Source organism: Lolium perenne, chromosome 4, assembly GCF_019359855.2.
Source record: "Lolium perenne isolate Kyuss_39 chromosome 4, Kyuss_2.0, whole genome shotgun sequence".
Taxonomy (NCBI): Eukaryota; Viridiplantae; Streptophyta; class Magnoliopsida; order Poales; family Poaceae; genus Lolium; species Lolium perenne.
The window spans coordinates 300,823,229-300,895,317 of NC_067247.2; the positions used below are offsets into that span (position 1 = coordinate 300,823,229).

General features: G+C 45.9%; 2 protein-coding genes and 1 pseudogene across 2 annotated transcripts; all 3 read right to left on the reverse strand.

Annotated features, from left to right (window-relative positions):
• Positions 1-4,466: 4,466 nt before the first annotated feature.
• Positions 4,467-9,723, reverse strand: LOC127347761 (dirigent protein 9-like; annotated as a pseudogene).
• A 3,537-nt stretch (positions 9,724-13,260) lies between these two features.
• Positions 13,261-14,445, reverse strand: LOC127295927 (dirigent protein 9-like). Its single transcript, XM_051325962.1, has one exon. The coding sequence runs from the start codon at positions 14,343-14,345 to the stop codon at positions 13,491-13,493; it is 855 nt and encodes a 284-aa protein (XP_051181922.1). The 5' UTR covers positions 14,346-14,445; the 3' UTR covers positions 13,261-13,490.
• A 6,725-nt stretch (positions 14,446-21,170) lies between these two features.
• Positions 21,171-27,418, reverse strand: LOC127295929 (uncharacterized). Its single transcript, XM_051325963.2, has 5 exons — positions 27,218-27,418; positions 25,318-25,373; positions 22,674-24,599; positions 22,177-22,435; positions 21,171-22,095 (listed from the first exon to the last, which is right to left on the reverse strand). Exons 1-5 carry the CDS (start codon positions 27,318-27,320, stop codon positions 21,443-21,445), a joined length of 2,997 nt encoding a protein of 998 aa, XP_051181923.1. The 5' UTR covers positions 27,321-27,418; the 3' UTR covers positions 21,171-21,442.
• Between the last annotated feature and the right edge of the window lie 44,671 nt (positions 27,419-72,089).

Genomic DNA, 72,089 nt, shown 5'->3' on the forward strand with positions numbered 1-72,089 from the left:
TACTCCCTCTTGGAGTTACAAGTATCAACTTGGCCAAAGCCTCTACTAGTAACGGAGAGCATGCAAGATCATAAACAACACATAGATAATAGATTGATAATCAACATAACATAGTATTCTCTATCCATCGGATCCCAACAAACACAACATATAGCATTACAGATAGATGATCTTGATCATGTTAGGCAGCTCACAAGACCCGACAATGAAGCATAATGAGGAGAAGACAACCATCTAGCTACTGCTCTGGACCCATAGTCCAGGGGTGAACTACTCACTCATCACTCCGGAGGCGACCATGGCGGTGTAGAGTCCTCCGGGAGATGATTCCCCTCTCCGGCAGGGTGCCGAAGGCGATCTCCTGAATCCCCCGAGATGGGATTGGCGGCGGCGGTGTCTCTGGAAGGTTTTCCGTATCGTGGCTCTCGGTACTGGGGGTTTCGCGACGAAGACTATATGTAGGCGGAAGGGCAGGTCAGGGGGCCACACGAGGGCCCCACACAACAGGCCGGCGCGGCCAAGGGCCAGGCCGCGCCGCCCTAGTGTTTGGCCACCTCGTGGCCCCACTTCGTGACTCCTTCGGTCTTCTAGAAGCTTCGTGTGAAAATAGGCCCCTGGGCGTTGATTTCGTCCAATTCCGAGAATATTTCCTTACTAGGATTTCTGAAACCAAAAACAGCAGAAAACAACAACTGGCTCTTCGGCATCTCGTTAATAGGTTAGTGCCGGAAAATGCATAAATATGACATAAAGTATGCATAAAACATGTAGATATCATCAATAATGTGGCATGGAACATAAGAAATTATCGATACGTCGGAGACGTATCACGGGGTAGTTCTTGAAAGGCGGCAGCCTCCTTTCGCCCGCCGGGTCGGAGACGTCCTTCAAGTAGAAGAAGCCCCCTGACCAATACCGCGCGGATTTGTGGCGGTCGGTATGGGGGTAGACGCGGCCAGGGCGGAGCATGAAGGTGATGGACCCGCATGTCGCCAACTCGGAGGTCTGGCGGATCTTCTCCTTCTTGACGGAGAAATAGTATTGGAAAAGAGAGAGTTCGGGAGGTACCCGGAGATGGCCCTCGCAGAGGGTGACGTGGTTGCTGATCGCTAACACGCTGTTCGGAGATATGTTGTGGGGCTGGAGCCCACATACCTTCAGGATTTCCGAGAAGAAATCCGAAGGCGGAAACGAGAAGCCTCGCTCCACCAGCGCTTTAGTCAGCAGCATCTCGTTATCTTGGGGGGCTGGAGCCAAGGAGTTCGGAACTGTCCGCCAGCTTCCGGGTTGCAGGAAACCTTCCGCCTCCAAGTTTTTCAGTTCCATCTCCATGGTGGTGCAGGGCCACCATTTCCCTTTGGCCTCTGAGTCTCGCTGACGAGCTTTGGATTTCTTGGCGGCATTTTCTTCCGCCTTCTGCTCTGCCTGCTCCGCCCCGGAGGTTTTCTCCGGGTTAGCTGAAGTGCCCTCGGCGTCCTTACCGGAATCCTTAGTGGGATCTAGTTGGACTGGGAGAAGGGAGGAGGGGCGGAGGAGAGGGGCATTGCCATGATTGGATCGGAGCTCGGAGGCGGAGTCGCAGAAGACATCTGAAGACAGAGTAGTGGCGGAGAACATGACTTAGTCGGATCCACATCGTCATCCTAAGGATCGTCCCTACCAGCTACGGCGAAAAGTTGAAGCTCGAAGAACTCACCGTGATGGATTCCGCGGTGGTCGGAGTCGCCGGCGACGAGGATTTCGCACGGTGGTTCGGCGGGGTTAAGAACTTGATGAACTGCGCGGTGGTGAAATCGCTCCGGCGAAACTCCGGCGAGTTTTCCGGCAGACTCCGGCACGGCGGAGGAGGAGCTCGTGGGCGGCGCTTCGCAGAGAGGTGAAAGAGGGGGTGAATGGGAGGATTAGGGTTGACGGTGGATATTTATAGGCCGCATGGGAGGAGATTCGTGCTCCGCATCCTGTGGTCGGAACGCAAGCGTCGCGCCGTTGGATGCGTGACACCTGTCCAAACCCTAAACGGTAAAAATGGCTAAGGATAAGTTACCGCTCAAATCGCGCGAAAATGGCGCCAGAATTGGCGGAACCGTTTGAGTCTTTTAAGATTCCGGGTAATCACGCGAAGATAAGCAGTTCTCGCTCGCAAGCAGGGGAGTAACCCGGAGACATGTCTTGAATTGTCGATGGATGAAGTCCCGCAGAGTGAGAATATTTTCCGACTAAGGGTTGGGAAAGAAGAAAGCATGAAGTTGGAGTTCTTCAAGTTTCTCCGCGTTACCAACATTGCCGGAGATCATGAGGAGCTAGCAAGGCGGAAACAGGAGGAGAAACTCGGAGAACTCTGGGGGCTACTGTTGTGGGTATACTTCATGGGTGTACCATCGACAGTGCCTAGATCCGGCAAGCCCGGGTGGCCCACAGATGGTGATGTGGCATGTGGCCCATCGGGCGGCCCAGTTGCTGTTGATTCTAACGGATGAAGTCCGGCCCAGGAGAAGGGAGCCGGATCCGACCGACCTCAGGAGGAACCCGGATCCATGAAGGCCCATGAGGAACCTGGATCCGGTACGACGTACAGAGGAAGACGGATCCTTGACGTGCACGGCAAGACATTGTACCATAGTTAGGCAACCTGTATCCGGCTAGGACTCTCCATGTAAACCCTAGGTCCGTGCGCCTTTATAAGCCGGATCCCGGGAGCCCTAGAGGCACAACCACAACTCATTGTAACATCGCGAAAGCGCCCAGATAATTCCAGACAAGCAGCAGTAGGCTCTGTCATCGTGCAGGTGTTCCGAACCTAGGTAAATCGCGTACCACCGTCCCGTGTGCACTCCGCCCTATGGCCCCTACTTCTTCTCCCCCTCGTGAGGATCCCTCCTCCGAGGTACCGTCAATTAGGCAACGACAACCCTTGCTCAGTTGATCAAGTAAACCAGGAGGCTGCAGCTGTTGGTATCTCCGTGATGGAGCCAACAACGAAGGCCACAACTCAGATTCCTACTGAGCCACGTTCCTTCCCGGCCGTGCGAAAGCACAATGTACATGAACAAACTTTTCGACGGGTTGAATCGGCTGAATTCCTGATGCATCTCAAGCCTATACATTCCAGTCATATAGATGCATTTCTAGTGGCTAAATTTCCTTGCTATCACTGATCTCTCCAAGTTTCTGTTACTATTAGAAAGACTTGCAACTAGAATGTATGATCTTGGCGGTGCAAGTATCCACAATGCTCATCACATACAAGAGTACATCTCTCACTCGATACTATATATATACAACTTCCTCAAAAGTATGGATGTCGTATCAATTGGACATCATAGCTATATTTACTCAGGTCACATGGATCATGTCATCTAGCTAGTAATAGTAGTAATATAGTGGGGACCGGAGGAAGTATGTCCTAGAGCAACTCTAGCACATACGCTAAAACGGGTCGAAACTGTAAGAGTCTGGCGGGTTTACAATTTTGGCTCGGTCTCGTCCTCATATCATATCCAGTATATACGGCCCGGCTCGAAAAGAACTCACACTCGTAGACGCTACAAGTAGGGGTCAATGCGACGGAAACGGGCTCAAAGACTATTTCCGCACCTCCGTATCCACTACTCCGCCGCCCTAGGGTTACTTCTGGCGAGCAATTCCCCTACCTACACTGCATCCACTGCTCAGCGATGTTTCGCCGTGGCGGTTTGGGACAGAGGGGTGGCCAGATTGCAGCCGTCAATGCCTCGCCGCGAGGCGACAGAAGCTCCGTGGCACCAACGCCGAGGAGCACACGAAATGGGTCTGGCCATAGGGCACGAAGAAGTGCACGGTGAAGAGGTGGACCAATCGCGGCCTAACTCCACCGCTATCGATCCGCACGTACATGTACGCTGGAGAGGTGGGGTCATCTTCTTGCACCTTCGTCGTTGCTCCCACACCCCCTCCGATGACGATTGTGGCACAGCGGCCAAAGAGGAGCCAGCACCCCCAATGGTCAAGATCTTTGAGGACACGGACTTCGTCGACAACAACAAAGCGGAGGCGACAACCGTCGAGAAGCTCCACTGCGTCTAGGAGCAGGAGACCGCTGAGGCGCGGCCAGCGCGAGGAGGAGGACGCGCGCTGGGCCATCCATCAGGTGCATGTGCGCCTACGAGGAGTTCCAGCGGAAGGACGCCGTTCGCGCGTGAAGATGGAGCTCGTTGAGCTCGAGTGGGAGGAGCTCGCCATCGGTCGTCATTCGCCGCCTGCTCACAAGCCCCGGTGAGGTATCTCGGGGCCAAATTTTGGTAAATGTAGGGTTGCGGTAGGCTAGATTAGGTTTTTTTATTCTACGTTTCTGGTGATTTTGCATCTGTATGATGTATTCATGATCTCAATCGCGATCAATGTTTTGATGAACTGCTTGATCACTTTAAAGTTCTCCCACGAGCATAGTTGCAGTACTGAACTTTACTTGGATTTGGAGATACGATCAAACGGTCTATGTTACATTACACATATGGCATTCCGGATAAATACTTCAAATTACAAACGTTGAACGCGACAGCAAAGCATCATATAACCTGGAATAGTACATTAGTTAAGAAGCAGCCAGCTCTGCTCAGGAGAGGTGAACGTTGAACTGGAGCATGTTTTTTCCACCGTCGGTGGTGTGCTGATCGTGGGTTTGCAGCGTCTGAATGGCGGCGAAGCCCTTGGCGTTCTGGTACTTCCTGGTGCCGCCGATGATGGTGACGTGGGACGCCGCCGACGCCACCATCCGGTGCACCCCGACGAAGCTGAGCGTGTCGCCATGCACCTCGCCGCCGCCGATCACATGGCCGTCAGGACGACCGTCTTGCTGGTGCCGTCCTTCGAGGTCGTGACGTGGAACCCCTGCGGGCTGCCAACGACCGCGGCGCCGAGCTGGTGGCACTAGTAGGAAAACCCTTATAGGCGGAGCTTAGTTCTGTGGCGCACCACTAAAAATGCGCCACAGAATATTATTTTGTGGCGCACCACAGAAATAGCTTAATTTTGTGGCGCACTATGAAACGCTGCGCCACAAAAACTTGGTGGGGCCCACACCCTGTCACGCCCAACCATTGGTTTTACTTTTTCTACGGCGCACTGCACTTGGTGCGCCACAGAAATAACGTATTCTGTGGTGCACTGTCCTCGGTGCGCCACAGAAATAACGTATTCTGTGGTGCACTGTCCTCGGTGCGCCACAGAAATAATGTTTTCTGTGGCGCACTGGCCTCGGTGCGCCACAGAAATAGCGTGTCCTATATCATGGCCGTACCCCTCCCTCGCCACAGAAGTTCCTCTCTCCCCTCTCCCCTCTCCCCGCGCCGCCGCCTTCCATGGCGACCGCTGCCGTCGCCGCCGCCGCCGCCTTCCTCCGCGAGGGCCGGATGCCGCCACGCTCCACCCATCCCCGCCACCAGCAGCACAAGCCGCTGCGGCGTGGAGGAGGAGGGGCCGGCGCGGCGTCAAGGTGGAGGAGCCGCCGACGCGTCAAGGTGGAGGAGCTGCCGCGACCTCCACCGCTGCCGTCGTCGTCGGTGAGCTCCTCCACAACTCTCCAAATCGTCGGTGAGCTCCCTCCCCTCCCTCTTCCTCCCCCGCGCGAGCACAACGTGCTCGACGAAATGCTCGCTCGGTTGGCTCTGGATGCATTGCTGCTAGGTTTATTCCTGTTGTTGCTCTGGATGCATTGCTGCTGTTGCTCTGGATGCATTGCCCCTAATCGTTGTTGTTGCTTGTTTACCATTAACTGGTGAACCATGCTACTGGTGAACCATGCATTGCCCCTAATCCTTGCATTGACTATGCCTCTCTGTACACCAGCTACTAGCAGTGACTATGCCTCTCTGTACTTGCTTACCATTAACTGGTGAACCATGCTACTGGTGAACCATGCATTGCCCCTAATCCTTGTTGTTGCTTGTCTTAAGCAATAGGAATTGTCTATGTCTCTCTGTATTTGCTTACCATTAACTGGTGAGCTAGTGATGCTTATTGGAGTGTTCTATATCAGTGACACTTCTATGCTGCTACTACATATTGGTGTTGGTTATTGTCAACTTATATCACTTGCTATGCCTGTGTGGCTTACTGGATCATATGTACCTGTTGTTTGTGGAGGTTTATTGCCACTTGTTATTGATGAACCATGTGATGGTAATGATTCAATTTAATTCAATTATGTTAATTTGATTTTCATCCTTTGTTGGAAATAAATCCATGTCTGAACCTGTACAAGGTAATGAAGACTTGCTCACTTGGTATGCTACTATGCTACTGTGGTATCCTTGTGAAGATTTACTTGATGGATTCTTGTGAGCTTATGGTATGCTACTATGCTTATAATGCTCTGATTAGTGGGGATGCTTACTGGATCATGTGCATATAGTTCATATAGTTCCCTTAAAAAAAAGAATGCTCCCTGGCCAGATGCTTGATGTCTTGGCTCAGCCAATGATGCAAAGGCTGAGGCAAAAACTTGGATAAGAACAGATACTAAAATGTGTGATTTAAATGGAATGCTTATGATGGTATACTAAAATAGAGATATCCACAGTAGGGGATCATGTAAATGAATGCCACTGTGGTATCCTTTGAAGAAAATGGGAAGTTTCTGATGGTTTAAAAGACTAGGTGATGCTAGGTTATTAAGTTGGCTGTCAAGGTTGGTTTTATCTGGTTAACTTGGATAGGCTATGTGTTCTTGCTTACTTATGCATATCCATCTCTACTGGATTGACTAGCTCAGGCTTGGCCTCTCTCTTGCCAAAGATCACTTGGTTACTACCAAGTGATGAATAATCCCTTATGGTACCCCAGCTTTGTTTTGAACTCAACTGAGTAATGATAAATTTCTATTTCTTGTTGGCTTTGATGAAAATAGAGATATCCACAGTAGGGGATCATGTAAATGAATGCCACTGTGGTATCCTTTGAAGAAAAAGGACTGTTTCTGATGGTTTTAAAAGGCTAGGTGGTGCTAGGTGATTCAGTTGGCTACCAAGACTTGTCTCATCTGGTTAGCTGGGATATGCTATGTGTTGTTGCTTGTTTAGGCATATCTATCACTTACTGGATTTACTGGTTCTTGATTGGCCTCTCTTTTGCCAGCATCACTTGGTCTATATACCAAGTGATGAATAATCCATTTGGAGCATCTGCTCCATGCATGCTATGTGTGTTTGAGCATCTTGACTTATGTCACCATGGTTGTTGGTTTGTTGGTGTTTTTGTACTTGCCGATGATTAGATGGTTGGTCGATCACTCGTACACTCGGGGGTGGAGCAAGTGAGGCTTGGTGTGATGGCACAAATATCAACTTGTGCATCCTACCTGGCCTCACTTACTCCATCCCTGGATGTTAATATTTGTTTCGACCAACAAAGTATGAGGCATATGATATCTAGTTGAGATACCACTTGGCTCTTTCTTCCATTTTAGTGCCGATGATTAGAATGTTTGGTCACCTATACGCCGCAATATACTTTGTAGACGAGCCCCCTTTCTCGGCCGCCGTTCCGTGAACGAGTCCTTGACGAGACAACAACGCCGACCTGCCTCTCCGGCGCAGCACCACTTTTCTTCTCTCGCCGTCCAGTACGTGAACGAGTCCTTAATGCCAAGACGGTGCCAGCCTCCCTAGCATCATGCCGACCCCTGTTGCCGCGCTTCAGCCCGTGTCTCACGCGCCCTGCACTCTTCGCCTTTTTTCCCGGTGAACGAATAGACTAATCGTTGGAATAAGGAAGCCGATGACGGCCGATCGCAATTTCGGTTTCCTTATTCCAACGATCAGCCTATTGGTTCACCGGGCAAGAAGGCGAACAGTGCAGGGCGCGGGACACACGGCTTGAAGCGCGGCAACACGGCCCGGCATAATGCTGGGCAGGCCGGCACGGTCTTTGCATCAAGGACTCGTTCACTGGACAGCGAGGGACTGCCGTGGTTCTGCGCCGGAGATGCAGATCGGCGTTGTTGTGTCGTCAAGCACCCGTTGACGGAACGCCGACCGGGGAAAGAGGGCCCTTCTGCAAAGTATACGGCGGTGTATACTGCAACTATGGTTTCTGACCATAGTATTTGTGTTGACCAACAATGTATGAGGCACTTATTCCATTTTGTTATTCCATTTGCTTTGAGATTTTCAAAATGCCGATGATTAAAATGTTTGGTCACCGTACACTCGGGGGTGGCGTAAGTGAGCCTGGTAAGATAGCACAAATATCAATCTCTTGTGCATCCTACCTGGCCTCACTTACACCATCCCTGAATGTTAATATTTGTGTTGACCAACAATGTATGAGGCACTTATTCCATTTTGTCATTCCATTTGCTTTGAGATTTTCAAAATGCCGATGATTAAAATGTTTGGCCACCGTACACTTGGGGGTGGCGTAAGTGAGCCTGGTAAGATAGCATAAATATCAATCTCTTGTGCATCGGACTTGGTCTCACTTACGCCATCCCTGAATGTTAATATTTGTGTTGACCAACAATGTATGAGGCACTTATTCCATTTTGTCATTCCATTTGCTTTGAGATTTTCAAAATGCCGATGATTAAAATGTTTGGCCACCGTACACTTGGGGGTGGCGTAAGTGAGCCTGGTAAGATAGCACAAATATCAATCTCTTGTGCATCGGACTTGGTCTCACTTACGCCATCCCTGAATGTTAATATTTGTGTTGACCAACAATGTATGAGGCACTTATTCCATTTTGTCATTCCATTTGCTTTGAGATTTTCAAAATGCCGATGATTAAAATGTTTGGTCACCGTACACTCGGGGGCGGCGTAAGTGAGCCTGGTAAGATAGCACAAATATCAATCTCTTGTGCATCGGACTTAGTCTCACTTACACCGTCCCTGAATGTTAATATTTGTGTTGACCAACAATGTATGAGGCATTTATTCCATTTCTCTTGTGCATCGGACTTGTTGGTCTCACTTTCTTCCATTTTCATCAAAGTAGGAACTGGATGAAGGACCCCGATGCAAGCGAGCCTGGTGGGTAGAGATGAGGGAGCAAAGGAGGAACCGGATGAAGACTACTTTGTAGGATGAAGACTACTTTGTATCTCGAAATTGTGAATTTTGTATGAATTAAGAGTTGTATGCAAAACATTTGACACTTGGTACTATATATGTATCTCGATCGGGATCTAAGTAATGTGATGATGATGTCTATGTTATATCTGTGCAATGTACATGATATTTATATTATATCTGAATGTTGCTGTATATAACCTGTATATCTGTATATTGCTGTCTATAAATTGCATGTGTACAGCAGGTAGCACAAAATCGTGTATAATACAAGCAAATTCTGTGGCGCACTGCAAACCAATTCTGTGGCGCACTCTTTTCTGTGGCGCACCTAAGAGCACGTGCGCTACAGATATGTTAATTCTGTGGCGCATGGGCCGGTGCGCCACAGAAAGATTATTTTTGTGGCGAAATTTCTGCGGCGCACCTCCCATGCGCCATAGAATCCATTTTGGTGCGCCACTGATGAGGCTTTTCCTACTAGTGTGGCTCTCGGTGAGATCTTCGTCGATGATGGTGGTCGTGCCGAAGAGGGCGTTTTGGGGCGCGGCACCGCCCGCGTTGACGGAGGGGATGTTATTGTTGCTGTTGTCTGCGACGAGGTTGACGGATGTACTTCCGAGGACGCTGTTGCCGTTGGTCAGGTCGGCGGCGCTTGCCACCACCCCAGTCACCATGAGCGCGACGTCCCATCGACCAAATTTAGTACCCGGATGGGTCGAGCCGGATACACGCGGACGTCTGGCCGCCTGTCCTCCCTCCCAACTGTCTGGCCCAGTTGTCAGTCAAACCAGGTGATGCCGGCGCGGCCAAGACGGAGGCGTGTACGCGTGCGTCGGTCGGCGCGGGACGAGCTGGGCGCATGGCGAGCGCAGCTGGGCAGCGCGCAGGATTACCTGGCTGCTGTTGATGCTTGCTTCGTGAGGTGCTGCTAGCCGCTGTTCGCATGTGCGTTGCTAGCCAGAGCGACGAGGGATGTTGGAGCCCGGAAGCGGCCTCTTGGGAGGAGCAACTCGGGACTGCGCGTGGACGAGGTGTTGGGCGCGGAACGAGGCCGGGCGGTTTGCTGATGAAGGGAGGGGGCCGCGCGGAGCAGCTCGGTGATGGTGTTGGCTTTGGGGAGCAGCGCGGAGCCACTGGCACTGGGTGCAGATGGCGATGCGCGGATGGACGTCGAGGCGCGCATGGAAGCCGCTCTCCTTTCTCACCGGTCGTCGCTGACCTTGCCCTTCCGCCCTCCTCCTCGCCGGTCATGCCCCACGGCCCTCCTTCCCGCCGCACTTTTCCTCGACGGCCGTACCCAGGTCGCCAAACTCGCGCGTGTTGGCGGCGGAGCATGGAGGCCGAGAGCTCCTCCGCGGGTCTTCCTTGGACCGGCATGTCGTTTGGCAGAGAGGCAGGGCAGAGGGCAAGGAGGCTTTCCGCAGTTGGAGGGTAGCGTCGCATCCATGGCGGTGGGCGAGGTGAGCTCCTCAAGCTTTGCCGCTCCGTCAGGAAAAAAAAAATTAAGTAGGACAAATTAGAGTCGCCCTGCTGCGGCATCCGTTGGAACAGACCGGGCATGACCCAAACGAACAAAATGGGACAGTTTAGATGGCCGGTTTGAATCGTGCTGTTGGACATGCCCTAAAGATATTTATTTAGGTGATTACTACTGGATTAGCGATGATATTTGAATATCAAGTATGTGCACTACAATCCTCTATTAAGATACAGTATTCGTTACACAATAGGAATAATATATTTCTGCAATAAATATATATATGTATATATAATGTATTATATTGTCTATGCATTTATTGGAAATTAGTTAATGAAAAAAAGTATGCTACTCCCTCCGTCTCAGTTTACTAGTCTTCCCCGTATCCTCAGGTCGCGAATTTGACTAGAAAATAGAACATCTAAACTTTCGAATGATATAATTTTTATTACATATAAATAATATTAACTTGATCAAATTTAAGATCTAGGGGTACGCGCGCGTCTAATAAACTGTGAGAGAAAGTAAAAAATACAATTTAAATCTTAAATAATGCAGATGTATTTTTTCAAATATATGCGTTACGACTTTATTAAATATATTAACCTAAAGAATGCTACAACTAACATATAACGATTTTTTGTGTGGTTAACTATGCTGAATAAAAATAAAAAAATGTTCCAATAAATATAAAAGTTTAATACAAATTATATTAAAATCAATATTTAGCCACAGGGTATGATACCAATCTACTTATGATGGCATGCTACTTGGTCGAGTTAAGAGGCGAGATGTTAATGGTGACCAAATAAATGTGTCTTTTTATGTGAATTTAGTGTGAATCAACAGATAGAACACGACCATGAAATCTGTCAACATTAGCAAGCGGTGCGGGGATTTCAGAGCCATATTCTGTTATGGCACGGAGATCGAGCGAGTTCTACAGTTCAGCAGACAACATTGTCCTGCGTTATGAGATCTATTGGCTCGGCTACCGTTACTCAACAAATGCATTGTGAGCACACATTCATAATCGATGGTTGCAGGAGCTATTAACAACCAGGGTGGTTGACGATGTACTAGAAATTACTAGAAATTACGGGATACATGGACTACTTGTCCTTTAACATTTTCGTTGGCCAAACTTCATGTACTCCATTTGTAAGCTATGAATCATAGTCTCTTTTTTAAAAAAATAAAGGCAGAAGCTTTGTCTATTTCCATTGATTAAGGAGTTTGTTCTTAAGATTACAAATTAGCCAAGAAGGCTAGGATACATAAGCCTACTCTCGCGACATAATAGCACTCAAGCGCTTGATGGCCGCAAGGACGATGGTGGGCATCGAACGAAGTTGTTGAAGACCCGGACATTCCGCTCATTCCAAATCTCCAAGCCACGAGCAAAAGCAAAGTGGAAAGACCCTTCCGCCTTAGCCCCCACCCCGCCATGCGAGCACCACCACTCCTTGAGCGAAGCAAAAAAAAAACTCCAATGAGAGATGTCCATATAAAGTAGGTTGAGCCATTCCTTGATGCCCTCCCAAACTCGGATAGAATACCGACATTTGAACATGATGTGTGTTGCGGTCTCTGGCTCACACTTGCAAAGTTGCTACAATTTGGCTAACCTCGGCGTGTAAGCCTATCCACCGTCCATACATGATCTTGTAGGATCAACCAAGCGAAGAACTTGCACTTTAGAGGTTCCCAACTATCCCAAACCACCAGCTTCATGAAGGAGGTGGTAGAAGCCTCAAATTGTATCAAATAGGCCGATGTTGCGGAGTATCTTCCATCACTTGTATGCTTCCAAATAATTGTGTCTCCTGGGTGTTCGGAGAGATGGGTGGTTTGAATCTTGTTCCATAGGGCTAAGAACTCGGATATATGGGTAACCGAAATGCCTCCTCCCAAAGCAAGGTTCTTTATCCAAAATTCATCATTTACAGCCTTATGCACCGAGAAGTTCTTTAGCTTAGAAATGGCAAGAAGAGAAGGCGCTATGTCTCTTGGTTTCATCCCATCAAGCCAAGGGCATGCCAAAATTTTACGGTCTTCTCATCCCCAATGGTATTGTTGATGGAAGCATAGAACAACTACATGTCCTTGTGGTCGCATGGATGTCCCGAGCCCACCCAAGCACGCTACGGTTTTGTCCATTCATACCAAGGCCATAGTAGCCTCAAGGCCCTTGCAATTTTCTCAAGGTCTAACACTCCAAAGCCCACCCATATTTTTTGGGGCACATACGAGATCCCACTTATGAACTATATTCTATAACTCTGAAACTACGCAATAAAAGGTTATCTGGCATATGAAATGTTCCCCTTTTGAGAAACAGGTATAGTGAGCACATATGACGAGTTCATTAATTAGGATGAACTACAAGGCTATCAGGTCCGGGCTCCGGAGTGACAAAGAAGAGATGTGCAACATAACTACTCCTTCCATGCAGAAATGTAAGACGTTTTAACAATTTTATAGATTCAGTCACTTTTGTTTGTATCTAGCTTACTTTTCGTGTGTAAGTTCACTTTCTTTAGTTTGTATCTAATTTATTTTAAAAATATCTAAAACATTTTATATTAGTACACAGAGGGAGAGTATATACTATTAATCCCGGTCATGAATATAAAACTACAAGTGCATTGTTTTACACTGCTCTTTCGATAGCATACACACATATATTTTTTACCCGGAATTTGCATCTTACGTACTGTACATCATAGGAATCTGTAAGTTTACTTTATTCCTACTTGAAAGTGTGTTGTTCGTTATCATCGCCGCTGCAATTCATACTTGTCTGAGTACTGAACTTTACTTGAATACGCAGATATGATCAAACGGACTACATTACATTACACATATGGTATTCCGGATAAATACTTCAAATTACAAATGCTAAACGCGACAGCAAAACATCATATAACCTGGAGTAGTAGTTAGGGAAGCAGCCGGCTTTGTTCAGGAGAGGTGAACATAAAACTGCAGGAGGCTCTTTGCGCCGTCGGCAGTAGGCTGGTCGTCGGTTTGCATCGTCTGGATGGCGGCGAAACCCTTTGCATTCTGGTACTTCCCGGTGCCACCGATGATGGTGACGTGGGACGCCGGTGCCGCCATCCGGTGCACCCCGACGAAGCTTAGCGTGTCGCCGTGCACTTCGCCGCCGCCGAACATGGCCGTCAGGACGACCGTCTTGCTGGTGCCGTCCTTCGAGGTCGCGACGTGGAACCCCTGCGCGCTGCCAACGACCGCGGCGCCGAGCTCGTGGCTCTCGGTGAGATCTTCGTCGATGATGGTGGTCGTGCCGAAGAGGGCGTTTTGGGGCGCGGCAGTGGCCGGCATGCCGCCCGCGTTGACGGAGGGGCTGTTATTGTTGCTGTTGTCCGCGACGAGGTTGGCGGATGTACTTCCGAAGACGCCGTTGTCGTTGGCCAGGTCGGCGGCGCTCGCCACCACCCCAGTCACCATGAGCGCCGACGGCCGCGAGCCGCCGCCGAGGATGTCGTGCATGAAGAACGTCAGCGGCGGATGGTCACCCTCAGCCACACCACCGTTTGGCGTTACACCTTCGGCCATAGTAGGAGCTACTCCTGCAGCGCCAGCGGCATTGGATGGCAAAGGTAATGCCGCCGCGGGCCCGGGCACCGGCACTACCACTGGGTCAGCAGACGGCTCGGTCGGCACCTGCAATGGATCGACCGGAAGAGGGGCCTGTACCGGAGGCTTCACCGCGGGATGCTCGTCGAGGACGCGGCCGGCGAATGCGCAGCTCGCGACAGCGAGCGCGACCATCAAACAGAGCACCACCTTGACCATCTTCAAACGTATGTGTTTGGACTTCGGAGGACACGGGAGAAGAGCAGGAGCTCTGTGTTCAGAGGCTACGTGCTCCAAAGTAAATTCTTCTAGTGGCGACTGCCGCTGGTGGTGTGCATCAGTTAGTGCGTGTTCGCTGGATTTATATGGGGTTTCCGGTGTGCAAATCAAATGGAGTGGTGTATGTGTATGTGGCAGGTGCAGACCGGGAAACGGGTGGAGTTGCTCTGGTGTAACGGGGTTGTTGCACAAGATACTCTCGGAATCTATCCTTCCGGCGAAACGAGGAATTGTTGGGATGAGTCAGATGACATAGGGGAACCGATGCATCATTCCGAGGAGTTGGCGATGGAAGTGACGAGTTTTGTTCAACCAAATCAGCATGTGTTCGCGTAGGTTCATACGCACAACAATGCAACGGAGTTTAGTGTGTACCAGTAACCACCATATATTGTTATTATCTACTATATCCACCATATATTGTTATGACAAATTAATACTTGTAAAAAAACTAAATTTATTTTAGCAAGCCCATGCAACAGACCAGTAGTGTGTACCACATAGCGTAGTAGCAAACCAATCTAATCAACGACAACGAGCTTAGTTAGGTTGATAGTCAAGCTCTGATGGAGGTCCTATGAAATATATGTCAACTGGACTTCCATGCTTCATTTTGTGCATGAATCTTTTTTTCGGAAACCGGCACAAGAGCTTGTATAGAGAAGATCATATCGAGGGGATTGCACGCGACTATCTCAAACAGTCGAACCGTATTTAGGCGAAAGCAGAATCTATTTAAGACATTTATTTGTCGATGATTACTATTAGTGATGCTATTTTGAACATCAACTGCACCACATATATACGTTGTCATCTGATGTGACTTGCAAGACATTTAACCTCAAAAACAGGGTAAATAATCATGCCAACGTACAATTTATAGTCTAGTTTCTAACAAATATGATTACCTAATCCTACACTACAACCCTCTATTAGGATATATGTTAGACAACATGAAAAATATATCTCTATGATAAATACGTATATACTTCATCTGTTACATATTAGTTGTTGCTGATTTAGTACTATGCATTTATAAAAAATTAGTTGATGAAGAGAACTATGCTACAAGACATAATTTAAATCTTGAATAATGCAGTATTTTTTTAAAATTATGCATTATGAATATATTAAATATATTAACTCTGAATGCTACAACTAACATTTGACAACTTTTTATGTGGTTAACGATGCCAAATAAAAACTATAAATTTATTCCTATTAAAACTATATTATGCTAAAAATAAGTATACAAGTTTGATACAAATTATTAAGATCAATTTAGACACGGATCAAAATGTTCCATTAGGCCGGTTCTAGAGCGACTCTTCGAGCCAAATCTATTTGTGAAGCCACGCTAGTTGGTTGAGGCAAGGGGCAAGATGCTAATGGTGGCCAAATACATGCATCGTTAGGGTGTTCGCCTGTGAGTTCGGTGCACATAGACAGATAGAGCACAACCATGAAATCGAACGACATCGGGAAGAGCTTCATGGACTGGAGGACATATTATGGTCATGGAACATGTTTGTTGAAAGCGGATGAATTAGCGACTAGAACGGCGGGTTGAATAGGAGCTACAATTTTTTTTAGCCTTTTCAAGTTTTATGTTGGTTGCGGAAACTTAAAGGTGATTGCACAAAGTAAACGTGATCCTTATGCGATGCAAACAAGAACAAAGGAAACACAAAATGCAAAACGAGTGTAAGGGAAGTGGTACGATCGGGGAAAAGTGCGGAGACGAGGAGACACGATATTTTTCCCATAGTTTCCTCCACAAAAGGAGGTACGTCTATGTTGAGGAGGTGTGGCACCACAAATGTTCTAACCGAGACAAAGGCATCACCTTATTCCTCGTAGGAACACCACAAAGTTTTGGGGGATTTGGTTGGCTAGGGAGGGAGATCCACGTGATTGAAACTCAAGATCTATGGAGGAGAGTGAGTGTTCTTCGTGCTGGAAAATTTGATCTTAGGAGGAAGAAGGATCCCCTTTTTATAGCTCGTTGATGGTGGTTGACGGGCTTGATGGAGTGTCTTGATTACTCCCCAGCAACAGCACCAGAAAAAGTCTTGCTGGCGTGCACTCGTAGTACGCAGACACGCTGTTGGGGAACCCCAAGAGGAAGGTGTGAAGAGCACAGCAGCAAGTTTTCCCTTAGTATGAAACCAATGTTTAATCGCCCAATAGGAGAAAGACGTGACTTCTGAAGGTGTTGCTAGCTGATTAGTGGCAGGGCGCACTACCGGCGTCAGCAACAGCGTGGAACCTGCACGAAACACAACCCAAATACTTTGCCCCAACTTACAGAGAGGTTATCAATCTCACTGGTTTGTTGAACACAAAGGATTAGACGTATCGAATGTAAGGAGCTATTTTCATAAAGTAAACAAAACAGGATTGCAGTTAAATTTATCAGTGAAGGAAATAGGACCGAGATCCACAGTTCACTAGAGGTGTCTCTCCATAAAGATATAGCATGTTGGGTAAACAAATTACAACTGGGCAATTGACAGAATATCGATCAATACATGACAAGATGATTACTATGATAATTTGGTATTGGGCATTGCAACATAATACATAGACCGCAATTCAACTGCGTCTATGACTAATAATCCACCTTCAGGTTAATGTCCGCACCCCTTCGAGTATAAAGTTGCAAGCAACAGACTATCGCATTAAGCAATGTGTGTAAAGTAAACAATAGAGTTACCCTCGGATAAAACATTGTTGGGTTATCCCTAGTAGCAACAACACATCTACAACCTTAGAAGTTATAAAGTCACTCTCCCAGGAAACTAGATGCATGAACCTACTATCGTGCATAAATACCCCCTCTTGGGGTCACAAGTATCCACTTGGCCAGAGTTTCTACTAGCAACGGAGAGCATGCAAGATCACAAATAAAATATGACATGAATATATAATCAATCTCAACATAGTATTCAACATTCATCGGATCCCATCAAACCAAACATATAGGATTACATAAAGATAATCTTGATCATGTAGGGCAGCTCATAAGATCGATACATGAAGCACAAAGTGGAGAAGACAACCATCTAGCTACTGCTATGGACCTATAGTCCAGGGATGAACTACTCACGCATCACTTCGGAGGCGGGCATCGCGATGTAGATGTCTCCGGCGATGATTTCTCCCTCCGGGAGGGTGCCGGGAAGAGCTTCAGAACCGCCCGAGATGGGTTCGGCGATGGCGGCCGCGACAAAACTTTTTGTGGATAGAGGCTCGGGTATCTAGGGTTTTCCCGAGAAGATGTATAAATAGGCGGAGTATTCTGGTCGGTAGGGTGCCTGTGGGCCCCACACCTGCCCTAGGTGCGGGCCATCCCTAGGCTGCGCTTAGGGGTGGGGTGGGTGCCCTGGTGCGCCTCTTCGTCCCCCTCCGGACTTCGTCTTCGTTTCGATAAAATATTGACTTCAGCTTTTCTTTCGTCCAATTCCGAGAATATTTTCTATACAACTTTTCTGAAATACAAAAACAGGGACTGGCACTGTGGCATCTTGTTAATAGAATAGGTCAGTGCCGTAAATCATGTAAAAGTGCAACGAAGTGTAAATAAAACACATATGAATTGGTGTAAAACAAGCATGGAGCATCAAAAATTATAGATACATTTGAGACATATCACTCGTACGGGGCCTTGGAGCCATTGAAACGTTGGGGGCGGGGGTGATCCGGGTTTATTTAAGGGTTGGGGGCGGATCTTCCGGCCGGCCCCAGATATTGGGGAATTTCCGGGGGCCGGATGTGATTTCCTTCCGCCCCACCATCCGAGGGTGGGCATTCCTTTGCCCGAGGCTTGAAAACCCCCGGCATAGGGTTGGGTGTATTTTATGTTCGGGGGGGAGAAAAGCACTTCCGGGGGCGGATGGTCTGGTCGCTCAGGGGATCCGGCCTGCGAAACTTTGAGGCCTTCTCTTCACTTCCTCTTCTCACATACACATTTCCTCAACAAGATCTCTTCCACCAATATCAAAGATCAAACATCCAATTCAGAGGAACCAGACATTGAACCAATAACAAAAGGTGGGTCATCATTTGTAGTGCTAAAATTGATTCCTACACACTTGAGCACATAAGGTAAAATTCTTATTCAAATGTTGTTATCAAACACACAAAACCGTAGAGATAGAGCTTGATCTTTCAGTTGTCCAGGTGTTATAGTGCAGAATACTTCCATTCCTAATGTGAATGAATCTATTACTTAGAAAATTTCTACTCAAAGAATCAATTACTCATACTGGACGAAACTAAAAGATTCCGATGTAGCGAAATGGTTGCTACCAATGGACTAAGTACTCATCATGATGTGGAGACATGGTTTTCGGGAGAGAGGTCTCGGGCTGCTCGTTGCCAATCTGGATTCTCCCATAGCCCAAGTTGTGGTCTTTTTGTACTTTTTTCCATTGCACTAGTTGAAAATAGCTCCTTGTTTGGTAACAAACTATTGAGTATATTCCCTAGAGGCAATCATGGATGATATGTTTTAGGATGTAATCATAAAGTTAGGTTTTCATTGTATGAACATTTATATGTACCATCGAATACATGATTAGGTTGTGAAACTATGCATTCATATTTTTCATACTAGATTTCCCTTAGTCATCAAGGTTGTGATGAGCAGATAACCAAGACTAATGTGCAAGTCGGCTCATGGCCCGGTTCCACTGACCATGGGCATGGTGATGTTAATCCGACTTGCACTAACTCAGCTAACGTATTAAGTGAGTCGGACTTGTCCATATTGAAACGCAACGGAGAAAGTTCTTATTTTTCTATCACAATCAGTGAAATCCTTATACATGAGGTTATAGCACGGTCCGAGTTGTGGATCGGTCAACTTAGATTCCACAATTGTTGTTCCGTAACAGTGCGGTTATAAGGTTAGAGTTCGGGCCGGCTAAGAATCAAGTTGTGTGACGTCGATAACCAAAACGAGAAGTTTCCCCTCCGTGAGAAGTATGGTCATATGTAAGGTTAAGTGTTAACCAAGGCGGACGACTATGAGTTAGTTATATGGAATCACATATCATAGACAGGGGTGGACCCATAAAGATTTACAATTGTGGTCTAAACAACTGACTAGGAGCATTCTTTGTAAAAACTGCAGAGTTTGCAAGTTTTATTTCAAATATGAGAAAATAATACCTAAGGGATTTGAAATTTTCAGTTGGGGGATAGGCCCCCACTCAGTTGTGGTTGGTTCCACCCCTAATCGAGGATCGGGAGGAAACTTGATCTATTCAAGGGATGATAATAACTCACTTATATGTTAACAAGGTATATCATGAAGCAAAGGACTTGAACGAAAGTCACATTGGAAAAAGGTTTGTCTGATGACTTTACCATACTTGGGAACTAGCATGTTTCGCTTGGATCCGCTATTCAGTTATCGACTTGAGGCTAAGTGTTCATGGAAGTGACCTGGACTCGGAGCAGCGACGAGGGAGGAGTAACTCTAGTTATGTCCAAGTAGTCGTGACTCGTGAACCTATAGGCATACACACTTGGAAAAGGATCCCGCCTAAATTAGATCGGTGTGGACATTCCGAGTATGGTTCTAATTGGTCTCAAGAGTTGAGCCCGTTTTAAAACACTATATGAGTGAGATGGATGAGAAAGATTCCCTACCCTAGCTGCCATTTTGATCTCACTTCAAATTCAGTAATATTGCATATTTGCATGGACGGTCAAGTCCAAGGAGTTTGTGGGATCCACGGGAGCTATTCGTGGGATCGGATTACACAGCCCTCAGACGCTGCATCAAGTTCCTACATGCACATCTAGCAGTAATCATCGTGGCATAAGTGCCCAAGTGTTGCATCTCTACGTGGCCCAACATAATCGTTAGTTGTTGTTTGATCCGTTCTCGATTGCTTGTCTTGGTAACTGCTGCTGCCGGTGTGAATGTTTGATGATTTTATTCAAGGTTTTTTGGGTGTGCAAATCAAATTAACCAATGTTGCAGGTGCAGACTGGACACAAGGGTGGAGTTGTTGCTCGATCCGAACCTGAACACGCGGGTGGACTTGTTGCCTGGACATCTTCTGTGATGTTGCAATAGATATATACATATACATACTCCAGGCAATTTAGGCTGGTCATAGTGCTAGTATCATAGCTAGTATCATGCATCCTAGCCCCACCAAAAATACTGATGTGGCAGGTAGTTATGGATGAGAGAGAAGATTAGAGTATCATAGGTAGATACTGTATCATATCGCACATCACGAGAAAAGTTAGTATCAAATAAATCTTGTACACAAATTTGTATTGGGATTCTACAAATCAATTAATATAGCAAAACTATGATACTAGTCTATGATACTATGCATTATGGATCTAGTATCATACAAAAGTATCATATGCATGATACTACTATATGATACTACCCACTATGACCAGCCTTAGGAGAAACTAGCAATAGTTGGGTGTCAGAGGACACATGTCCCCGAGGCATCGATCCGACGAGATGTGTTCAACCAAATCAGCAGTGTGTTTACAGGTTCAGGCAAATGCCTGAAATGCGCCCAAAAAAATGACGACCAGTCGCAAGTTTTGCACACGAGAAGATGGAAGCTCCTTTTGCTCTGCAAGATTCTGCACTATTTCATGACTAGTGTGCATATTTCACATGCGGACCGCTAAAACCCCGCTGGCACTGTGTCACAGGTAACAAAAGCATACTGATATTTGCATGTAACACTGAGGCAAAACCTACCAAACAAGGCTATGATATACCAAAAATTCACATCTATACTCCATTACTCCGGCATCAAAGAGCCACTGGTTCTCTCCAGTTGGGAGGGACAAACACTAGGTCACAGTTATTAAAGCTAATAGTTACAATAAGATCCCACCGAAAATTCACTTGTAATGATGATTCATTACAAACCTGCATGTTGCTGTTTTTCACTAGGCATGGAGAATTCCCGGGCGCTTGGCACCTTTCAGGAACCACCGACCCATCGATACGCTAGAAGGCAATTGGTACAATTTCTTGTTACATTCTAGCCACAAAACCTACCAGATCGTCTCATCCCCAGAAACTCTGCTATGGTTTCCTCCAGCAGACCCTCGAGTACCATTGTCCCTATCTCCCTCCCGACAAGATCGACACCATCTTCAGAACCATGCCGCTCCAAGTCCATCATCAGCGGGTCGACCTGATTACAGTCCATTTCTTGCCGTAACTGGAACACCCCCTGCCACACATACTCAACAAATCCCTCCTGATCCCATCTGGACGAGAACCTTCGGAACAATCCCTTCGACCCATGATGAACCAGAGAGGTCATTACTTCTGCAATGACGGCATTCGTGAGATCAAACAGGAGCATCCTCTCAGACCGTTGCCATAGAATGAGGCCACTGTACTTGTTTTCAAGTATCTCGAATAAATCAGGGCCAGCAGGTTGTTCCGAAAAGCAGTACATGTCAAGCTGCCCATCCTGGTAAGCTGCATCAATGCCCAATAAGGTGAGCATATCAAGCACATAAGAGAAATCCCTCTCTTCTTCATCCATAAAAGCATGGGATATCTCCATTTCAGGAAGTGGCTGATTTGTTGAGGCATCCTCGTCGTCACTTGCTATAAGATGATCGGTGGCGTCTGCATCCTCGGTAGTCTCCGTTTTGAGAAGCTGAAGTTGCATGCGTAGTCCTGTGATATTACAGAAAGTCAAACTTAGGAGCCAAGAATTAAAATGGAGATGAGTAGGCAAAGAAAAAGTAAACAACTTGCCTTGAATATCTGCACTAATTTTCTCGAAATCTCCAGAGTAAACTTCATCAGTATCCAAGGAAGATTCAAGAACAGACACTGGACTTGGCTGTTCATCATTGTTGGAGCCCGTCGGAGAGTCTGATCCTGTCGGGTGAATCCACAAGGATTGATTGTCAGAATCATGATGGTGCTCAATCCCCACAGGAGATTCTGTTCCTGTTGGCGGACTAAAGAGAGCTGAGTAATCATCATCAAGATGGTTTTCAATCCCCTCAGCCTGAAATACAATACAACCAGAAGTAGGTAAACATGTCAATTGGTAATCAAGTGAGCTTTTAAAATTACCAAAGAGCTTAAGACTTTCTTGAGGGGGAGAAGAGGGGAGAAAAAATAAATGGGATGAACATATGTATTTAACTATCGTACAAACTGATACATCTCCAGAGAAATTTATTAAGTATCCAAGCGAAGAAATGCATAATAAGCTAAAATTAGGCAGTATACATGTAATATACCTGAGTCTGTAGATTGTCAACATCAGGGACACGAATGAGCAAATCTAATGCTGTTGGTGGCTGCCGGTGCATTTGCTGATTCAGTTTAGCAGGAGAAAGTGGTTCTTTGTTCTGTTCAAAAACTGCAGAATCGGTATCCAAATGGCACACTACATCCAACTCATGGCCAGGATCCACGGTATGAGCAAGTGTTTGTTCAGATGAATCTGGCATGTCAACAACATCTGTTGGTTTCTGAGAACTTACATGAACTTCATGGTCAATCATCATTCTTTCCTCGTCATCTGGGGACACTTGTTCAGCTACATCACCGCGAAAAGCTGAACCTCTAACCGGTGATTTTCTTTGTCTGCTATGGCATGCATTCTCGGAATCATGGGGTCCTATTTTGAGAACATCCTTAAGCATGGAAAACTCATTTTTCCTACTGCTTTTTTTTCGGTTGCTCGACTTTTGAACACTCTGGTGTGAAGATGACAGAATAGATTTGGACCTTGCTGTACTTGGAGCTACACCTCTCCAACCATCCTTGCTGCTGATCCCGAGGGGATTGCTACACGAGCCTGGCATTCCATTTCTCTGCAATTCTCCCTTTGGACTTTCCTGGTCGGACAGAGCAAACATGTCTCCAAGCACGCTGAAGCCATTGTTCTCAGGTTCTTGATCCTGAAATTGATGGGCTATTTTCCATCTGCTAGAGAGATGTTTCTTTGCTTCCTTGATGACTGACGATTCATTTGAATGTGCTGGTGAAGAGTTGAAGCTGGAAGAATCCCAACTATCACATAGTTCAGAAGACCTATGGACTGTCTCAGAAGTCTTAAGCTTAGTACGAGATGACACAAAATACGAGCTTTCATCTGACAAAACTGTGCTGGTATCTGGTTGGAGAATCTGTTTCCTATTACTACCACCCCTAGCAGCTCTCATTTGTTTTGTAATCTCTCTAGCAATTTCTCTAGATCCCTTTTTTATATGACCTAATGTTTCAGGATTGCCAAGGGACACTTGACACATGGAATCTTCAGTGTATGGACTCCACATGCCATCATCCTGACATGATGTGTGCCTTCTGTAATCAGAATGAGGGATTTCATGTGAAAGGGCAAAGGATCCTTCAATGTCCCGAGCTTTATCAAGGCTTGGCTTCAAGACAACAATCCGTGTGGGACAAGCTCTTTTATCACTTATTTCCTGATGACTTGACCTTGATAATTTCTGCCTCAGTGAACCTGAGTCATCTTTGGGGGATTGACTGGATAACTTAGCAGACGGTTTCCTTGTAGAGTGTTTGTGGTAAAAGCTTTCAATGCCATTATCTTGTGAATAGATATTGTCTGTATCCACAAATAGATTTCTTTTAGATGGCTTCAATATTGTAATGCAGTTTGCATTAGAGGAGGGAGTACGCTGATCTTGTTTTTCAAGAAATTCCAAAAGAAGATCCTTGTTAGATACCAATGCATCAAGTGTCTCATTCAACTCTTCTGACATCTGAAGGGATTCATCTGTAGAAAGACGTTTTGCATCCATAAATTTTTGTCTTATGAAATCTAGGTTAGCCTTCTCAGTTGCATCAAATCTGGAAGTTGCATTTCCATTTTTAGCTCGGTATGCCGCCCTTACTCTCATCGCATCCATGACCTCAAAAACATCTTTGACCTCTGGCATCTCATCAGTCCTCCTCTGTGGGAGATATCTATCATGAGAAATACAAGCTGAAGTGTTGTGTGCACGACTTTTGCTATGTCTGTGATGGCTACGGGTCCCAACCGAAGGGAGTGAATCAAGACCCATTAGTCTTCCTACAGCGCCTGGTGACGTATGCCTAGCATTGGCATCTTTTGAGAACTCTTCGTCTATTAGCTTTTTCATAGGTACACAGCTGGTCTGTCTTGGTTTACTTTTCCTGATTTCCTCATCAATCTGGAAAAAAAAAGACATACCAATATATTAGTTAAGCAATCAAATGACTAGGGCAAAATGAATTGACAGCAGAAGATAACTACTGAAGTATAGTCTTTCCAAAGATGTTAAACCGCATTTTCCCAGTGATATGCCAGAAGGAACTATAGAAAACTATGGTTCTACCTCAAGTTATTCCATATCACGTTTTTATATCAAAATAGAAAAGGTGTGAAATATGCAAACAAGATAAGTAATATAGGCAAGTATAGAATAACAGAAGTTGAAATGATCATAAAATGATAAGTATAACTCCACGAGAAAGATAAAGTTTCTCATATATAGATGTTATAAATGGTGTATTTTGGTCTTCTAGTACAATTGGATTTCAAAGTTCATACTATTTTGTCACGTGTGAACATACATGGAATAGCGGAGGTATCGCTATCCATAAGTTAAGCCAAATGGCTTTGGAGCTTTAGCACCCGTCAGCAGAATGGTGTAGCTAGCTATTTTCAATAATTGTATATTCGTGAAGCAAACTTGATACTGCAAAACACGTATCAAATGTTTATATTAGAACAACATGTGCTGACCCATTTTAAGCTCCCTAGTTTCATATCAGAGGGTTATAGTTAGTATTTGGAAAGAGGAATATGCACAATATTTAAGCTTAAATTACAACTACAAACATATGTAGCATGTGATATAGTTCTTTAGCTAAAATCAGATCACTCACCAGAGTATGAGAGAGTATCCTTGAGTTACTTGCTTGTTTCCTCAATGACCCAGCCACTGTTTTAAAGAGAAAAGGGACAGTAAATATTTTGCATAGTTATACACGACATGAAATTGACAGAAGAAGCAATATGACAGCATGGTAAGAAGGAACTTCATGTCGAACTATTTTTTCTGTGAGGAAAAGGAGAAAAAAAAGGCAGGCCATATAGAGAGCAGTCTTCAGCTCCAGTTCACTGTTATGCTAGATCCTGTTAAACAGACATAGTAGAAAGGAAATATACCTAGCACAATAATTACATGCAAATATCAAGTAGAACAACAGTCTTAAGAGCAGACCAGAAAGAGCTGATACAACGTGTGTTATCTTCGCCATGGTGCCATTTCTTTGAATAAATTCATGCAATTTAATTTAAAAAAAATTGAAGAAAATGCATAATCACAACAACTACCTGGTGTAGAACACCATCATGGGAAGCGCTGAACCCTGAGTAAAAATGTCTATATGTGTGATGAACTGATGATTCGCGAACCGCACTCGGTGTAGAAATATAGCATGGAATATTTTACGTATGTGCTTATTAAACAAAAGATTGTGCATGGTTTATGTAGGATTCAGTGTTTGGTGGTGAAACTCGGGGGGTTTCAAACCGTGCAACTGTTCCCTCAAAAAAAAGGAGCAAACCTGTTTGAAATATAGCTAGTACGAAGTAACCAATTAGTGTTTCTATCTCATGGATCAAACAATATTTACTTCGATACCCGAATGGCAGGCTGAATTTTTACCAACCTTTGCAATTTGTTTATAACCAACGGTCAATTCACTGAGGATGGGGAAACTGATACAGAATAAGTTACGGCTCTTCTACAGACACGGACAAATTCAAACAAAGATTCTCCTGGTGATTAGAATAAGAAGCCCCACTTGGCCATGAACCTTCACGGCACCCAACTGACATGGGGACACAAGAGGAGGCCATAATTTAATGCTTCTAGTTACATCTCCAGCAAAATTACGGGCAAATGAGGTTTCTTTGCGTGATCTGGTGGGAAGTGTCAAGTTGACAACATCACACATTTCCTCTACATGCCTCTAGAGTCTAGAGTGTACAGTCCCTGTCTGCTCCCCGCGACCCACCTAATAATCTAGAGTTCATCCAAAGACTGCAAAACTGGATGCATTTCTTCCACGTCTGGTTTAGGTAGGGGTTGGCTTTTGTCCTAGAACTTGCACGGCAACCTTAATGTAACTTCAAATTAAAGAACCAGAGGGAAAAAGACATGTCCGCTATAATCGTTTGAAATTCAAAACAAGAATCTTCTCTCTCCAATAAAGGCTTTGATGAAACCTAAAGTACATGGGAAAGTTATGCCCCCGTCCCTCCGTTTGCTTAAAACAACAGGGATGGATGGATAAAATAAGTACACACTGGTGTTAATATATCTATCTATGAACACAGAAAATCAATGTGAATCTACTCTAATTATAAATTCCGACAATTAGCACAGCCAAAAAGGCGTCATTTTCAGTATGATTAATCACTGAAATCCCGGTAACATTAAAAAAAGTGGTGGTAGAATAGGAAATTTAATTCAGATATATTAGCAAAACCCTTAAAAAAATCTGAGAATGGTAAATGTGCAAGCAATCCCAAAGCGTCCGATGGAAGCACGAAGGAAATAAAGCAATCCCCCATCTCCCAACGCGACAACAACAGAACAAAGAAAAAACCCCAAAACCTTCACTATCAAGTACTAGCAAATAAGGGATTTCTAAAAAAAAATCAAGTAAGGGATCTCTATCACATGGTCTCTAAAAAAAATCCAAAATTTACGCCACCCAAAAGAAAACAAAAACCGGGATGATTAATCGAAAGGGACTAGAGCAGGCGAGCACGGACCATGGTGATCGACGGCGGGCTCCGCAGGCCGAGCACCGTTCCGGTCGAACGAGTCGCCGCCCTCTCCCCTGCGCCTCGATCTGCTGCGCCCGACGCTGGCCATGCCCGTCGGCGGCCCTCCTAGAGCCTGACGGGCCCAGCAGAAGCGGCGAGGCAGCCGCTCATCCACTCCACGGACGCGAGGGGCGGCGGAGGAAGACGAGCGGAGGAAGACGAGCGGAATCGATCTGCGCAGCTGTGCTGTGCGCGTGAGGAGTGGTGGCGTGCGAGGGGGAGGGAGGGGGGGAACGCAACGGGCTTCCCTGTTTTTGTTTTCGCGTCGCCGTTGCTGGCTAGCTGGAGTGTCTGCCCACGACCTGTTCTGGGGCAGTGGTTTTTGTTTGTATCTTGCGGTTTCCGCTCTACTAGCTCACACTTTTCACTTTCCCTCTCTCTCTCTCTCTCATCAGGTCCCCATCTTTATCTATCACTATCTCCGAAAAGAAATTTCTTTATCTCTAAAATTAAATTTTGTATTTCTTCTCATTTTGCTATATATATATATATATATACATGCCCTGGATTAATTATTCTATATCTTCTTTTTTGAGATATATATTTGCATACAAGTTTAGTTCTATTGGGTGAACCCCTTTTTTTTCTTCTTTTTCACGTGTAGACCCAAGTGAGTTGGTAAATTACAGTTTAATATCTTCTTGATATAAGTTTGGAGGTGATGAACTTCATGTCGAAGTGAAATTGGGAGAATTTATTTGTAGTCGTCGGCAGCCCACTAAATGCATTTCTGGATATTCTTAGATGTTTTTCACTTGTGTTACCAAGGATAACGGTAATTCTAGAGTGTGTTATATTACACCTCTTCTGCTTGCCGCCAAATACCTCTATTGATCAGAAAACGACATGATTCGAAGTTGCTTCAGTTGACTAGATATTTAATAACAAGCCCTAGGGTTTGCCGCTACTTTATACTTTGCTCGAGTTTTGTCCTAGGTTTTCTACGATGGCGACAAAGTGATTTAATGTGCGACATGGCGACGTTGCCCTAACCTAAATTGTTCTCAAAGAGTTATGATTCGAATCATTCCTTTTTACGGAAGATGGTTAAAATGACATAACAAGAAGTTTGCTCGCTAGCTGGAGTCCGGCCACGACCTTGTCTACTGGTTTTGTTCGTATCTATGTGTTTTCGCTATAGCTCACGCTTTATCTCTCTCATCATGTTGGTCTATCTCTATCTCAAAACTGAATTTTGCACATATATTTTATTTTTGTGGTATTTTCTTCATATTAATTGGTGTATACCTTCTCTCTCCTGTGATAGTTTCATGTATCCAGATTTATCGATGGAACCTTATTCGCATGTAGGCCTCTATAAATTCATAAGAGTTAATTTACTATTTTCATATAGAAGTTTAGTGAGGGTGAAGTTCATGTTCAAGTGAAATTGGGAGACCTTATTTACTATTGTTGTTGACACACAATAAATGATTTGTTATGATTAGTAAATGTTTCCAGTATGGTTATCATGGTAACAATAGTTTTGGAGTGTGTTTCTCTCGCTCGGTGTCAAATGCGAATCGTGCTAAGAAAACAACGATATATGAAAGTTATATTAATTGACTATATATTTAATTCCAATGCTTGGTTACTACTCGGTACATTATCATTCGCTTGATGGTAGTCAATAAGAAGCAACCAAACAAATTTTTGGGGGTGATAAAGTCTATGTTCGAATGAAGTTGGGGCACTTTATTTAAGAATGCCATTGTTGAACAATACATATATTTGTTAAGATTCTTAGAGGTTGCCCGTGATGTTGTTATGGCCAATGATGTCTCTAGCGTGTTATGCAGAGTTACACATCTTCAGCTTGCTCAAGGAGCCAAATGATGTGCGTGCTCGATAAGCAACATGATATGAAGTTGCATTAATCGATTGAGCATATAATATCGCTCCTAGGGTTCCACCTTCCACAGACTGTTACTACGTCATGCTTCGCTCGAGTTTCTTCCTAGGTTTTCTGAACGCCGGGAAAATACTTTAATTTGTCAAAAGGCGGTGGTTACGAACATAGCGGTATTTTTTTGCGGGTAAAATAGGAACTTTATTAAGCAGGAGGGATTACAAGTCGATCAAGGTCAAGAGCCTGAAAGATAGCTTCAGGTCCCGTACCTAACCAAGTAGCATTGAGGTTCTCTAGTCTTGCTAGATTTGCAAGATCATGGCTAACCCTCACCTGCGAACGTTCCACTTTTACAAAACTACACTCACTCCTTTGACTAGCTAGAAATTTAATTTGGGACACAAAATGTAAGAGGGGCGATCTGTTCTGTCCTGATGAAGATACAGCTGCAACCAACTGGGAGCAGTCAGTTTCGATGATAACCGGCAGTTCGCTTTGTTGTAGAGCTAGCTCCAATCCTTCCGCACATGCCCGAAGTTCAGCTTCAAGTGGAGAATTACAGTCCCTCAGAAAACGCGGTATTGTTATGCTGAATTTATTATATATGAGAAAAGAAATACAAAGGTCGAATGGGGCAAGCCGGGTACACACACAAGTGTAACAATATCTCCTCAAAATAGTAGAGTAGTATACCTTGACGAGTCGGGGTTAAGTTGACCATTGAACAGGTGAAAAGAAAAACACAACAAGAAATTAATACAGTACAGTAATAAAATGCGACGCAGCGCTCTCGAGCTGGGACAGTTGGACGAAACAGAAGCATGCGACACCACGATTCCCAGAGAAAAAGGCCCTCGCAAAACCACACTGAAATTTTAAAATAAAAGAGCCTATTTGCAAAAGCAGCCTACAACAGCTACTACTAAGAAAAAAAAAATCATGGAAAATGTTGTGCTCAAAGAACGGCACTACCGGCGAGTGGCCCCAGATTTTGGCGTGGTCTCAGTCCACAGTGGACCAAGCTGACACCAGCGTCGCGCCGAGGTGGTCCCGGGGCGCGCACGTGTACCACAAGCGGGTAGGAATCACGGGGATTCAGTGACTGGCTGTAGGCCGGTCACGCCGTGACTGGACTCACATCCGCCGGACATTCTCCATCCAACGGCTCCAATCAAGTGATTCGAAAATTTTGTCAAATTTGTCTTTTTCGCTGCGTCCAAAATACAAAGTATTTTTGATTGAAATTTTTTCAATCGTCAAAAAATTTAAAATAAAAAATATACATGTTGCCAACGAATCATGTTGTAAGTTCGAAAAAATTTCAATCAAAAATACTTTGTATTTTGGACGCAGCGAAAAAGACAAATTTGACAAAATTTTCGAATCACTTGATTGGAGCCGTTGGATGGAGAATGTCCGGCGGATGTGATAGCCAGTTACGGCGTGACCGGCCTACAGCCAGTCGGACGGGGATTCCCTGTAAGGTGGCCCCACCTGCCGGTGGGAGAAAACGGCCCGCGCGATACGGGATCCGGCCGAGCCGGACGTGGAAAAAATAAGGGACGGGCGTGGGCCTGGCTCGATCCGGTCCTTCCGGCCGGCGGGGCCACGAGGAGAGGTATCCGACGTGCGCGGTCAGCGATGGTCAGTGCAAAACGGTCCGGATGTTTCGTGCATCGTAGCTGATTATCTGATATGCGTACAACTCATGTACTAGGTCGCGCAAAAAAAAAACTCATGTAGTTGCAGTATTTATTTAACTCTTTATTCAATTTTCAATCGATCTTGCTAAATTTACTCTTCTGATGATAGGGTCTTGCTAAATCTAATTAGTTGATATGCAATTTTTTTTTATAATGAAACTGACATCTTGAGTTCGCTATGCACTTTATAAAAATATGGTACGTCGCTAGCATATTCTTCAAAAGACATCTTGAGTTGGATTATGGATCATGTATGTGTAACGGTACACAAGATTTATAGAAAAACCCTTCCCCACTCTTGGGACCGCCGATGACCTTCGTGAGTATAGATGCAAGTTCCTGAAGATTAGGGTACACTTTACCTTTTTTTAGTGCAAAAAATGAACTAAAATGATGATGTCATCTAAAAACGTTAGTTTATTTTTTAAACTAAATATAGGGTAGAGGGTGAATCTTGGTCCACTTACATCTCTACTGGTGAGACTGTGGGGCCACATTCCCCTTCAGTTGCCGCTTCTATGACGGGAGGGGACGGGGACACCGACATTTCAGTTTGGTGGTAGGGTTAGCATTCAGTTTAGGTTTTGCTCTTCGATAGTTGGTCGTGAGACAATAGCATCCCTGTTAGCGTGAAATAAGTCCTCTTCATCTCGCCCTCATTTTGGTGGTTTATATTGGCATCTTTATGAGGGGTGTGGAGGTTGGTGAGTTTCTAGATCTAGTTTTTTTCAGTGTGCATGTTTCTCTCGTTGGCGATTGTTATCACCAGATTTTGGCCAAATCAGAAGATGGACCGTGATTGAGATGAGCTTAGAGGATGTGCACGTAAAATATTTCTAAATCGGCCTTGTACGAGAGTTTGGGCTAGATTGCCCGTGTATCTGTATATTATGGTAGATTTCGTTAGAATTAAGAGATAGAGTTTAGCTCGTACACGGTTAGGTTTATTTCCGAATTAGAAAGTCCACGGACTATAAATATGTACCTAGGGTTATTGAGAAAGGAGGACGACCACGTTCACAACAAACACAATCTAGGCGCATCGCCACCCCTTGTTCCGAGGGTTTCTTCTGGGTAAGCATCATGCTGCCATCTTCCGATCAAGGCAGTATTGGTTTATTCGTTATCTGGTGTTGCTCGTACTGAAGCCTTGTTGATGGCGAGTAACACCCTTATCGTAGATGTTTTGGGGCTTGCATCGATGCTTTTCTGAATATGCTTGCTTAGTTATGCTGCCCCTCGATATCTAGCTGCCTTTACATCTATCTTAGGTGTAAGGGCAGCACCTTGCTTCATCTTTATTTAGTAGATCTGATCTGTTATAGCTGTTCCTTGTTCTTCAAGGATTAGTTTGATATCCGCATGGTTAGGCCTTGCAAACGGGTTGAATGATCCAGTAGTGCGTAAGGTATGGTTTGCCGATCCTAGAAGGGATGTTCCGGGAATTGACTCCACGTTGGTTTTTAGGCCTCCTCTAGGACTAGTTTTCCGTTATCTTTCGTATCTGCCAGGCTCAATTACGTGTAGGACGTTCCGGTTATGCGGTGAAAACCCTAAACTGTCGTAGATTGATTTAACTTGGTATTGATGAAGCAGGATCCCCATGTTGTCGTAGATCCAATATGAACCATGGGGCAATCGGCTCTTTGGGCCGATTCACAGGGTAACCTGAGAGCCGATCGAGGCTCATTTAATGTTTACGTGTCTGCCATGCAGGAAGCTAATCGAAGCAATCCAACACCTTCCTGACCAGGTATAGGTCAGGTGGCACGCCCTTGCGACCGTCAGGACGTGTGCCGGAGCATTGCGGGTCGTTGCCCGAGGGACCAGGGCCCACCAGCAGTCCTGGGAGCCTCCCGGCTCTCCGTGTTGCTCGTCGCTGCTCGCCGGTGGGTTTTGGCAGGCAACAGCGATGCCATCCATAAAATGCGGATTGGATATGCGTTTTGGTCCTCCGACTCTAGTTTCAACTAATGATTGTTGGCCAACCGGAGTATTGTCAAAGAGCGTGTGAGGTTTGTGTTCCCTGGTTCCATCTGGCAAGACTTGGGGCTTTGTCTAGGCCCTTTCTAGTGTTTTTTTCACTCCGTGGAAGGCGATCTGTAAGGCCATCGGGGTATTCTTTTTCATCAAGGACTTCCTAGCCGCTACAACAACATCATCCTGGCTCTGGTGGTCATCCGGAGTTCCAAAGGCAACCCCGAGCTTGGCTTGTGGCACGCCGCCGATGGATCCAGGAAGAAGTAGGCGTGCATATAGAAACAAGAATTAGGATGGTTCTCTATTTTTTGGAAGGGTGTTTTTGCAAGAGCTTGTTCAACTTACTAATATATATATAGCCCGTGACATTTTCACAAAAAGAATAAATAAGATAATACCCCTACTACATACTTCCTCCGTCCTTAAATAAGTGGACATCTAGCTCTTAACTTTGTCCACAAAAGAGTGTACTCCTATTTTCCCAATACACTTTAATTGATTCTCTCTCATCGCACGGAAATCAAACCCAATAATATTAAACACATGTTCTTCTTGTTTTCTACATGCACATAGCTCATTGGAGGTAAAATAAATAAAGAGGGTAGGTGCATATTCCAAATGCATTTTTTACTCTACTTGATAATTTATCTTGCCACATAGTATACACTTATTTATGGATGGAGGGAGTAATTGCTTTTCCAACCAAGTGAATCATGTTTGGCAAAGAAAACATACCATTAACCGCATGTGCACCGCTGGTTGAGAAGGATTAAACAAAGTTGCATTCTGGATGTACGGGCTTACATGTTTCTATGCTGGTGTTGTCATAGCATACGTGGGTGAAATATTTTCCTTGTGCTAGCTGCTGATGCACATTTGCATGAGACAAGGAAACAGGAGAGGTTCTGAAACACATTGCTTCTATCAAAACCGGCAGTACTTGTGGCGAGCGGAACTAGTAGTTCTGCGTCTTTTGAGGTACGCTACACTGTGTGCCGTACCATAAAATTACAGTAGAGGCCGTAACGCAGCGTATGCTTTCTCTGATACGAATAGTAAGCACTAGACTAGACAAGGCAGGATGGCCGTCGTTAAACAAGATGAGGCAGCCGGCCAGGGCGAGATCGAACCAAAGTTTTAATTAGCAGTGCCCATTGGCGCTTGCTGGCCGCGCGGCACGGGGATCGGGGAAGGGAACATGCGCCTACAGGGCAGGCAAGCTATAGAGTCAACGAGATTCTCCTCGACCAGACATTGCTTGCGGCGCTCGTGTTCCGGGTCGCCTGTCGTGCTGCCTCCAAGCAGAGCAGAGCAGCGCAGCACGTACAGGTACAGTAGAGGGCATCTGCCGCGTGCTCGGTCACCGCCCGCTCGCCGGCAGCTGCAACTCGCTCCGGTCAGTTTTAATCGCCGCGCGGATCATTCGTTGCGTCGTCAACGTTGTGGGTCGCGGCGTAAGGAAGAAGAAGAAGGCTCGTGTGCGGGCGTTGCGTTCGTGGCCATCGTGTGTGTATGTCAATACTGCAACACATCGACACGTCCCGTAAGACGACGGGAGCGCCATTCAGAAAAAAAACAAAGATGTGGTAGGTGAACCAGTGTACTCTTGTGTCAGTAATCAAGGGCCAAAGTCGGAGGGGAGGATGGATGGTTTTGGCCGCATCTTCACTCGCGCACGTGATGGGACGGGAGCCGCGTGCTCTTGGCTACGACCGCCATCTCGGGCGCAGGGCAGGTGGTGGATGGAATACTATATTCAGTTTGGCGATTTTCTCTAGCAAAACTGTTTTCTTTTTGCCACGTGTTACGTGTGGTTATATTTTGGAACCAAATTTCGTATACATGCATGCACAAGGTACAGCATAACTCATGTCAATCGTTTATTTCATAATATTCGCATTCAACACATTGCGACACACGGCTCACGCAAATGGTTTAATGAAACAGTTTGTATATGTACGGAGGAATGATGAAACCGTGAGTGACGGGCTGGGGAAGGACAAAGAGCGGGTCTCGTTTTTACCCGAAGAAGAAAGCAATTACTAGCCGCGTAGGGCCACATCCAGTGTCCGACGTACATACTCTACGTGCAGCGGAGGTGACGAATCCAAAGTCAGATCGCCCATTCATCTCACCTCACTCACGGCAAGCTGCTGCAGTCCGCAGGCAGCAGCAATAAATTCGGAGCGGAGCAGGTGACGGCACGGGCGCTACGTTTTTTTTTTTTTTTTTTTTTTTTTTTTGCACATAAATGGGGTCAGAAGACCCCGGTGGAGCTTTTATAGCAAACAACGTGGCAGGTACATTTTACAGGAGAACCCCTTGACATCTCTTGCCCTATAAAACCTATAATTTGAAGAAGGGGCCTTCCAACTTACAAAAAACACCCTGGCTAAAAGATAGAAAAAGCAATCAAGCCCAAGGGCATCTCTGCCACCCACCGCCGGTGAACTCAAGGCGTCGCCGCCGAGTCCAGAGCGCAGAGAGCTCGAACACTCATGTCCGGCGTCCAGATCAGGCCCCTGGCTACCACTAGAGGGTCGGGGACGAACCACTTGACTCTTCAGTGGCGTCGAGCTCCAGCAGCCGATCAGCAGGGCCTCCGCAGAGGAGGTTGAGGAAGATTGGCCACCATCTTGGCCGAAGAACACGGTGACAACTTTGGTCACCGTGTGATGCGCTGCACGAACGAAACGACTCAGGAACTTCTTCAGCAGATCCAACAACAACGGTTTCGCCAAGGATCCCCCCCCAATCTCCATCTCCGTGATGACCAGAGAGAGGGGAAAGCAGGGCGAAAACGCCCAGATCTGGTGAAGAGACGGCGAGCTTTATTGAAGAGGTTGTGGCCGCGCCGCCGCCGTTCGCCTTCGGCTCCTTCCACAGGAGCGCCGCAGCCAGCAGGCACGCCACCACAGACCACCGGGAGCCGCTCCAGCTCCGCCGTGGTCGAGCCTCTAATGGCATAACGCCAGTCTCCACATGGGTAAAGGCAGCTAAAAAACTAATCCTACACCTAGATCTAAACCTAGCTACTCCGGCGCCTCTCCGAGACCCACTCCGGCCGGCTATTCCGGCGAAGTTGGCCCTGGATCGGCCCGGCCGCTCACGGGCGACTCTCAAGTTACTGTGGCGGACAGAGAGAGGGGAGGGGGGGAAATCCCACGATAGTTCGGGCGCTACGTATAGTAGTACACGCATGCGGTTCCAGAACCGCGCGGAGAGCGAGGCGGCGCGTGACGATGCGGAGTGGGGAGAACAGCGCGAGAGGACAAGCAGTTTGACACAGAGTTGGGCAGGTACTAGCCGGAGTCAAATCTCGGCGTGAGATCACCGTCAAATAATGACATACCAGTTTCCTGCATCAGAGCATCTCCACTAGGGCGATTTTTTTTTTCCAAACGATCCATGTAGGGTCGGATTTTATTACCCAGAGATAACGAAACAACCGAGTATCAAGCCAGACGATGGTCAGTTTGAAAGCAAAACAACAGGAAAGGAAAGAACTAGACTATTACATCGCCGCCTAATGCTAACGATCAAACCACCATAGAAGTTTTATAAGGATGAAACAGCACAGCAAAAGCACATCTTTTTGGCAAGAACTACCCCAGCAAACACTAGACTCAGGCATTGGCGTCTTGCTATTCCACCTCCATGTCATCTCCATCAGCAATAGAATCACTTGCATCTCTGATCTGCAGAGGCCTTTGCTGTTGCCCAGGTCCATCTCGAGTATTCCCATCAACATTTGACGCAGTGGCTAGCCTCATCAAGCCATCAGCGCCCGCCCGCAAGTCGTCAGCATCTTCTTCACTATGCAATCTTGCTCAATATGTCATAAAGACAGTAGAGTAACTTATTAGTTCCACTGGATTTTTGATCAACTTATGCTCAAAGCAAGATCGATTTCCGAGTTTTCAAATCACCCAACAAATAGCAGCTAACCCCGCAATTTACATGTTTCTGCTGGCAGGAACAAACTGAGGGAACCACTAGAAGAATTGTGTGAAGGAACCTAGCCTCGAGTGTGCCCCAATCATTTTACCCACAGCACTCCATACATATTTTGCAGCCGCACAGGAAAAGAAAAGATGTGAAATTGATTCTGGACTCTCACAAAACTGACAAGTGGCAATCCCCTGCCAATTTTTTCTCAACAGATTGTCTTTTGTAGCAATAGTATTGTGCCAAATCATCCACAGCCAGATCTTTATTTTCAGTGGAATTTTGCTCTTCCAGAGATGTTTGAAGGATCTACCTATGCCATTGCCACATAAATGGTTGTACACTGATTTAACAGAAAATTTATCCCCTTTTGTCCATTTCCAGTAGGGTTTGTCCTCCACTAGGGCGATTAGCGTCCCGTCGAGGTCTCTCACCGGCAAACACCGATTACCGGGTGCGGCCGATCATTTTCCACGCGCGGGAGCGCCCTTTCCTACCCTCGTCGCAATTATAAGTAGACGGCGCTGCCATAGCCGTGAGGGCAAAACCCTACCTAGCATCCATGGCCGAGCACGACCGCACCTAGAGCCGCTTGGCCAACATGATGCGCACCTGCTACCAGGGCGGTCAGGACGCGGAGGAGCTCGCGGTGAGGGTGGCATTCGGGGCGGAGAAGACCGACGCCTACGCCCACCAGGACGAGGTGCATGAGGCGGAAGAGGCAGCGCGAGAGGCCGTCGTCGAGGAGAGCGACCTCCTCTTCACGGAGTCGCTGCTCCGCCAAGCGCGATCGACGCGACGATGATGGTCGCTGCCTCCGTGCTCAGGGTGGTAGCTAAGGTGGACCTGGTAGAGGCCCAAGCCAGGTTCTTCGCAGCGCGGGTGCAACTACGGTCGTTGCAGGAGGCCCTGCGTGCCATGGGGACCGTGGCACAGCCTCCCGCATCCATGGACACTGACGTCATCGCCCTCAACGACCTCCATGACAAAGACGACCTCAATGACTCCGGGGACGAGGAGGACATAGACGTGACGAACGAACAGTGGGCATTGCTTGCGTCGTTCGAGACTATCCCGCGGGATGTTGACCGCCGCCAATTCAGGTAAGCGGAGACACAAGCCCGCTATGACTATGGGTGCTTTACCTCACGACGCGCAAGGAGGTGGTGGCAGCGAGGCGGCGGGAACGGCCGCAAGTGGACCGGGAGATGGAGGATGCGGCCTCGGCGATGGGCAATGCGTTGGAGGTCGTGGCGCAGGACCAATCCTGCTATGACACCGACATGGAGGCGGCCCTGCAGCCCGAGAAATCCCGTTAGGATGCTGATCTAGCGGAGGACCAGGTGCGATGCGGGGCAAAGGAGGAGGCGTGTAACCGCGGCCGAGAGGATATCCTAGTCGTGCAGAGGATCTTGCGCCGTCGGGAGGCCTACACTGCCCGTCGACAGACTCGGCATGAGCGTGATGTTTACACCTCATGTTTGAGCTCCAACCACGTAGCGCCATTAGGCATGCCGAAAGCCAGTAGACTGCGCGACTACGAGTAGTCCCGACCGTGGTAGGACGGGTGACAACGGGTAAGTACAACCGTCATAGTTTAGGTTAACTAAACTTGTAACCATATGTGTAAAGATGATTGTTTTGGTCAAATAATATTAACAAGAAACTTATTGTTATCATGTGTCAATGACGAGGGCCGAAAGAGAAGGTGGACAAACACCAAAAAGATCCGCAGCGCGACCGTGCCGACATATTGCCAGCATAAATTTAGACCCTAAATGCGTTGGCGTGAACAAACCAGTCTCTTTATGTTGGGTTGAGCTTTCTTCCTACTTAGAGCATCTCCACCGGCGCTAAACCAATAGCGCTCTCAATAGCTCTATTGAGATCCTAGTGAGAGAAAGCGCTCAAACCGACGCTACTCAAAAAGCGCTGACATGTTCTGAAGCCTCATAAAAGTGCCAGCGCGTCCAAAAGAATCCTTATGCAAAGGGATTCGATCGGGTCGCCGGTGCTTCTTCAATAACAACTTCACGTCGAATTACTGGAGTTTGAGATATTTTTTAAGGTACCGATGTGGAAACAGCATTTCCCAAATAGAAGATGTTAGAGCATCTCCAGTCGCGTCCCCAAAGCGTCCCCCAAAGCGATTTGGGACGCGTTGGACCAAATAAACGGTTCCAGCTGACATAGGCATCCCCAATGGGCCTGCCGATGATAGTACCCGGGGTTTACTGAAGGCCCACTACCCGAAGATTAAGAAGACTCGGAAGCCCAAGATATTGTTAAGTAAAGCTAGAGTTGTAATAGGAAGCATTATTTGTAATCTTGCGGGAGGAGTTAGAAACCTTCCTGGACTCTGTAACTTGTACAATACGAATCCCTCGGCTCCGCCTCCTATATAAGGGGGAGTCGAGGGACACAGAAGGCATCGAATCATTGTTTCTCAAACCCTAGTTTTCATATTCGTCGGGTACTTTTTGGCTGAAACCTTCGAGATCTACTTGCCCTCTACATCCAACTAAACCCTAGTCTACAATCCGTAGGCATTGACAAGTTAATACCTTGTCAATTGGCGCCGTCCGTGGGATCTAGAGGCGACAAGGAGCTGATCTCGATGGCACGTTCAAGATCGTCGACTTCATCAGTAGCAAGCAATATCATGGACAGAGGTAAACAGATCGAAACTGGTCTCGTTGATTTTATTCCTCACCCGCCCTCCCGTTTGGATGCATATGCGTATCTGGAGGAGCCCATGAAGATGACGTTTGGAAAATTCCACTTCCACGTCGAGAAAGAAGGATCGTATCGTCTCGAAGTTCCGATCTCGTCGGGATTACCAGCGGTTGGTCCTGATTTCTCAAACTCAGTACCATCCGTCGAGTCAAGCGACAAGGAGATTTCGTCACCACGTTTCATCGGCAGCAGGGCAAGTGAAAAACTAGCCAAAATCTTCAGCGACATGTCCTTCGAGTCATCGGCGGACTCCTATATAAGCGATGATTCAAGCGACACCGATAGCTTCGACTTCATCGACAAATCCATCTCTACTGGGAAGGTCTTCACCAATCTCTATGATGGCGTCACCAAACCAAACAAAACGAAAACTCCAAAATATCACCAAGTTTATGCCATTGGAGAAGCAAGTCGCGATCAAGAGGAAACATCAGAGGCTTTCGACGATTTGGGAAACCCCTATGTCGATCCCTCAGATCTAAGGAGAGGTTTGGGCACTAAATATGTCGGGCCCACACCACGTGCCAGAGTTCAACTTCCACAAGCAGCCTGGGATAGAGCTGCGAAAGCTTTGGATGGCTCTGAACCAATGGAGACAACTGCTACAGTCGAAGAACTGCAAGCTTATCAATATAGACTCGCCGAGCTGGAAGAGAGTTGGAAAAACAGACAGCTGCTTTGAACAGAAGAAGGGAGGCAGCTTCCGCATCAAGCAGGCGACGAGCGGAATTAAGTCGACACTCAGAAACTTCGGGAGATAGTCACAGAGAAGCTCGGAGGAGAGCAAGATCTCGGCTGCAAAATATACCGGAAGCTGAAAGAGAGACTCTAATCCAAAACCTCGACATGTCCTTTATGTCAATCGACACGAGGGGGAATATTATCCCAAAAACACCGGAAGCAGGATACATGGCGACACAAGCTTTCATCTTAGCGTCCAGGTCACCTCCCGGAGATCCAAGAGAAGCGTTGTACAACATGGCCATGGCAGGATGTGGAGCCATGGGAGCAGCATTCACGGCCACACCTCCCGAAGGAACTGCAAGGCAAAATAGTCCGAGACCTACCGCAGCAGTGCAAGATCCACCAAGAGCAAGTGGAGCCAGGGACACAGCAACTCAGGCCAGAGTCGATAGAGCGCGACAAGAAAGAAGGGAACGTCGACATTCACCAGAACTTGCTGAAGAGGACATGTGTGGACTTCCATGTTTCACACGACGGGTCCGAAAAACTCGAGTTCCATCAGGATTCAAGCTACCCGATAGTTTCAAGAAATTCGATGGCCTGCAAGACCCCGAGGATTGGCTTGTGGATTACCTCGAGACAAGAAATTGATAGGCGGGACCAGAGCGACAGCCATGCAGAGCATCCAGATACATCTGAGCGGAGCCGCCAGATCATGGATAAAAAAGCTTCCCCCAGGTTCCATCGACAGCTGGGAAAGTTTCGAGGATGTGTTTATCAAGAATTTCCGGTCAACCTACAAGAAACCTGCGACACTAGAGGAGTTGAGGTCATGTCGACAAAAGCATGATGAATCAATGAGGAAGTACATCCAAAGGTGGAACATCATCAAAAACTCGGCAGAAAATATATCTGACGAAAGAGCGATAGATGCATTTGTTGCAGGAGTTCGACGAGGAGATTTCGTGGAGGACTTGGGGAGGACAAACCCAAGAACAGTATCAGCTTTAATGGAGATAGCAAACAGATGGGCAGATGGCGAAGATGCAGTACATAACAAACGACATAGTTCCCCAGAGGAAGATCGCAGTCGAAATTTTCAAACTAGACGTTGATTCCCCCGTCAATTTTCAAGTTACGATGCACCTGGCCAATTATCGGCTGGCTTTCGGGGAAACAATGGAGGAAACAGTAGAGATGACTACCAGAGAAGTAATGCACAGCAAGGCGACAATAGAGATAACATGCAAAATAGCGGGCCAAGGTTCCAGAGACCTTTTGTGTCTCCCGAAGAGATGATGAACGGGCCGTGTCAGATGCATTTCTTTCTCGATAGCAATGGAAAAAGACAGTCAGGACACTTACAAAAGGATTGCCGAAATTTCCAGGCAATGTTAAAGTGGGCAGGACACGCAAATGCTCAGGCAGCTCACAGAAATCCTCAAGGACCTAGGAGTGAGATTCACTTGCCACCTCCTCCCGCGGTTACAGACGAAAATCGACATCAGCTCAGAATAGCGGCAGCACCTGCTCCACCGCCCTACGTCGATCCTAACTCTAACGGAGCGGTCTCGATAATTCAGAAAGGCAAGCCATCCAATATAGCTCAGAAAGTAATCTCGCGACAGGTGTTTATGGCAGAGAAGATGCCACCACCAACAGTCGAGTACCTTAACTGGTCAGGGCAAGATATCGGCTTCACAATAGCTGATCATCCACAGCAAGTTCCTCGACCGGGCGATCAGCAGCGATCTTACCCGGCGATAATTGCGGGATTCGATGTATCTCGAGTATTCATAGATGGCGGCAGCAGTCTAAACCTTATGTACGCAGATACGTTAAGGAAGATGAATATTTCCCTCGCAAATTTGAAACCAACCGACACACGTTTCCACGGCATCACACCAGAAAAGCCAAGTTACCCACTGGGGAAGATTAATCTCGACGTTCAGTTTGGGACCCGAGAAAACTACAGGATAGAGAGGTTGGAATTCGAAGTTGTGGATTTCCCGTCGCAGTATCACGCTTTGTTGGGGCGACCAACATATGCCAGGTTTATGGTGGTACCACATTACACGTACTTGCTTTGGAGGTTACCTGGACCTAAGGGACCAATCACAGTCAAAGGAAGCTTCGCGCTAGTCGATAAATGCGACAAAGATTTTCATCGACTATCAGAAACTTTCGGGATGCAGGCAGAGTACGCAGCGTCAAGGCTCATGACTGATTATGATGTGCTGCCAGACGTAGGGAGGCCCAACAAGGAATCAACTTTCAATACAGCAAAAGATTCTAAGGAAGTGCAGATTCACCCGACAGATCCGAAGAAAACGACGTCCATCGCAACAAACATGGACCTCGCATAGGAAAGCGCGCTCGTCGAGTTCCTCCGTGAGCACTGGAAAATCTTCTCATGGTGTCCAGCTGACATGCCAGGAGTACCCAGGGAACTTGCCGAGCACCACCTAAACTTGGATCCTATTGCGAGACGAATCAAGCAACCTTTGCGTCGTTTTTCGGAACCAAACCGCAAAGCCATGCTGTCAGAAATTGATCGACTTAGAGAAGCTGGTTTCATCAAAGAGATATCTACCGAGGCCACTTGGGTAGCTAACCCAGTGATGGTGCCGAAGAAAAACACGAAAGTCCTTCGCATGTGTGTCGACTTTACGTGCCTCAATAAACATTGTCCAAAGGATCACTTTCCCCTCCCAAGGATCGATCAGATTATCGACTCCACGGCAGGATGTGAACGTCTTTCCTTCTTGGACGCATATTCCGGTTACAATCAGATCAGATTAAAAGAAGACGACGAAGCTAAAACAGCGTTCATCACACCGTACGGCGTATTTTGTTACAAAACAATGCCCTTCGGGTTGAAAAACGCGGGAGCAACATATCAACGGATGATGCAGAAGTGCCTAGTAACACAGATTGGGAAAAATGTACAAGTGTACATCGACGACGTCGTCATCACATCAAAAAAGGGAGCAACACTAATCGACGACTTGAAAGAAACTTTCGACAACCTCGACAAGTTTTGTCTCAAGTTGAATCCGACGAAATGTTCTTTCGGTGTCCCTGCAGGAGAACTTCTCGGGTTCCTAGTTTCAGCAAGAGGGATTGAAGCAAATCCCGAAAAAATCCAAGCTATCGTAACAATGAGGAAGCCAACAAAGTTGAAGGAAATACAACAGTTAACTGGGCGAGTCGCAGCTTTAAGTAGATTCATCGCCAGGCTGGGAGAAAAGGCGCTACCATTCTATGCCCTAATCAAACAAGGAGAGAAGTTCCAGTGGAACGAAGAGGCAGATAGGGCCTTCGAGGACCTCAAACGGAAAATTTCGACACCACCAATTCTAGTGGCGCCAAAAGAGAAAGAACCGCTCCTGTTATATATTGCGGCTACACATCAGGTGGTCAGCACGGCACTAGTTGTCGAAAGAGAAGAAGAAGGAAAACTCCATGGAGTGCAGAGGCCAGTATATTTTATCAGCGAAGTATTATCGCCTTCAAAACAGAGGTACCCGCAGTACCAAAAGCTAGCATATGGAGTATTCACAACCGCAAGAAAATTGCATCACTATTTTTCGGCGCATCCGATAATAGTGGTCAATGAGGCGCCTTTATCCAACATACTCAATAATCCAGAAGCTACAGGCCGTGTCTCCCTTTGGGGAATAGAACTTTCTCCTCGGGACATCACATATGAAAAAAGAAAGGCAATAAAGTCACAAATTCTACCAGACTTCATCGCAGAGTGGATGGAGTTGCAAAACACAGGACCTCCGGATTTATCGAGAACCTGGACTATGAACTTCGACGGGTCCAAAAGGTTAGAAGGAGCTGGAGCAGGGGTAATACTCATATCACCTGAAGGCGACAAATGTAGGAAAACATTGCATAGAAAACAAAAAATTTCCTATCGCGAACACGCAATCCAAGCCAAGATGCAATCTAGAAGACGGTAGCAACGAGGGGGTATCGAGTCTCACCCTTGAAGATATTCCAAAACCTACAAGAGGAGGCTCTTGTTGCTGCGGTAGACGTTCACTTGCCGCTTGCAAAAGCGCGTAGAAGATCTTGATCACGATCTGTTCCGGCGCCACGAACGGGCAGCACCTCCGTACTCGGTCACACGTTCAGTTGTTGATGAAGACGACATCCACCTCCCCGTTCCAGCGGGCAGCGGAAGTAGTAGCTCCTCTTGAATCCGACAGCACGACGACGTGGTGTCGGTGGTGGTGGAGAAATCCGGCGGAGCTTCGCTAAGCGTGCGGGAAGTGGAGGAGCGATGCGGCTAGGGTTTGGGGAGAGGGGGCGCCGGCCACTAAGGGGTGCGGCCACCTTGGTGGTTCTTGGGTGGCCGGCCCCCTCCCCTTGGCCCCTCATTATATAGGTGGAACCCCAAGTGTTGGTCTCCAAGTCTTCGAATAAGACCCGAACCAAAAACCTTCCATATGGTGGGGAAACCTACCCAAGTTAGGACTCCCACTAGAGGTGGGATTTCCACCTCCCATATGGGGGGGGGGTGGCCGGCCCCCTAAGGGGGAGTCCACTTGGGACTCCTCCCCCACTAGGGTTGGCCGGCCATGGAGGTGGAGTCCCATGTGGACTCCACCTTCCTTGGTGGTTTCTTCCGGACTTTTCTAGAACCTTCTAGAACCTTCCATAGAACCTTCCGCGACATTTTAATTCACATAAAATGACATCCTATATATGAATCTTATTCTCCGGACCATTCCGGAACTCCTCGTGATGTCCGGGATCTCATCCGGGACTCCGAACAAATATTCGAACTCCATTCCATATTCAAGTTCTACCATTTCAACATCCAACTTTAAGTGTGTCACCCTACGGTTCGTGAACTATGTGGACATGGTTGAGTACTCACTTCGACCAATAACCAATAGCGGGATCTGGAGATCCATAATGGCTCCCACATATTCAACGATGACTTTAGTGATCGAATGAACCATTCACATACAATACCAATTCCCTTTGTCACGCGATATTTTACTTGTCCGAGGTTTGATCTTCGGTATCACTCTATACCTTGTTCAACCTCGTCTCCTGACAAGTACTCTTTACTCGTACCGTGGTATGTGGTCTCTTATGAACTTATTCATATGCTTGCAAGACATTAGACGACATTCCACCGAGAGGGCCCAGAGTATATCTATCCGTCATCGGGATGGACAAATCCCACTGTTGATCCATATGCCTCAACTCATACTTTCCGGATACTTAATCCCACCTTTATAGCCACCCATTTACGCAGTGGTGTTTGGTGTAATCAAAGTACCTTTCCGGTATAAGTGATTTACATGATCTCATGGTCATAAGGACTAGGTAACTATGTATCGAAAGCTTATAGCAAATAACTTAATGACGAGATCTTATGCTACGCTTAATTGGGTGTGTCCATTACATCATTCATATAATGATATAACCTTGTTATTAATAACATCCAATGTTCATGATTATGAAACTAATCATCCATTAATTAACAAACTAGTTAAGAGGCATACTAGGGACTCTTTGTTGTTTACATATCACACATGTATCAATGTTTCGGTTAATACAATTATAGCATGATATATAAACATTCATCATAAACATAAAGATATATAATAACCACTTTTATTATTGCCTCTTGGGCATATCTCCAACAGTCTCCCACTTGCACTAGAGTTAATAATCTAGATTACATTGTAAGGTACCTAACACCCATGGCACTTTGGTGTTGGTCATGCTTTGCCCTAGGGAGAGCTTTAGTCAACGGATCTGCTACATTCAGATCAGTGTGTACTTTGCAAATCTTTACTTCTCCATCTTCGATGTACTCGCGAATCGAATGATAACGCAGCTTGATATGCTTCAGCCTCTTGTGTGACCTTGGTTCTTGTGCATTGGCGATGGCACCCATGTTGTCACAATAGATGACTAGTGGGTCCAATGCACTAGGAACCACACCGAGCTCTACAATGAACCTCTTCATCCATACCGCTTCTGATGAAGCCTCTGAAGCCGCTATGTACTCCGATTCTGTTGAGGATTTCGCCACCGTGCACTGCTTCGAGCTTGCCTAGCTTACTGCAGCACCATTCAATATAAACACGTACCCAGACTGTGACTTAGAGTCATCAGGATCAGTGTTCCAACTTGCATCGGTGTAACTAGTTACAACGAGCTCTTGGTCACCTCCATAACAAAGAAACATATCCTTAGTTCTTTTCAAGTACTTCAGGATATTCTTGACCGCTTGTCCGAGTGTTCCATTCCTGGATCACTTTGATATCTACGCTAGTCAAACTAACGGCATGTGCTATATCCGGTCTTGTACATAGCATGGCATACATGATAGAGCCTACTGCCGAGGCATAGGGGATCGACTCATCCTTTCTCTTTCTTCTGCCGTAGCCGGACCTTGAGTCTTACTCAAGACCTTGCCTGGTAACATAGGTAAGAATCCTTTCTTACTTTCGTCCATTCTAAATTTCTTTAGAATCTTGTCCAGGTATGTACTCTCTGATAGCCCTATTAGACGTCTTGATCTATCTCTATAAATCTTGATGCCTAATATATACGATGCTTCACCAAGGTCTTTCATTGAAAAACTATTATTCAAATAACCCTTTACACTGCTTAATAGTTCTATATCATTCCCAATCAATAATATGTCAACTACAGATAATATCAGGAATGCTAAAGAGCTCCAACTAACTTTCATGAAAATACTGTCCTCTCCATGACCTTTGTATAAATCCGAAGTCTTTGATCACCTTATCAAAGCGTCGGTTCCAACTTCTCGATGCTTGCTTCAGTCCATAAATTGAACGCTGAAGTTTGCATACTTTGTCAGCATTTTTAGGATCGACAAAACCTTTGGGTTGTTGTTGCTGCCAAAACCCACCGGCGGGCAGCGACGGGCAACACAGTAGAGCCGGGAACAACCTAGGGCTGCGGCTGGCCGAGGTCCCTCCGAGCGACGGCCCGCAAAGCCTTCTGGTACACACGTCCGATGCTGATGCAAGGGCGTACCACCTGACCTATACCTGGTCAGGAAGGTGATGGAGATGCCTCGCTTAGTTTCCTGCATGGCATACACGTAAACATTAAATACGAGCCTCGATCGGCTCTCAGGTTATCCTGTGAATCGGCTCAAGGAGCCGATCCACCCATGATTCGTACGAGGTGTACGAATATATGGTGGTCCTGCTTGATCAAGATAAAGCTAATGAGATCTACGACGATTTAGGGTTTTCACCGCATAATCGGATCATCCTACTCAGGATTGGGCCTCGCGGCCACGCACGGTGATCATAAGCCGATCCTAGACAAGGCCTAAAAACCAACACGAGGTTGATCCCCGGAACATCCTGTCTAGGACTAGCGAACGACACCCGACGTGCCGCTGGATCCTCCAGCCCTTTGTAAGGCCTAACTATTGCAGATATTAAACTAATCCTTGATGAACAAGGAGCAACCGTAACGGATCAGATCTACTAAATAATGATCAAGCGGGGTGCCGCCCCTACACTTAAGATAGGTGTAAGGGCGGCTAGATATGCAAGGGTTGCACTACGATAGCATGTTACGCGAAGAACTATGCTAACCCTAACACATCTATGATAACTACGTTGCTCGCCATCAAAAAGGCTTCAGTACGAGCAACGCATGAACAACGTGGAGCTTGTGCTGCCTAGATCGCAAGATGCGATCTAGGCAGCATGTTGCTTACCGGTAGAAACCCTCGAGACGAAGGAGTTGGCGATGCGCCGAGATTGATTTGATTGGTTGAACGTTGGTTGTTGTTTATTCCATAAACCCTAGATACATATTTATAGTCCAGGGGACTTTCTAACTTAGACGTGCACCTAACCGTGCACGGGTAAAATTCTAACTAACCGACACGTATCCTAATATGTTACAGATACAAAGGCAAACTAGCCCAAACTCAGCATAACAGGCCGATTCACGTAATTCTTCCATGTATATTCTTCAAGTCCATCTTGATCGCGGCCCACCTCTGACTCGGTCAAATTCTGGTGATAACACATGCCCCCCTGGTTTTGGAATTGGTAATTCCAAAATCACTATGCTTTTCCTTCGTCGGGTCATGTCGTGGCAGAACCGTTGCAGTATCCATCATCATGATGCCTTGCCTTCTCAACTTCTCCGCGTGACCTGGTAGTTTTTTTTTCTTTTAGGCACCACTTCCTCGGAAACTGCTGTGGCATTGAATTTCCACTATATCCCCTTTTATTTAACCGCTCCGCACAGTTCATTTCCGCATCTTCTTCGCATTAGCACTCCAAAAGCCCTCCTGTGCCACCATGTCTTCTTCCTCCTCTGCCTCATCGGATCTTTCCACCCAGTCCTCTTCCTCCCGCGAGCCGACGCCGGAACCGAACCCGGCGGAGGTCCACGCAGCCAACACCCGCCGCGCCATTGAGGCCGGGGAGGAGTCTAGCCATGACTTCTCCATCTGGTCGGAGGACGACAAGTCCCTGACCGACGGGGAAAGCGACCTCCGCTTCCTCGCTAGCGGGGAAATGGAGGAGGAGAGCGACGACGATCGCTTCTCCTGCGACTTCACCTCTCCCGAGGAGGTGGAGGAGGAAGAAGAGGAGGAGGAGGAGGACGACACCTCCTCCGACGAGCCGCCGGCCAAGCGGTTCTGCCCCTGGCCGGGGAACCTCAGCGACGACGACGACGCTGACGAAGAGGACGAGGACAATGAGGGCCCGGTCGGCGGCCATTGGAGCGACGACGAGCCCGCCGGGAGCAGCGCCGACAGCGGCGACGACGACGATGACGAGGGCAGTGACGGCCCGTAGATAGGACCTCTAGTATAGGACCAGTAGTAGTAGATGGGGCAATGTATCCCCTAGTACTTCCTTTTGAGAGCAATCAGCTCTTTATGTAAGAAATCTATCAATGAAGAACTTTCCCCAATTTGATCTTGCCGATTTCCTTTGAGTTTAATTTAGCCGATTTCTTCTCATACTGATCTTGCCGATTTGTCCCCTTTGCCAATGCGTAATGAGCCGATAGCAACGCATCGGTCCTTTAAAATTCACCCTTCCATTCTTCAACTGATGATTTTGAAATCTGGTGGATAATGTAGAATCTTCAGGGAAGCCTTTGAATTCTTCCAACCAAACCTAATGGTCTTCTTTAACACTCATCATTTGTGAAGAAGGTTGCGACGAAAGACCAGCCGATGGTACCCCAATCGGCTCTTAAACAGAGCATCCACCAGGCCTGCTGCCCCCCGAGCCTTACTCGAGGCGAGAATGTCAGAGAGGACGCACCCAAGCCGATCACCTTTCCTCCTTAAAAAGCCGATATACCCCTTCTGTCAACACAGCTGAGCTAGTACCAAAGGTTGAGAATCCTCGACAAGAAGGTTCAGGAACCCGGATCGGCTCAAAGCAGCTGAAGAAGTTCTCATTGTTTTACCCCCGCGAAGAAGCAGAGGGCCCCACAGCTGAACTGGATTTGGTGGAGATCCGGTAAACCTCGTGTAATTGCACTAGAGTCGATGGTTGCGCATCGGCTTTGTTTCTTAGTTCTAAAGTCGATGCCCTTGCATCGGCTGTAAAAAAATTTTTTTTTACTGGCCGATTTTCTCCTATCGGCCCGAATATTTCACTGCACACATGTTCTCCTGCACCTGTTCCCATGTTCATCGTGTTTAGGTGCCCCCCGAGCCGAATCTGTCAGGGAATGGCAGATATCGGCTCTGTAATTCGCACGTCGGCTCCGATAGGATCAAGGACGAACACAAGTAGAACATGTGGTGAGGATAATTTTGGCCGATTACTGGGATCGGCCACCATAATGATTGAAGCGCTGACTGAAGGTCCTGTAATGTCCCTTCATAGATTTTTGGGGCCGATCACAAGGATCAGCCTCGCCACGTTTGCTCATCGCTTTGCTTCAGCTACTCGGTCAGGCTGGTGGATAAAACCAGCCCAACCTCTGACTTGATGCGCTTGCCGTCGTCCACCTTGAGTGCATCGTGTAATCGTGGAGCACTAAGCTCCGTCGGAAGGACGAGCACCATGTTTGTACCAGCCGATGTTTCATCATCGGCTTTCCTTTGCTTGGGGCGCCACTCCATTTTCCGTGGACGACCCTCTTCGTCCAGGGTTCGCTGAACTTTCGCAGCCAGATCAGGTCGTGCCTTCCTTAACGTATGCAAGTATAACCTTTCGGCTTCCTCCAGGCCGCGCAATCGCTGAACCCTGCGCTTTTATGAACGGCTGAGTCCATCAGGGCACCACCTTGGCCGGTGGTACCTGTCTTCTTCTTCTTGTCCCTCGTCTTCTGAATCCTCGAGATCTGCCCACCGAGGGGACTCAGCGCGTTTGCTTTGTGGCGGGAGAGGCCCTAAGCGCCTGAACACAGATACGTTGGCTGCCTCCTTCTTCTTCTGGTTGCATTCTGGGCAATTGCCGATTGTGGGCAATCGGCTCATTCCTGAATCCCAGCAGTGTCTGAAGAAGGGGCAGTCCCAGTGCCTGTCGTTGTCGTCTTGCTCCCTTGATTCTCCTTTGGCACGGCGCTCGTGTTCCTCCTCATCGTGATCGTGCCGACGATGTCTTCTGGCTTCTCTAGCCAAACGATCTCTTTCATCATCATCGCTGGATCGTCGGCGTTGGTCATACTGACTCACATATTTGTTGAGGAGGTGATCAGAGAGGGGTCGCTGATATCTCATGTTCTTCACTTCTCCCTCTGTGACGTAGCGCTTGCCATCATGACGGAGCCGATCGCGTGGAGCGGCCTCCTCTGTGTCCTTGCTACGAGAGCAGCTGCCCTCGTCTCCATCTTTGCCAGAGTGGTGCCCAGGTCCTACCATGTTGATGCTGAACGAGGATCCTGGCTGGCAACCTTCAGGGTAAGTGCATTCCACCATGTTAACGGCGGGGAAGGGCTGGGTGTCGACCTTCATGGCGTACTGGTTGAAAATCAGACGCCCTTTTTCTATCGCCGCTTGGATGTGCTGACGTCATACCCTGCAGTCGTTGGTGGCATGCGAGAGCGAGTTATGCCATTTGCAGTATGGCTTTCCGTTCAGCTCTTGCACCGTGGGGAATTTGAGACCTTCGGGAATCGTCAACTGCTTCTCCTTGAGCAGGAGGTCGAAGATTTGCTCAGTTTTGGTCACGTCAAAATCAAACCCCCGGGGCGGGCCTGGTGGCTTTACCCATTTGCAGGACACGGGGGGTCCTCCCCGAGTCCATGCAGCCCCTGCTACCTCTTGATCTCCCGCAGAAACTTCGTCTTCCTCTGCATCGACCAGGACTACTGCACGCTTGAATTTGTCTGATGCAGTCGAGTGGCGCTGTTCATATGCTCACGTTTCCCGAACCATGTGCGCCGATGAGGGATAGTACGCTTGGGAGGCCATGTCCTTGAGCGGTGTTGCGAGGCCCGCTACTGCCAACTCGACTGCTTCCTTTTCAGTTATACGAACCGAATAACATCGGTTCCTAAGATTCCTGAAGCGCTGGATGTATTCTGTCACAGTTTCTCCACGCTTCTGACGTAATTGTGCTAGATCGGCAATGCCGGACTCGGAAGCCTCTGAATGGTACTGCATATGGAACTGTTCTTCCAACTGCTTCCAAGTCCGGATGGAGTCTGGTGGCAACGAGGTGTACCACCCGAAAGACGATCCCGTGAGGGACTGTGAGAAGAGCCTCACGCGTAGCTGATCCGACACTGAGGCCGGTCCTAGTTGTGCCAAATATCGGCCTACGTGCTCGATGGAGCTGGAACCATCTGATCCACTGAATTTGGAGAAATCAGGGAGCCGATATTTAGGTGGTAGCGGGATCATCTCGTAGTCGTCGGGGTACGGCTTGGAATAGCCGATTGCCCTCCTTTTCGGCACCATGCCGAACTGATCTCTCAGTATGGTACTAATCTGATCCGCTGTGCTGGCTGCAGGAGTTGAACTCTGAAGATTCGCCGGGGTGGCGTACTTAGCCAGCCATGTTTGCTTTTCCACCTCTGAGCCAACTGCAGGAGCTGAGCTCTAGAGGTTCGTCGGGGTGGCGTACTTAGTTAGCCACGTCTGCTTCTCAAGATTTGTTGCTGACGTCCCTCCTGTTTTCCCGGAAGTCCCTGATGTTGTGGCCTGGTTTGTGAGCGCCCAGTTACCGCAATCTGGCACATACGTGCACGTGTACCCGTGAGGGATCTCCTTAGGCGCCTCAGGCAAGAACTGGTAGTCACTAGGGTCACCACCGATCTTGTAGACGATGAATGCCGGTGAAGCCGGCACTTCTGGTGCTGCCAACGCAAATGGCAGCGGTGGACGGGACTGGAGTGGCAACTCCCCTTGATGCGTCCCGAGAGCTGGTCCTGACGGCGAGTACTGGTGCCTCATGATCTCCTGGATCACGCGAAGAGCGACACGCTCCAACGTGTTGACCAGGTTCTCAGAGTGGCGGTGTAGCGAGTGAGCCACCAAGTAGTTGATCTCCTGCCGCAGGGACCTGGTGCGTTCTTCCGACGGGGCAGAGAGGTCTATCCCATCTAGTGCACCATTAGGCGAGAACCCCTTCCACCGGATGCCATGTGAACGGGTTCTATGGAAAGAGCCGATGAGGTCGGCTTCGAGGATGACTTTGATCTCGTCATACTTCTTCTTGAGCTCGTCGGTCAGATCCTCGTGCGTGACTGGTGTGCCGTCCGCCATCTCAGATGTAGATGGCGATGTGGTTGATGTAGAAGCTCGTCCCACCGGGCGTGCCAGAATGTGTTGCTGCCAAAACCCACCGGCGGGCAGCGACGGGCAACACAGTAGAGCCGGGAACAACCTAGGGCTGCGGCTGGCCGAGGTCCCTCCGAGCGACGGCCCGCAAAGCCTTCTGGTACACACGTCCGATGCTGATGCAAGGGCGTGCCACCTGACCTATACCTGGTCAGGAAGGTGATGGAGATGCCTCGCTTAGTTTCCTGCATGGCATACACGTAAACATTAAATACGAGCCTCGATCGGCTCTCAGGTTATCCTGTGAATCGGCTCAAGGAGCCGATCCACCCATGATTCGTACGAGGTGTACGAATATATGGTGGTCCTGCTTGATCAAGATAAAGCTAATGAGATCTACGACGATTTAGGGTTTTCACCGCATAATCGGATCATCCTACTCAGGATTGGGCCTCGCGGCCACGCACGGTGATCATAAGCCGATCCTAGACAAGGCCTAAAAACCAACACGAGGTTGATCCCCGGAACATCCTGTCTAGGACTAGCGAACGACACCCTACGTGCCGCTGGATCCTCCAGCCCTTTGTAAGGCCTAACTATTGCAGATATTAAACTAATCCTTGATGAACAAGGAGCAACCGTAATGGATCAGATCTACTAAATAATGATCAAGCGGGGTGCCGCCCCTACACCTAAGATAGGTGTAAGGGCGGCTAGATATGCAAGGGTTGCACTACGATAGCATGTTACGCGAAGAACTATGCTAACCCTAACACATCTATGATAACTACGTTGCTCGCCATCAAAAAGGCTTCAGTACGAGCAACGCATGAACAACGTGGAGCTTGTGCTGCCTAGATCGCAAGATGCGATCTAGGCAGCATGTTGCTTACCGGTAGAAACCCTCGAGACGAAGGAGTTGGCGATGCGCCGAGATTGATTTGATTGGTTGAACGTTGGTTGTTGTTTATTCCATAAACCCTAGATACATATTTATAGTCCAGGGGACTTTCTAACTTAGACGTGCACCTAACCGTGCACGGGTAAAATTCTAACTAACCGACACGTATCCTAATATGTTACAGATACAAAGGCAAACTAGCCCAAACTCAGCATAACAGGCCGATTCACGTAATTCTTCCATGTATATTCTTCAAGTCCATCTTGATCGCGGCCCACCTCTGACTCGGTCAAATTCTGGTGATAACAGTTGTACCATATACAACTCTTCCTCAATGTCTCCATTAAGGAACGCCGTTTTGACATCCATCTGCCAAATCTCATAATCGAAAAATGCAGCTATTGCTAACAAAATCCTCACAGATTTTAGCTTCGCTACAGGTGAGAAAGTCTCATCGTAGTCAACACCTTGAATTTGTCGGAAACCCTTTGCGACAAGTCGAGCTTTATAGACAGTAATATTACCATCAGCATCTGTTTTTCTCTTGAAGATCCATTTATTCTCGACAGCCTTTCGGCTATCAGGTAAGTCTACCAAAGTCCATACTTTGTTATCATACATGGATCCCATTTCGGATTTCATGGCTTCTTGCCATTTGTTGGAATCTGGGCTCATCATCGCTTCTTCATACGTCGCAGGGTCCTCATCATTGTTGTCCACAATCATGACATTTAGACAAGGATCATACCAATCAGGAGTGGCACGTTCCCTTGTCGATCTGCGAGGTTCAGTAGCTATCTCGTTTGAAGTTTCATGATCATTATCATTAGCTTCCTCTGTTGTTGGTATAGGCGGTATAGGAACATCTTCCGGTACTGCGCTACTCTAATCAACTAGTGAAGATTCATCAATCTCATTGATGCGTGTGGTTGACACGTCCGTTGGGAACCCCAAGAGGAAGGTGTGATGCGCACAGCGGCAAGTTTCCCTCAGTAAGAAACCAAGGTTTAGTCGAACCAGTAGGAGTCAAGAAGCACGTTGAAGGTTGATGGCGGCGGGATGTAGTGTGGCGCAACACCAGAGATTCCGGCGCCAACGTGGAACCTGCACAACACAACCAAAGTACTTTGCCCCAACGAAACAGTGAGGTTGTCAATCTCACCGGCTTGCTGTAACAAAGGATTAACCGTATTGTGTGGAAGATGATTGTTTGCGAGAAAACGATGTAAAACGATGTTACGATTGGATTGTATTTCAGTATAGAGAATTGGACCGGGGTCCACAGTTCACTAGAGGTGTCTCTCCCATAAGATAAACAACATGTTGGGTGAACAAATTACAGTTGGGCAATTGACAAATAAAGAGGGCATGACCATGCACATACATATCATGATGAGTATTGTGAGATTTAATTGGGCATTACGACAAAGTACATAGACCGCTATCCAGCATGCATCTATGCCTAAAAAGTCCACCTTCAGGTTATCATCCGAACCCCCTCCAGTATTAAGTTGCTAACAACAAACAATTGCATTAACTATTGCGCGTAATGTAATCAGTGACTACATCCTTGAACATAGCACCAATGTTTTATCCCTAGTGGCAACAGCACATCCATAACCTTAGAGGTTCTTGTCACCCCTCCAGATTCACGGAGACATGAACCCACTATCGAGCATAAATACTCCCTCTTGGAGTTACTAGCATCAACTTGGCCAGAGCATCTACTAATAACGGAGAGCATGCAAGATCATAAACAACACATAGACATAACTTTGATAATCAACATAACAAGTATTCTCTATTCATCGGATCCCAACAAACGCAACATATAGAATTACAGATAGATGATCTTGATCATGTTAGGCAGCTCACAAGATCCGACAATTAAGCACAATGGGGAGAAGACAACCATCTAGCTACTGCTATGGACCCATAGTCCAGGGGTAGACTACTCACACATCACTCCGGAGGCGACCATGGCGGCGTAGAGTCCTCCGGGAGATGATTCCCCTCTCCGGCAGGGTGCCGGAGGCGATCTCCTGAATCCGCCGAGATGGGATTGGCGGCGGCGGCGTCTCAGTAAGGTTTTCCGTATCGTGGCTCTCGGTACTAGGGGTTTCGCGACGGAGGCTTTAAGTAGGCGGAAGGGCAGGTCAGGAGGCGGCACGAGGGGCCCACACCACAGGGCCGCGCGGCCAAGGGGGGGCGCACCGCCCTAGGGTGTCGCCACCTCGTGGCCCCACTTCGTCTCCTCTTCGGTCTTCTGGAAGCTTCGTGGCAAAATAGGACCCTGGGCGTTGATTTCGTCCAATTCCGAGAATATTTCGTTACTAGGATTTCTGAAACCAAAAACAGCAGAAAAACTTGACAGCGGCACTTCGGCATCTTGTTAATAGGTTAGTTCCAGAAAATGCACGAATATGACATAAAGTGTGCATAAAACATGTAGATAACATCAATAATGTGGCATAGAACATAATAAATTATCGATACGTTGGAGACGTATCAGCATCCCCAAGCTTAGTTCTACTCGTCCCGAGCAGGTAAAACGATAACAAAGATAATTTCTGGAGTGACATACCATCATAACCTTGATCATACTATTTGTAAAGCATATGTAGTGAATGCAGCGATCAAAACAATGTATATGACATGAGTAAACAAGTGAATCATATAGCAAAGACTTTTCATGAATAGTACTTCAAGACAAGCATCAATAAGTCTCGCATAAGAGTTAACTCATAAAGCAATAATTCAAAGTAAAGGCATTGAAGCAACACAAAGGAAGATTAAGTTTCAGCGGTTGCTTTCAACTTGTAACATGTATATCTCATGGATATTGTCAACATAGAGTAATATAATAAGTGCAATATGCAAGTATGTAGGAATCAATGCACAGTTCACACAAGTGTTTGCTTCTTGAGGTGGAGAGAAATATGTGAACTGACTCAACAATGAAAGTAAAAGAATGGTCCTCCATAGAGGAAAAGCATCGATTGCTATATTTGTGCTAGAGCTTTGATTTTGAAAACATGAAACAATTTTGTCAACGGTAGTAATAAAGCATATGTATCATGTAAATTATATCTTACAAGTTGCAAGCCTCATGCATAGTATACTAATAGTGCCCGCACCTTGTCCTAATTAGCTTGGACTACCGGATCATCACAATGCACATGTTTTAACCAAGTGTCACAAAGGGGTACCTCTATGCACTTTGTACAAAGGTCTAAGGAGAAAGCTCGCATTGGATTTCTCGCTATTGATTATTCTCAACTTAGACATCCATACCGGGACAACATAGACAACAGATAATGGACTCCTCTTTTATGCATAAGCATGTGGCAACAATTAATAATTTTCTCATATGAGATTGAGGATATTGTCCAAAACTGAAACTTCCACCATGGATCATGGCTTTAGTTAGCGGCCCAATGTTCTTCTCTAACAATATGCATGCTTAACCATAAGGTGGTAGATCTCTCTTACTTCAGACAAGACGAACATGCATAGCAACTCACATGAAATTCAACAAAGAGTAGTTGATGGCGTCCCCAGTGAACATGGTTATCGCACAACAAGCAACTTAATAAAAGATAAAGTGCATAAGTACATATTCAATACCACAATAGTTTTTAGACTATTTGTCCCATGAGCTATATATTGCAAAGGTGAATGATGGAATTTTAAAGGTAGCACTCAAGCAATTTACTTTGGAATGGCGGAAAATACCATGTAGTAGGTAGGTATGGTGGACACAAATGGCATAGTGGTTGGCTCAAGTATTTCGGATGCATGAGAAGTATTCCCTCTCGATACAAGGTTTAGGCTAGCAAGGCTATTTGAAACAAACACAAGGATGAACCGGTGCAGCAAAACTCACATAAAAGACATATTGAAAACATTATAAGACTCTACACCGTCTTCCTTGTTGTTCAAACTCAATACTAGAAATTATCTAGACCTTAGAGAAACCAAATATGCAAACCAAATTTTAGCATGCTCTATGTATTTCTTCATTAATGGGTGCAAAGTATATGATGCAAGAGCTTAAACATGAGCACAACAATTGCCAAGTATCACATTACCCAAGACATTATAGCAAATTACTACATGTATCATTTTCCAATTCCAACCATATAACAATTTAACGAAGAAGAAACTTCGCCATGAATACTATGAGTAGAAACTAAGGACATACTTGTCCATATGCTACAGCGGAGCATGTCTCTCTCCCACAAAGTGAATGCTAGGATCCATTTTATTCAAACAAAACAAAAACAAAAACAAACCGACGCTCCAAGCAAAGCACATAAGATGTGATGGAATAAAAATATAGTTTAAGGGGAGGAACCTGATAATGTTGTCGATGAAGAAGGGGATGCCTTGGGCATCCCCAAGCTTAGACGCTTGAGTCTTCTTAGAATATGCAGGGGTGAACCACCGGGGCATCCCCAAGCTTAGAGCTTTCACTCTCCTTGATCATGTTGCATCATACTCCTCTCTTGATCCTTGAAAACTTCCTCCACACCAAACTTAGAACAACTCATTAGAGGGTTAGCGACAATAAAAATTAACATGTTCAGAGGTGACGCAATCGTTCTTAACACTTCTGGACATTGCATAAAGCTACTGGACATTAATGGATCAAAGAAATTCATCCAACATAGCAAAAGAGGCAATGCGAAATAAAAGGCAGAATCTGTCAAAACAGAACAGTTCGTATTGACGAATTTTATCCAGGCACCAGACTTGCTCAAATGAAAATGCTCAAATTGAATGAAAGTTGCGTACATATCTGAGGATCACTCACGTAAATTGGCATAATTTTCTGAGTTACCTACAGAGAAAACAGCCCAGATTCGTGACAGCAAAGAAATCTGTTTCTGCGCAGTAATCCAAATCTAGTATGAACTTTACTATCAACGACTTTACTTGGCACAACAAAACACTAAACTAAGATAAGGAGAGGTTGCTACAGTAGTAAACAACTTCCAAGACATAAAATAAAAACAAAGTACTGTAGGTAAAAACATGGGTTGTCTCCCATAAGCGCTTTTCTTTAACGCCTTTCAACTAGGCGCAGAAAGTGTGTATCAAGTATTATCGGAGGGTGGTGCATCATCCTTACCTTGGGCTTTAGGAGTTGCCTCAACAATGCATGTTATCTTATCTATGTAAGTTTCAGAGGCTCCCTTTTCATTAGTCTTAGGCTTGCTACTCTCATCAAACAAATTTTCAGGAACAAGCCAAGCATAGTTATTTTCTAGTGCATCATTCATAGCTAGGAGTTTACATGGTATTGGTGTTTTGATCTCCCCACCATCATTAATATTATTAGTGTACTTTATTCTATCCATATCCATCTTTTCAAGGAGACTAACAAAATTGGTATATGAACCAAGCATATTATATTTAGCAAAGACCTTTCTACCCTCTCTTGCTATACCACCAAATTCTCTAAGAAGGGTTTCTAAAACAAAATCTTTCTTTTCCCCTTCTTCCATATCACCAAGTGTGAGAAACATGTGTTGGATTATAGGATTAAGATTAACAAATTTAGTTTCCAACATGTGAACTAAAGAAGCAGCAGCAATTTCATAAGTAGGCGCAAGGTCTACCAAGTGTCTATCTTCAAAATCTTCAATGGTACTAACATGATTGAAAAATTCTTCTATATTATTTCTCCCAACTATAGACCCACGTCCTACCGGTATGTCTTTTGTGGTAAAATTAAAAGGAAACATGATGAATCAAGTAAAGTAAATGCAAGTAACTAATTTTTTGTGTGTTTTTGATATAGCAAACAAGATAGCAAATAAAGTAAAACTAGCAACTAATTTTTTTGTATTTTGATTTAGTGCAGCAAACAAAGTAGTAAATAAAACTAAGCAAGACAAAAACAAAGTAAAGAGATTGGAAAGTGGAGACTCCCCTTGCAGCGTGTCTTGATCTCCCCGGCAACGGCGCCAGAAATTTGCTTGATGCGTGTGGTTGACACGTCCGTTGGGAACCCCAAGAGGAAGGTGTGATGCGCACAGCGGCAAGTTTCCCTCAGTAAGAAACCAAGGTTTAATCGAACCAGTAGGAGTCAAGAAGCACGTTGAAGGTTGATGGCGGCGGGATGTAGTGCGGCGCAACACCAGAGATTCCGGCGCCAACGTGGAACCTGCACAACACAACCAAAGTACTTTGCCCCAACGAACCAGTGAGGTTGTCAATCTCACCGGCTTGCTGTAACAAAGGATTAACCGTATTGTGTGGAAGATGATTGTTTGCAGAAAACAGTAAAACAGTATTGCAGTAGATTGTATTTCAGTATAGAGAATTGGACCGGGGTCCACAGTTCACTAGAGGTGTCTCTCCCATAAGATAAACAGCATGTTGGGTGAACAAATTACAGTTGGGCAATTGACAAATAAAGAGGGCATGACCATGCACATACATATCATGATGAGTATTGTGAGATTTAATTGGGCATTACGACAAAGTACATAGACCGCTATCCAGCATGCATCTATGCCTAAAAAGTCCACCTTCAGGTTATCATCCGAACCCCCTCCAGTATTAAGTTGCTAACAACAGACAATTGCATTAAGTATTGCGCGTAATCTAATCGGTGACTACATCCTTGAACATAGCACCAATGTTTTATCCCTAGTGGCAACAGCACATCCATAACCTTAGAGGTTCTTGTCACCCCTCCAGATTCACGGAGACATGAACCCACTATCGAGCATAAATACTCCCTCTTGGAGTTACTAGCATCAACTTGGCCAGAGCATCTACTAATAACGGAGAGCATGCAAGATCATAAACAACACATAGACATAACTTTGATAATCAACATAACAAGTATTCTCTATTCATCGGATCCCAACAAACGCAACATATAGAATTACAGATAGATGATCTTGATCATGTTAGGCAGCTCACAAGATTCGACAATTAAGCACAATGGGGAGAAGACAACCATCTAGCTACTGCTATGGACCCATAGTCCAGGGGTAGACTACTCACACATCACTCCGGAGGCGACCATGGCGGCGTAGAGTCCTCCGGGAGATGATTCCCCTCTCCGGCAGGGTGCCGGAGGCGATCTCCTGAATCCCCCGAGATGGGATTGGCGGCGGCGGCATCTCAGTAAGGTTTTCCGTATCGTGGCTCTCGGTACTGGGGGTTTCGCGACGGAGGCTTTAAGTAGGCGGAAGGGCAGGTCAGAAGGCGGCACGAGGGGCCCACACCACAGGGCCGCGCGGCCAAGGGGGGGGCCGCGCCGCCCTAGGGTGTCGCCACCTCGTGGCCCCACTTCGTCTCCTCTTCGGTCTTCTGGAAGCTTCGTGGCAAAATAGGACCCTGGGCGTTGATTTCGTCCAATTCCGAGAATATTTCGTTACTAGGATTTCGGAAACCAAAAACAGCAGAAAACAGCAACTGGCACTTCGGCATCTTGTTAATAGGTTAGTTCCAGAAAATGCACGAATATGACATAAAGTGTGCATAAAACATGTAGATAACATCAATAATGTGGCATGGAACATAAGAAATTATCGATACGTTGGAGACGTATCACTCATCGAGTTCTACTTTTCTTCCAGTCACTTCTTTAGTGAGAAATTCTTTCTCAAGAAAGGTTCCGTTCTTAGCAACAAAGATTTTGCCTTCGGATCTGTGATAGAAAGTGTACCCTATAGTTTCCTTAGGGTATCCTATGAAGATACATTTCTCCGCTTTGGGTTCTAGCTTGTCCGGTTGTAACTTCTTTACATAGGCTTCGCAACCCCAAACTTTAAGGAACGACAGCTTAGGTTTCTTATTAAACCATAATTCATACGGTGTCGTTTCAACGGATTTTGATGGTGCTCTATTTAAAGTGAATGCGGCTGTCTCTAATGCATAACTCCAAAATGATAAAGGTAAATCAGTAAGAGACATCATAGAATGAACCATATCTAAGAGAGTTCGATTACGACGTTCGGACACACCGTTTCGTTGTGGTGTTCCCGGTGGTGTCAATTGTGAAAGTATTCCGCATTTCTTTAAATGCATGCCAAACTCATAACTCAGATATTCACCTCCGCGATCAGATCATAGAAATTTAATCTTCTTGTTACGTTGATTTTCTACTTCACTTTGGAATTCCTTAAACTTCTCAAAAGTCTCGGATTTCTGTTTCATGAAATAGATATACCCATATCTACTCAGATCATCTGTGAAGGTTAGAACATAACGATAACCACCGCGCGATGCTACACTCATTGGTCCGCACACATCGGTATGTATGATTTCCAATAAGTCAGTAGCTCGCTCCATAATACCAGAGAATGGAGTCTTAGTCATTTTTCCCATTAGACATGCTTCGCATCTATCAAGTGACTCAAAGTCAAGTGATTCAAGTAATCCATCGGTATGGAGTTTCTTCATGCGTTTCACTCCAATATGACCAAGACGACAGTGCCACATATAAGTAGAATTATCATTCAATTTAATTCGCTTAGCATCAATGTTATGTATATGTGTATCACTACTATCGAGATCTAACAGAAATAAGCCATTCTTTTCAGGTGCTCGACCATAAAAGATATTATTCATATAAATTGAACAACCATTATTCTCAGACTTGAATGAATAACCGTCTTGCATTAAACAAGATCCAGATATAATGTTCATGCTCAACGCGGGTACAAAATAACAATTATTGAGGCTTAAAACTAATCCCGAAGGTAGATGTAGAGGAAGTGTGCCGACAGCGATCACATCGACTTTGGATCCATTTCCAACGCGCATGGTCACTTCATCTTTTAGTAGTCTTCGTTTATTCTTTAGTTCCTGTTTCGAGTTACAAATATGAGCAACCGAACCAGTATCAAATACCCAGGTACTAGTACGAGAACCAGTAAGATAAACATCTATAACATGTATATCAGATATACCTTCTTTCTTCTTCTTGACAAGGCCGCTCTTCAGATTCGCCAAATACTTGGAGCAATTACGCTTCCAGTGTCCCTTCTCCTTGCAGTAATAGCACTCAGCATCAGGCTTAGGGCCAGTCTTAGGTTTCACAGGAGGCGTGGCAGCTTTCTTGCCACCCTTCTTGAATTTTTCCCTTAGACTTGCCCTGTTTCTTGAAACTGGTGGTCTTGTTGACCATCAACACTTGGTGCTCTTTCTTGATCTCAATCTCAGCAGCTTTAAGCATGGAGAAGAGTTCAGGTAACTCTTTGTTCATGTTCTGCATATTGTAGTTCATCACAAAGTTCTTGTAACTAGGAGGCAGTGATTGAAGGATACGATTAATCCCCAGTCTGTTAGGAATAACTATTTCCAAGTCACTGAGTTTCTTCGCATGCCCGGTCATAACGAGCATGTGCTCACTAACGGAGCTACCTTCTTCCATCATGCAACTGAAGAAGAGTTTCGATGCTTCATAGCATTCCACGGCCGCATGAGTCTCAAATATAGTCTTCAACTCATTGATTAACTCATGTGGATCATGGTGCTCAAAACGTTTTTGAAGATCGGCTTCTAGACTGCATAAGATGGCACACTGAACTTGAGAGTACCGAGTTTTCCGAGTTGCGTAAACAGCTTTTACTTCATCGGTTTCAGTTTCTGCAGGAGGGTCACCTAGCGGTGCATCAAGCACATATTGCAGATTTCCGCCAGCGAGGAAAATCCTCACATGACGGAACCAGTCGGTGAAGTTGCTACCGTTGCTCTTAAGCTTTTCTTTCTCTAGGAACTGGTTAAAATTGATTGGCGACGCCATATCTACAACATATATTTGCAATAGTTTAGACTAAGTTTATGACAAATTGAGTTCAAATTTTAATTCAACTTAATTAAAAACTAGGTGAACTCCCACTCAAAACAATATCCCTCGCATTGTCTTAGTGATCACACGAACCAAATCCACCGCACCTAAGTCCGATCATCACGAGACAAGGTGTGATTTCAATGGCGAACATTCAAAGTGTTCATCATATCAACCATATGATTCATGCTCTACCTTTCGGTATCTCGTGTTCCGAGACCATGTCTGTACATGCTAGGCTCGTCAAGGCCACCTTAGTATCCGCATGTGCAAAACTGTCTTGCACCCGTTGTATGCACTTGTTGATTCTATCACACCCGATCATCACGAGATGCTTCGAAACGACAAGTCTTGGCAACGGTGCTACTAAGGATGAACACTTTATTATCTTGAGATTTTAGTGAGAGGGATCATCTTATAATGCTACCGTCGTGATCTAAGCAAAATAAGATGCATAAAAGGATTAACATCACATGCAGTTCATATGTGATATGATATGGCCCTTTTGTCTTTGCGCCTTTGATCTTCATCTCCAAAGCACGGACATGATCTCCATCATCAACGGGCATGATCTCCATCATCGTCGGCGAAGCACCAAGGTCAATGGCGCCGTCTTCATGATTGTCCTCCAAGTAGCAACTATAACAACTACTTTGAAATACTACTCAACATGAAATTTAAAGACAACCATAAGGCTCCTGCCGGTTGCCACAATACAATAATGATCATCTCATACATAGTCATCATCACATTATGGCCATATCACATCACCAAACCCTGCAAAAACAAGTTAGACGTTCTCTAATTTGGTTTGCATATTTTACGTGGTTTAGGGTTTTCGAGTAAGATCCAATCTACCTACGAACATGAACCACAACGGTGATACTAGTGTTGTCAATAGAAGAGTAAATTGAATCTTCACTATAGTAGGAGAGACAGACACCCGCAAAGCCACTTATGCAATACAAGTTGCATGTCGAGCGTGGAGCAAATCTCATGAACGCGGTCATGTAAAGTTAGCCCGAGCCGCTTCATCCCACTATGCCACAAAGATGCAAAGTACTCAAACTAAAGATAACATAAGCATCAACGCCCACAAACCATTGTGTTCTACTCGTGCAACCATCTATGCATAGACACGGCTCTGATACCACTGTAGGAAAACGTTGCATAGAAAACAAAAAATTTCCTATCGCGAACACGCAATCCAAGCCAAGATGCAATCTAGAAGACGGTAGCAACGAGGGGGTATCGAGTCTCACCCTTGAAGAGATTCCAAAACCTACAAGAGGAGGCTCTTGTTGCTGCGGTAGACGTTCACTTGCCGCTTGCAAAAGCGCGTAGAAGATCTTGATCACGATCTGTTCCAGCGCCACGAACGGGCAGCACCTCCGTACTCGGTCACACGTTCGGTTGTTGATGAAGACGACGTCCACCTCCCCGTTTCAGCAGGCAGCGGAAGTAGTAGCTCCTCTTGAATCCGATAGCACGACGGCGTGGTGTCGGTGGTGGTGGAGAAATCCGGCGGAGCTTCGCTAAGCGTGCGGGAAGTGGAGGAGCGAGGCGGCTAGGGTTTGGGGAGAGGGGGCGCCGGCCACTAAGGGGTGCGGCCACCTTGGTGGTTCTTGGGTGGCCGGCCCCCTCCCCTTGGCCCCTCATTATATAGGTGGAACCCCAAGTGTTGGTCTCCAAGTCTTCGAATAAGACCCGAACCAAAAACCTTCCATATGGTGGGGAAACCTACCCAAGTTAGGACTCCCACTAGAGGTGGGATTTCCACCTCCCATATGGGGGGGGGGGGTGGCCGGCCCCCTAAGGGGGAGTCCACTTGGGACTCCTCCCCCACTAGGGTTGGCCGGCCATGGAGGTGGAGTCCCATGTGGACTCCACCTTCCTTGGTGGTTTCTTCCGGACTTTTCTAGAACCTTCTAGAACCTTCCGCGACATTTTAATTCACATAAAATGACATCCTATATATGAATCTTATTCTCCGGACCATTCCGGAACTCCTCGTGATGTCCGGGATCTCATCCGGGACTCCGAACAAATATTCGAACTCCATTCCATATTCAAGTTCTACCATTTCAACATCCAACTTTAAGTGTGTCACCCTACGGTTCGTGAACTATGTGGACATGGTTGAGTACTCACTTCGACCAATAACCAATAGCGGGATCTGGAGATCCATAATGGCTCCCACATATTCAACGATGACTTTAGTGATCGAATGAACCATTCACATACAATACCAATTCCCTTTGTCACGCGATATTTTACTTGTCCGAGGTTTGATCTTCGGTATCACTCTATACCTTGTTCAACCTCGTCTCCTGACAAGTACTCTTTACTCGTACCGTGGTATGTGGTCTCTTATGAACTTATTCATATGCTTGCAAGACATTAGACGACATTCCACCGAGAGGGCCCAGAGTATATCTATCCGTCATCGGGATGGACAAATCCCACTGTTGATCCATATGCCTCAACTCATACTTTCCGGATACTTAATCCCACCTTTATAGCCACCCATTTACGCAGTGGTGTTTGGTGTAATCAAAGTACCTTTCCGGTATAAGTGATTTACATGATCTCATGGTCATAAGGACTAGGTAACTATGTATCGAAAGCTTATAGCAAATAACTTAATGACGAGATCTTATGCTACGCTTAATTGGGTGTGTCCATTACATCATTCATATAATGATATAACCTTGTTATTAATAACATCCAATGTTCATGATTATGAAACTAATCATCCATTAATTAACAAACTAGTTAAGAGGCATACTAGGGACTCTTTGTTGTTTACATATCACACATGTATCAATGTTTCGGTTAATACAATTATAGCATGATATATAAACATTCATCATAAACATAAAGATATATAATAACCACTTTTATTATTGCCTCTTGGGCATATCTCCAACAACAAATTGAAATACGTCCTGCGGATGACGTTCCCAAACGCATCTAATAATGAGGCAGAATATGAAGCCCTTATACATGGGATGAAGATGGCGAAAGCCTGTGGCGCAACTCGACTAAAAATATTTGGCGACTCACAATTGGTAGCTCAGCAAGTCATGAACCAATGTGATCTGGTCAATGATAGCATGGTGGCGTACAAAGAGATGTATAATGAGCTGGAGAAGCTGTTTGACGGATGCGAAGTAAATCATATCAGTAGGCTGAGCAATGATGAAGCCGATGTTCTTGCAAACATCGGGTCGCAGTGCCTTGCAATTCCCCCAGGTGTGTTCTGGGAAGAAATAACAGAGAGGTCCACAAAGCCGAAGAAACCAACAAAGAAAGAGAAGAGCGAGAAACCCTCGGGGGCTGTGAAAGAAGCATTGGAAGAAGAAGACGAGGAACAGGATCTAGTACTGATGGTACAAATCCCATGGATGCAAGCGTACATATCATACATCCTAAGAAAGACAATACCCGATGATCCAGTGGAAGCAAGGCGAGTTATTAGGCGATCCAAAGCTTTCACGGTGGTCAAAGGAGAGTTGTACAAACGCAGTATCTCGGGTGTGTTACAACGGTGTGTCCCACCCGAAGAAGGAAGGGTAATTCTGAAGGACGTACACGAAGGAGTATGTGGCCAACACGCGAGCAGTCGAGCTATTGCAGCCAAAGTTTTTCGAGCAGGATTCTACTAGTTGACAGCAATTGAGGATGCAAAGGAGATAGTGCGAACTTGCGACGCATGTCAGAGATTTGCCGCAAAACCTCACTCTCCGGCAGCAGAATTAATGCCAATACCCTTATCTTGGCCTTTTGCTCAATGGGGTCTCGATATGGTGGGAAAATTACACAAAGCCTCGCCAGGAGGATACGAGTATATGTTGGTTGCTGTTGACAAATTCACCAAGTGGATAGAAGCAAAGCCGATAAATTCACCAGATGCAGCATCAGCAATAAAGTTCGTGAAGGGCATCGTTTTTCGATTTGGAGTACCTCACAGCATCGTCACAGACAATGGCAGCAACTTTACGTCAAAGGAGTTCAAGGCGTACTGTGCAGAGGTAGGCATCAAATTGCACTTCGCGTCAGTTGCACATCCTCAAACCAATGGTCAAGTCGAGAAAGCCAATGGCACCATCTGCAACGGCATCAAGAAACGCTTGTTAGGACCACTGGAAAAAGCTCGACATACCTGGCCAGAAGAGTTACCAAGTGTGTTATGGAGCATCCGAACAACACCAAATACAGCAACACAGGAGACCCTGTTCTTCCTAGTCCACGGAGCAGAGGCAGTACTGCCGATAGAAATAGAGCACGACTCCCCCAGAGTCACAGAGTACAACGAAGAAGTTTCCAGGAAAGCTTTGGAAGACGACGTCGACGCACTCGACGAAGCTCGAGACGAAGTATTGTCAAGGGTAACTAAATATCAGCAGGACCTAAAAAACTACCACAGTCGACGTTTGCGACCAAGATCCTTTCAAGTTGGAGACCTAGTTTTGCGACTCAATCAAGAGCGTACTGATACGTCTCCGACGTATCGATAATTTCTTATGTTCCATGCCACATTATTGATGTTATCTACATGTTTTATGCACACTTTATGTCATATTCGTGCATTTTCTGGAACTAACCTATTAACAAGATGCCGAAGTGCCAGTTGTTGTTTTCTGCTGTTTTTGGTTTCAGAAATCCTAGTAAGGAAATATTTTCGGAATTGGACGAAATCAACGCCCAGGGGCCTATTTTTCCACGAAGCTTCCAGAAGTCCGAAGACGAAACGAAGTGGGGCCACAGGGAGCCCAAACCCTAGGGCGGCGCGGCCCCCCCCCTTGGCCGCGCCGCCCTGTCATCTGGGGCCCCTGTGCCCCCTCGACTTGCCCTTCCGCCTACTTAAAGCCTCCGTGACGAAACCCCCGATCGAGAGCCACGATACAGAAAACCTTCCAGAGACGCCGCCAACGCCGATCCCATCTCGGGGGATCCAGGAGATCGCCTCCGGCACCCTGCCGGAGAGGGGAATCATCTCCCGGAGGACTCTACGCCGCCATGGTCGCCTCCGGTGTGATGTGTGAGTAGTCTACCCCTGGACTATGGGTCCATAGCAGTAGCTAGATGGTTGTCTTCTCCCCATTGTGCTATCATTGTCGGATCTTGTGAGCTGCCTAACATGATCAAGATCATCTATCTGTAATTCTATATGTTGCGTTTGTTGGGATCCGATGAATAGAGAATACTTGTTATGTTGATTATCAAAGCTATGTCTATGTGTTGTTTATGATCTTGCATGCTCTCCGTTATTAGTAGATGCTCTGGCCAAGTTGATGCTAGTAACTCCAAGAGGGAGTATTTATGCTCGATAGTGGGTTCATGTCTCCGTGAATCTGGAGGGGTGACAAGAACCTCTAAGGTTATGGATGTGCTGGTGCCACTAGGGATAAAACATTAGTGCTATGTTCAAGGATGTAGTCACTAGTTACATTACGCGCAATACTTAATGCAATTGTCTGTTGTTAGCAACTTAATACTGGAGGGGGTTCGGATGATAACTTTGAAGGTGGACTTTTTAGGCATAGATGCGGTTGGATGGCGGTCTATGTACTTTGTCGTAATGCCCAATTAAATCTCACTATACTCATCATGATATGTATGTGCATGGTCATGCTCTCTTTATTTGTCAATTGCCCAACTGTAATTTGTTCACCCAACATGCGTTCGTCTTATGGGAGAGACACCTCTAGTGAACTGTGGACCCCGGTCCAATTCTCTTTCTTGAAATACAATCTACTGCAATACTTGTTCTCTGTTTTTTCTCGCAAACAAACAACTTCCCCATAATACGGTTAATCCTTTGTTACAGCAAGCCGGTGAGATTGACAACCTCACTGTTTCGTTGGGGCAAAGTACTTTGGTTGTGTTGTGCAGGTTCCACGTTGGCGCGGAATCCCTGGTGTTGCGCCGCACTACATCCCGCCGCCATCAACCTTCAACGTGCTTCTTGACTCCTACTGGTTCGATAAACCTTGGTTTCTTACTGAGGAAACTTGCTGCTGTACGCATCACACCTTCCACTTGGGGTTCCCAACGAGCGTGTGCTTTACGCGTCATCAAGCTAAATTTAAGGCGCCGTTGCGCAGGGAGATCAAGACACGCTGCAAGGGAGTCTCCACTTCTCAATCTCTTTACTTTGTTTTTGTCTTGCTTAGTTTTATTTACTACTTTGTTTGCTGCACTAAATCAAAATACAAAAAAATTAGTTGCTAGTTTTACTTTATTTGCTATCTTGTTTGCTATATCAAAAACACAAAAAAATTAGTTTACTTGCATTTACTTTATCTAGTTTGCTTTATTCTTGTTGCTAAAATGGCCAACGCTGAAAATACTAAGTTGTGTGACTTCACAACCACAAATAATAATGATTTCTTATGCACACCTATTGCTCCACCTGCTACTACAGCAGAATTCTTTGAAATTAAACACTGCTTTCTTGAATCTTGTTATGCGAGAGCAATTTTCTGCTGTTAGTTACGATGATGCTGCTGCCCATCTTAATAATTTTGTTGAACTATGTGAAATGCAAAAATATAAAGATGTAGATGGTGATATTATTAAACTAAAATTGTTCCCTTTCTCATTAAGAGGAAGAGCTAAAGATTGGTTGCTATCTCTGCCTAAGAATAGTATTGATTCATGGACTAAATGCAAGGATGCTTTTATTGGTAGATATTATCCCCTGCTAAAATTATATCTTTGAGGAGTAGCATAATGAATTTTAAACAATTAGATACTGAACATGTTGCTCAAGCTTGGGAAAGAATGAAATCTCTGGTTAAAAATTGCCCAACCCATGGACTGACTACTTGGATGATCATCCAAACCTTCTATGCAGGACTAAATTTTTCTTCAAGGAATTTATTGGATTCAGCTGCTGGAGGTACCTTTATGTCCATCACTCTTGGTGAAGCAACAAAGCTTCTTGATAATATGATGATCAACTACTCTGAATAGCACACGGAAAGAGCTCCACAAGGTAAGAAGGTAAATTGTCGAAGAAACCTCTTCCTTGAGTGATAAGATTGATGCTATTATGTCTATGCTTGTGAATGATAGGACTAATATTGATCCTAATAATGTTCCATTAGCTTCATTGGTTGCACAAGAAGAACATGTTGATGTAAACTTCATTAAAAATAATAATTTCAACAACAATGCTTACCGGAACAATTCTAGTAACAACTATAGGCCATATCCTTATAATAATGGCAACGGCTATGGTAATTCTTATGGGAATTCTTACAACAATAATAGGAGTTCACCCCCTGGACTTGAAGCCATGCTTAAAGAATTTATTAGTACACAAACTGCTTTTAACAAATCTGTTGAAGAAAAGCTTGGGAAAATTGATATACTTGCTTCTAAAGTCGATAGTCTTGCTGCTGATGTTGATCTTTTGAAATCAAAAGTTTTGCCTAATGAAAATCATCATAATAAAATTGTTACTACAGCAAATGCCATTCAAGTTAGAATTAATGAGAATATAAGATTAATGGCTGAACTGCGTGCTAGGTGGGATAGAGAAGAAAATGAAAAACTAGCTAAAGAGAAGAATGTAGCTAAAGTTTGGACTATTACCACCACTAGTAATGCTAATGCTACACATGTTGCTGCACCTCCTACTAATAATAATAAAAGAATTGGTGTTAGCAATGTTTCCACTTCTAATGCAAAGCGAGAAACTGCACTGAAAGCTGCTAAAAGCTATTGAAACTGCACTGTGATAAAGCTGCTGAAATTTTTTCCAACATTGGGGATGATGATCCCATTGCTTTAGATTATAATGGTTTGAATTTTGATGATTGCCACATCTCTGAAGTTATAAAGTTCTTGCAAAAACTTGCTAAAAGTCCTAATGCTAGTGCTATAAATTTGGCCTTTACACATCATATTACAAATGCTCTCATAAAAGCTAGAGAAGAGAAACTAGAGCGTGAAGCCTCTATTCCTAAAAAGCTAGAGGATGGTTGGGAGCCCATCATTAAGATAAAGGTTAAAGATTTTGATTGTAATGCTTTATGTGATCTTGGTGCAAGTATTTCTGTTATGCCTAAGAAAATTTATAATATGCTTGACTTGCCACCGCTGAAAAATTGTTATTTGGATGTTAATCTTGCTGATCATTCTACAAAGAAACCTTTGGGTAAAGTTGATAATGTTCGCATTACCGTTAACAATAACCTTGTTCCCGTTGATTTTGTTGTCCTGGATATTGAATGCAATGCATCTTGTCCCATTATATTGGGAAGACCTTTTCTTCGAACTGTTGGTGTTATTATTGATATGAAGGAAGGTAATATAAAATATCAATTTTCTCTCAAGAAAGGTATGGAACACTTCCCTAGAAAGAGAATGAAATACCCTTTTGATTCTATCATGAGAACAAATTATGATGTTGACACTTCGTCTCTTGATAATACTTGATGCACACTTTCTG

Excerpts from the sequence above, each read along its gene's own strand:
- LOC127295927 (XM_051325962.1), bottom strand. The coding sequence starts at position 14,345 with ATGGTCAAGGTGGTGCTCTGTTTGATGGTCGCGCTCGCTGTCGCGAGC.
- LOC127295929 (XM_051325963.2), bottom strand. The coding sequence starts at position 27,320 with ATGGCCAGCGTCGGGCGCAGCAGATCGAGGCGCAGGGGAGAGGGCGGC. Across the intron at positions 24,600-25,317 it reads GGATACTCTCTCATACTCTG|ATTGATGAGGAAATCAGGAA; the intron begins GTGAGTGATCTG and ends TTTTTTTTCCAG. Across the intron at positions 22,436-22,673 it reads TTGACAATCTACAGACTCAG|GCTGAGGGGATTGAAAACCA; the intron begins GTATATTACATG and ends ATTGTATTTCAG.